This window comes from Dermacentor albipictus, chromosome 10 (assembly GCF_038994185.2).
Source record: "Dermacentor albipictus isolate Rhodes 1998 colony chromosome 10, USDA_Dalb.pri_finalv2, whole genome shotgun sequence".
In the NCBI taxonomy this organism is placed as follows: domain Eukaryota; kingdom Metazoa; phylum Arthropoda; class Arachnida; order Ixodida; family Ixodidae; genus Dermacentor; species Dermacentor albipictus.
In genome coordinates this window covers 73,774,235-73,829,919 of record NC_091830.1, presented here as the reverse complement: position 1 = coordinate 73,829,919, position 55,685 = coordinate 73,774,235, and the positions used below count along the sequence as shown (strand labels likewise).

Here is a 55,685-nt window from a genome sequence, read left to right as displayed (position 1 = left end):
CAGAGGTTTGCTTTTCGTGAAACTTTTCTTTTACTGGGATTACATTTAAATCAATTTCAACAAAGTATATTGAAAACTATTTTTGCTAAATTCGCAGTGACGTGATGCTAAAAGAATGCTGAAGTCAAACATCTGGATTTTGTGCCAAAACATCGGCACCATTACGTCAGTGCGACGTTACGGATTTAAAAACCGTTATTTATTTTTCTTTTCTTTTTGTTCGGGTATGAGCACTTGCGGGGCAGTAAAGTAATCGAAACTTGCTTTGGATCCTTTAGAGTACAGTGTAGTCTATCTTTGGGATAAAAAAACAATTAGCTTGGTCCGAGCAGACGGTGGCAAAATCGACGGTGGAAGAGAAATCCAGAGGAGCACGCTCATTCAACTCCTGGATGTCGCACTGATGAGGAAGCTTTAGCTCGGGCCCAACTCCGACGCGGCCTGTTGAAATACATGTAAAACGCAAAAACGTTTTTATGCGATAACCCCTGGATCGATTTTAGTGAAATTTGTTGCACTTGAGAGAGAAAGTTAACTTCTAGTGACTGTTGGAAGCGGAATTTCAATTTTGCATGGTCTTGGATTTTGTTCAAATAATTTTCAAAAATTCGGAAGTTCGAAAAAAATAGAAGAACGAAGTTTACAAATTCATAACACTGCATCAAAAACAGATATCGCAGTTCTGTAAACGGCATCCATTAGACCATTGACAGCGGACAAATTTGATATGTCGTTTTATATCTTACGTGAATTTGTTGTGTTGTTTACAAAGGTTCTGCAAAAGCTCAGTGTATCCACATTACTAAATTTTTTTAGATTCATGTATAGCATACCAATTTTGTCCGCTTTAGATGTACTAGTATATGCAATTCACAGACTTGTATTATCATTTTTCGTTTCTGAGTTACAGAGTTCTAAACATGATAGTTCCTTAATTTTCTTGAAAATTTGCGATTTTTGCCAATTTCTAATAAAACACTGAAGACGTAAACCGAAAATTAGAAACCAACAGTCACTAGATTTTAAGGTTTTCTTTTAAAGGCTACAAACCTCGTCAAATTTGGTGCAGTGGTTGCCGAGAAAAACAAATTCTCCTTTTACATGTATTTAGATAGGAGAACCCGAGCTAAAGCTTCCTCAACGACAAACTTTTCACGTGCCCACATAAACGTAGTCATCTCCAAAGCGAGGAGTGTATTGGCATTCGTCCTCCCAATATCAAGGGAAATTAATACCGAAGTATGCAGACTACTTTCCACAGCCCTTGTTCTCCCGGTTCCTAAATACTGCACTTTATTATGGGCCACCTAATCCACGCAACTTCAAGCATCACTCGGATCAGTCTAATGACGAGCACTGATCCCAGTGATGCCTGGAATTACGCGGGTAAGGTGCCCTACAACGTTGTGAAACGCAAACTGTGCCGTGTAGCTCCACGATAGTGGGAGCATGCATGCTAAGCAAGCTATTCTTATGCATATTTTGATGAGGCCGCCACCCCCATGGAGGCTGCCCAGGATCCACCTCTGGCAAATACGGATAAGAAAGCGGCATCCATCACTTATAGATGCCCTGAAAGTGGAGTTCTTGTTGCTTTCATGTACCTAAAGCTATTCTTATGTAGAATGATCAGAAGCTATTGGCAAGCTGCATGGGATTGCAAATGCCAGTTATGAATTGCACTTAAGGCAGAATGACTGGAAGGTGGGTAACTATGACAGGGAAGCGCGATGCAGCACAGACAAAAGAAGGAAGGTGAAGAAGATAGACAAGACGCGTGCTCTGTGCTCTCAAGGGATTTTCGTGTCGTAAGCAAAAGAATCCCCTCCCCTTACGTGGGCCGTTCCAGGAGATAATGCGATCCCGGGCCGACCCGCGGCGGTGGTAAAGCAGGCGTTAACACTCGCCATACGTGGGCCGATCCCGAAGGTAGTACAGTGCCAGGCCGACCTGTGACGGAGGTGAAGAAGGCGTTAAGCACTCCCCATTCTTGGGCCGATCCAGGAGGTAATGCAATCCCGGGCCGACCCGCGGCGGAGGTGAAGCAGGCGTTGACACTCCCCATACGTGGGCCGATCCCGAAGATAGTACAGTGCCAGGCCGACCCGTGACGGAGGTGAAGAAGGCGTTAAGCACTGCCCATACATGGGCCGATCCCGAAGATAGTGCAATACCGGGCCGACCCGCGGTGGAGGTAAAGCAAGCGTTAAGCACTCCCCTTACTTGGACCAATACCGAAGATAGTGCAATGCCGGGCCGACCCGCGGCAGAAGTACAGTTTTGCCATTAAGGAGAGGCCCACGTACACAGCTTAGCTGGTAATCCTTCTTCACAGAGTGGAAGGGCACTGATATTATTTTTGTTTATTTTAAATATCTTGCTGACATTTCAAATCGCAGAGTTCACTTTTTTTCAGGCAGGCGCTTTGATAAATTATAGTGATGTACGCTTACGCTTCATTTTGTTTTTTTTTTTCGTTTATAGATTTCTGCGCCAGCATTAGTGGTACTAATGCTTTAAGCAGCAGGAATATTCTCGCAAATGTACTTTTGTCTGCAGGCACGGTAGCAGGAATGAGAACTGCTTTGAAGGTTGTGATCATAATACTTGTTGTGCCGCGAATGCGACATACTGTTTTCATAGCATGCTTTAGTTTAACGGTACAAGCAGAAGGTGCTGTTTTCTCATTAAACGGGGTGAGTTGCCAGTTTGCGTGCTCGCAAGGAATTTAGAAGCAAGTGCAACGCTCGATCCAGCTTTGGAGCGTTCCACCTGCGAACAGTGCCGTGTCTTCCAACACTGCGCACGCAGCTAAATTCAATTATAAGTGGTTCAATTCGTTTCCCCCATGTCATGCATTTACACTAATACAAGTGACTTTGCCAAATGAAAACCCTCGTTAAATTTTGGAAACCTCTTGGAAGAAAGTCAGCTTGGTCCGATTGGTTGTCATTCACTTTTGACGTTTCACAGGGTTTGAGAATTTTCACTGGCGGCAGGTGTCTGCTGTGTTCCCAACAACAGTGTTCCTTCGAACACTGTGTTCTGAGAGCACGAACAAGCGCCAGTCATCGGACGCCGACAACCTTACCACACGTATTAGCCCACTACACAAAGAGGATGCATCCCCACTTACAAGCGGAACTGTCATTTGTTTTTATGCCAAGACTCATTTGCCAGAAAACTTTACAGTTTTCAGCCTCGTTCTATCAGTGCAGAACATCCGTGTATAGCTTCTGAAAGTACGGCAGACCTTACTGCCTATATATTGTGCGATACTATGACCACCTTCGCGGATCAGTTTGTTCTAGAGAAACGAGGTGGCGCTTTCGGCGGCACGCCGCATGTGGCCTCAGCGACAGCGCACGAATACGAAACCATTACCGCTCCTACCTTGCTTCTGTGTGCCGGAAGTGCAATTTAGTTTGCGCTGACGTACTGTGCTCCAATCATGCAGGGTTTGAATCACGTGGGCTGAAGACGTGTGCAGTAGTTGGCTGCAAGAAAAGTGACGGGCATATTAAGGAATGGAATGAATATGGGTGGCTAAGCTTGCGAACCGCTGCTGCAAATGTCCGTGCGTATTACCGGCACGTTAGGTGCACGGCTTTCCTCGAGGATACAGAAATTTGCTCATCCGCCTTCAAAGAAAGGGCTTCAGCCACGGAACGTCCCGGAAGCCCCGGAAAAGTAAGCACCGCTCGCACCATATTAGAAAGCGAGTTACTAGCGATAATACATCTTTGCTATGCGGTATTACAATGTACAATACGGCTACGTTTCAAGCCTTGTGCGCAGCAAGAACAAATCTATCGGAAGGGAGCACACCCGCGAGCTATTAAGCAGAAAATAATCAGATGGTTACCGCAACGAGGAACTGTACTGAGTCAACGTGGTGTTGAGGACTTTGTGCATTATGCATTGAAACGACGACAGTCACGCAGAAGGTGTGCTGTCGTCTCTTTGCACCCACAGACTTTACGCTCAAGATGATTGACAACCGTCCCCGTACGGAAGTCAGAATTCTTGGACCCTGGTTCCAGCTGACGTCGGCACGAAGTGCTTTAAAAGCGCTAGTGTGCTTTTTAGAAGAAACGGGACTCAGAAAAACTATAGAATGTGCGAACTGACGCGTTACTTTTGCTTTCGTTTTCTCTTGTTTTGTTATACTTTCTGCCCTTACCCCATTCCCCTGTGCAGAATAGCCCACCGGACACTTAATCTGGTTAACCTCACTGCCTTCCACCTCCCTTGTTCTCCTTCCTTCCTTGCTTTCTCCTTACTTAGTCAGAAAGGGGGCAAACCGCTGCTTCAAAATATTTGCCAAATAAAGAACGAAGATCAAAACATACTAATCCTGATTCAATTCATGAGCGAAAGTTTGAGTAGCTTGGAATAGATATTTTAGCCCCACCTTTAGAACAAGCACCATATATGGTGCTCGCGCCATTTGGACACAGCTTAATGAGCTCAGAAACCTTTTTTGCATGTAATCTGAAGCTGTGGCCAAAACTTCTTATCTACCCAGTCACCGTCTGCGATATCTCTCGAAACAGAGGTTTGCTAAGCTGCACCGGCGTCATACAAATCCATTGGAAACAATGAGGCAACGGAGGCAGTTGAGGCAAGCAATGGACGCGTCAGCACGTGATCAAACATGGCAGCGCCCACGGATTCGCCGCGAAAATGGTCAATCTGTGATGTACAGCCACACGAGTCGCAGTATGTTGTCTATGAAGACTGAAAACAGTCGAGTATCCTACCTCTAGCAGTGGAGCAAGCCCGCGAACAAATGCTTGCACCTTTCGGAGGCCTGCTGCGCGCGAACACTTCTTTTTTAAACCTTCAGCTCGCTTCGAATGCTATTTGCCTTTAAAAAAAAGATCTGACGCGGCTCGCTCGACAGGCCGCTCGTTTGCATGCACAGCGCAACCATGTCCGCGATTTTGTCACTAAAATCCTTGACATCGATCAAAATAAGGTGATCGGCAGCAAGGAGCCTCCGGCTTCCACGAAACACCTCGATTTGACGCCATGAAAGAGGAAGGTGACCGCAGCACCAAGCTAAATAACCGCCATGAACCTGGACGTCGTACCTCTCTTTGTTTACTTGGACAGTGTTGCCAGCTCAAGTAGTTGATTCTGGAGTTGCCATGTCTGTACGCGCCGTGTGATGTAAAGAGTAGTTGATATAAAATCGCTACAGGGCCACGACTGGACTGTAAAAACAGTTTCCTTCGTAACTGCTTATTTTTCACTTCAGACCCACCGGTAGCGGGTGCAGGAACTCGACGAGGCCAGGCCGAACCCACCCTTCACTAAACAGGATAAACATGGGCTCCAACTTCATGTGCACAGCTTGAGATGACTTAAGCTAACCCATTTCAATTTTGAAGTCAAGTTTTGACATTTACGGTGCGGATAATTATATATACAAGCCAATGGGTAGCGGCTATCACGTTATCGGTACGACGGCCGATCACGTGGGGTTCGGTCGAACGATCATGATCCGCACATTGATTTTGTCGGTGTCGTCGACAAGAAAGCCCGTCGCGCTACGACAACTCGTGCCCGTCAATTGTGTCATTGTCGACTTGTTATGATAAAATGGTCTCAGCAACATCATCATCAACATCAGCCTGGTTATGCCCACTGCAGGGCAAAGGCCTCTCCCATGTTTCACCAACTACCCCGGTCATGTACTAATTGTGGCCATGTCCCTGCAAACTTCTTAATCTCATCCGCCCACCTAACTTTCTGCCGCCCTCTGCTACGCTTCCCTTCCCTTGGAATCCATTCCGTAACTCAGCAACACACTGTGCTGAATAGTTGGCCAATCGTTGGCGTCAGCGTCTTCTTGGTCTCGTATCGAACCAGTGCTCCCGCGTTGTACGTGAAGTCAAGCACACTTCATCTGCAACGTGATGTTTTTGAAGTGTCACCCGAGTGCAAAGCAGAGGCTTTTCAATAATTTGCTGGCCATCAATGCAAGGTGGCAAGTACATGGTTCATGGTGCTGCCCGGACGAAGCCCCGGCCACTTTCTGCTTTAAAGTGGCGTTGCAGTCTTACGCTACGCACGTTTTCATCATAGCACTGACGTAGATCGAATTAGCAGTGGAGTTACAACTCGGTACACGGCGCGAGTGTTTGCTGCAGTGGGAGTCCAGGCGCTTTTCTTTATTTCGTGGGGTACTTTACTATTTCGGGTACTTTACTTTATTTCGTGGGTACTTTACGTGGGCGACTAATCCGCTAGGGGAGGGCGCATGCGCCATTGTGCCGTGAAAAAAGGCGCATTCAGCTTTGAAATATCCCAACCGCTGGATTTTTTAAAATGAACTAATCCATCCGAATTTCTTATACTGAAATGATCTGCGACCTTCAGTTTCTAATGTTTTAACCGAAATTGACCAGCGCAGTGCTGCCACCAGCTCTTCTCGCTCATAATAGAACGGCAGGGAACGTTCTCCTTGTGAGCTTTTCCATAAGGAAATACTTGAAGCGCGCTTATAGAACATTTGCTTATACTACTAGCCACCTAAGTAAAGTCAAAGTCCTTACACAGCATTTTGAAGTCCTTCTTAACCCGCATTCCCTTTACATAGACTTCCTTGACATTCTTGTGAACTGTTTGTTACGTTTTCTCTTTGAACTCTTGAGTTGGCAGGAGTGACAGTCCACCTTCATTGTCGGCCTGAAGCAGGCACAAATCATTTTCACGGAACTGAGAAACTTGCCCCATCGCCACATTTTCCCGTATGGACAGGCATGGGTACCCTGACTTCACAAGGCCACCAACACCCGGCAGAAGAAAATTGCTTTCAGTAGATGCTAGGCCGGCTTTATTTGTTATTGCCTTATTGATTGCCAGGTGCTCTTGTGCTTGAACGTTAGGTGCGGTGCCAAACCTTGATCTCCAGTACTTGCGTAACGACTTCTAAAATATTTACGCCGCCAAGTAAGTCGACGCTATCAGCCCTGTCTGCTTGAGTATTAGTAATCGTTTCTGACGAGTGGAGCAAAGCGCAAAGCATTCCTTGCCGTGACGTTTTATTGCGACAGCAATTACATGAACACTGAATGCTCATTTCTGCCATCACCATCACCGTGATGTTCTGTATAAAATACAAGGGCGATAACATTGCGAGCCTACAATGGTGGCTCATTCTAGCGCGTGCAAGAGAGAGGAAATCGGGGAGGTTGTGCGCCATTTCCCATCGCTCTCAAGGCATCGGGGAGAGAGGAGCGAGGAGGGGCGGCGTTCAGATATCCCCGGCCCCATAATACACTCACTCAACAACAGGCAGTTTACTGGCGAAAGCTGCAGACAGAAACTTCCCCAAATTTACATATACTACGCAAAATGTTCCCAAGTCAATACAGGGACACATGCCCGTGGTGTGGCGCCATACCCACACTTTATATCACATCACATGGGAGTGCAATACGAATAAGGCATTCCACAAAATAGAAAATCCGAGTGCGGAGCAGTGGGAGAGCGTGCTCTTCAGCGGCGACCCTAGCCACCAACGGAGGCTGGTGGATCACGCCCGACGAGCAGCCACGCTCAGTGGTGCCCTGGAATAGGGGCGCCAACCATGCAGGCCGGAGATCGCCATCAACCAATAGAAGATGAGGAAATCCGGCCTGACCGCTGAATTACTCTTTCTAGAGCAATAAAGTTTACTTTCTCCTCCTCCTCCTTTACTCTGGCGGCAGCTGCGTATGGCGCGGACCTATCTTAGAAGCGATCTGCGATGGTCAAAGTCTAGACGCGCCGACGGCTCATCGCTTCGTGTGCGCTATGCCCTCGCCGTTGAGTTTGCGTTGAAGCGATATATGCAGCACGAATGTCACTTCGCTTGCTGCTGCTGCCGCACTTCCTCCCGACAGCGGTCATCGATGGTGATGCGTTCATGTTTGCCTTGTGCGCGCGTTTCTTAATTTATTTAGCTAGGAAATGGTTACAGGTTTGTACGGCCGGAACTACTACGCTTACGTCCTTTAGTTCTTATTTAGATTTGCTATCGCAATCGATGCTTCTCCTTTCAGGGGAAACTGCGGGTTTTCTCTCGCCGTAGCTGACAAAGACGTGATGCTGCAACTTTTGTGTCGCATTCTAGAAAGGGTCACAGCTAAAGCAAATAGCACGCAGCCTGTCCTGGTAAAGGCACTCGGCACGAAATCTCGGAGCGCCGAATGTTGCAGATGTGTCTGGCATGTTGTCAACTTCGCAGGTCGCCTACACATAATACATAGCATTCCACTTATTTTCGTAGAATATAAACAATGTAACTCAATTCACCGAATACATCGGGAGAACCGCCTGCGAGCGCCATATAACGCATGAAAAAAAATAGATTAAGTATTCATTCGCAAAACTCTTAATCAAGCCAGACGCGCCGAAGTTTCACTACACATAGAATTTAACAAGACGCTTTGTTTTCACCAAATGTGAGTTCAGTACGACGTAGAATTCTTTCAGGACTCAAGGAAATAAACCCAGCTGATAACCTGGATAATAATAATAACCTGTATCTTCAAGACGCACGAACAGCTGTGCATTTTGGCGTCTCCCGCACCTATGACGGCGTGCCGCGGCAACTCTTTTGACCTGGCCTTTACCGTTACGTGCGCCCCTACGTCGACGCCTGTGATCGCGTCGTTCGAAGTCGCTTCGGATCCACGTCGCACTGCCACAACCCACGGTCGTCGGTCGGTCGGTCGGTCGTGTCGTTGTCGGCCTACTATTGCAACACTGTCTTTCAGGAACACTGTCGCGCGCGTCGTGCGTCCAAAAAACTCGGACGATCGTTGGTGCCGGCGCACTTTGCATCGTCGGCCATTACAGGCCTAGCAGCCGGAGGCTCCGCAGCCTCCGATTGGTTGACGCCTGCGACTCGTCGCAGCCTCTCATTGGTGCACGCCGGCGCAGCTTCGCCGCGCGTCGGCAAACTTCTAGCATCGGCAGTAGACATAATCGCTGCGCGACGTTCCGCTTCGCCGAGTTCCCGACCGACGCGTTGACGCATTTGACCCTTCGGCGCGCGCCGAAGCTTTCCGGCGCGTGCCAGTGGTGGGGCATAACAGCGTCGCAAACGTCCTTCTCTCACACGCGCTAGGCAGCTTCAAACAGATGATTCAACCAGAGCCATTCTATCGTGTCGGCCTTGATCTGCTGGGGCGTTTTCCTACATCCGACTCCGGCAATAAGTGGACTGCCGTAGCGGCCGACTACGCGACCAGATTTGCCATCACGCGCGCCATGCAAGTAGCTGCGCTGCAGATGTCGCCTGCTTTACGCTTAACGACGTCATTCTTTGTCACGGTGCTCCGCGCCAGCTGGATAATGATCGCGGCCGCTTCCTCCTATTCAAAGTTGTCGAATGCACTCTTTGCAGTTGCTCTACAACGCGTCAGCTGGCGACTGCGTGCCGTCCACAAACGAACTGCCTTACCGAGCCGCTCAACAGAACACTGACGGATATGTGCTGTTCATGTATGTTGCTTTCAATCACCGCGAATGGAATACCAGCGTACCTTACGTTACATTTGCATACAGTTTGTCCCGTCACGACACCGCCGGCTATTCACCATTTTTTGCTCACTACACATGGCCGCGACATCGTTGCGCGAGCCCAAATCAGGTCTGGGAAGTGTCTAGGGAAGAATTACTATACGACAAACGGTACCGCGACGGCGACTATCCTTCTGGAGCCCTGTTGCCCTCAAGGCTTGCGCGAGGAGGTACTCAAGTGCCACACGGTGCTTTACGAGGTTGTTCACAAGGTCAATGTCGTCAACTAAGTGATCGCGCTGCTCTATCCTCGAACGTCATCTCCTACTTCACTTCCGAGTGACGTAGTGCATGTGTGCTGGCTAAAGCCTTGCCCTCAGTGCACCGCAAACTTAGCAACCGCCGTGATGGCGTTCAGTCTGTCGGGGAGTGATGTTACGTGACGCTTGTCCGTGAAGGCCACAACGGTGTATTAGGTGCCAAGGCGAGTGAAGAAGTAGTGAAGAAGCGGTGCACGTCTAGCCTGAAAACAGTAACAAGCGTTTACTCAATTGAAACAAAATATATTAAGAAGCGAAAGGTTAGGAATAACTTAAAAGAAATTTCAAATGGGGGTGATAGTGGTCTGGCAATGACAAATCAAGGCGCAGAGAGCCATGGGAGGAAAGTGCAAGCATTGGCATTGCCAGGAGGAGGAGAGCTCTGCACCCCTCCGGAAAACTTCCGAGAGGGCTCGAGCCAGCGAGCCCTCTGCGAGCCCACGTGCATGCAGGCTTGTGTGGTTATCTATGTTAGTTGTGGCCTTCACCAATCGGAATGACTGACTGTGTAACCTGCGATGCCCATACCTGCGAAAGAGGGAACGGTGCCACCGTTCCAGATTTCTGTAATAAAGACAGACGCTCGATCTCCAATGCAATGCGATGGCATGACGATCGGCAGCTGTCTACGAGGACGCGGCGCTACTCGACCATCGCTCGCCGGCCCACAAGGCGCTGAGGACAGTTCAGGGCTTCTCGAGGGTGACTGGCCTATGTGAACGCCTTTGACTTCGTGTCACCGTCTGTGAATGTGCACAAAGTCACCGTAACATTCCGTCTCTTTCATTTTCATATTCATATACCCTTTCCCCAGCCTAACGTAGCCAACAGGATGTTTTTCTGGTTCGTTGGTTAGTTGCTTGGTGTGTTAGTGGTGTTGCGACCCAAATTGGTAGTGCGCATTCCTTGGGTGCTTCACCTGGCAGCCCCTTCATCAGCGCCTGCCTAGAAGGCAACGAGGCCCGACACCGACTGTGACGGGCAAACAAAAAAAGCTCACTTCGAGGCGGCAACAACCGCCGCCCTCTCCGTGGAAGCGCTAACGACCGCGAAGGCCAGTCCCCTGTCCGTCACGGTGTCCGTCACTTTCGGGGAAGGAGCGTGAACCCCTATTTGCAGAGTGCCTCGTCCTCGCTTCGAAGGTTGGACATAAGAGGCGGAGATCTGTGAATAGTATAGCCCCTCTGATTGGGAGCCACAAGGTCATCGAAGTCCCTTCTGTAGGGAACTATGGAAAAAGAACTGCTTGAAAAGTGCCTCTCGAGTGTGACCGAGAGAGCTCTGAATAAAATCTGACTAATATGTAAATAAACATTTCCCTTTCGCCCCTACTCCCGGACGTACTCATACCTATGCCTGGAGGATTCCTTGCCTAAGCGCTGCCCCGAGGTGCAACAGTGGCTCATACCGACTGGAACCATTTATACTATTTCTCAAGGACTAATTGTTTTACCTGACGTTCTATGTATACTCCCACTAAAGCTTAGCCTTTGCCCTGGTAAGTTACCTACACAACTTTTTGCAGATGAGTTGGACGCGTATGTTACATTATTCATAATAACTCGCGGTCCTTACTGTATAGTTTGTCCAGTTGTCATAATCAGGAGCGTGCGAATTACATTATGGATTTCAAATAAATTTGTGCGTTACATATGAAGGTGTAAGCTATGATGTATATTAGCTGGTATCACTACGCCGGCACTTTTAACTCCGATCGATTGACTCTCGCTTTTAAGAAATGTATCTTATATAGCGCATCTTCACTTCGCTCGTACACCTATGTCGGAGAATTCGGCACCATAAACGAAATAAAGATAAGTAGCTGCAAGTTTGTTATTGTACTTTTTCCAGTCGATTTCAGGTTATGCAACAAAACCAACTAGCCAGCTTTCTACTTTACGGCAGCCGCAAATTACAGAAAGCTCAGACGTATATTTGCAAAACTGCTGGACTTTATTTTCACCTCTAAGCATTTTTAAAGCTCATGACATTATGCATCACAAAGTCTTGGGCAAAATGTGAGCTCTGTGCGAAAACGACGATGTCGTTTCCGTTATTAGAGAGTTTTAGTGCCGCTTGCTATTCGCTCCGCTCAGATTTCACACGCTGAGTCACTGCAGGGAACTGCGTAGATTTCGCATTTGATAAGTGCGTCTTAGCGAAACGCGAGAGCGACGCTTCATCTGCTCGCCTGCAAAACGACCGAGAAGCCAAGCAGCCGCACCTGGCCGCACTCTCACGCTCCGCTCAATCGCCTTCGTAAGCGAAGCGAAGGAGGCGAACATCGTTACGCTGCCGGCATCAGCGTTGTGCGCGAGTGAAATGGCGTTCCCGCTAAGCTGTTCTCAAAGTTACTAGCGTAAACTGGTCTGAGCGGAGCGGACGGCAAACGCTCGGCGAAAACTCTCCATTATCTTGTCGGAATCTTGCCGTCGATGGTGCCAAGCATTTGTTCGTGAAGGAAATCTGTGCACCGATGGCCCAGCACGAAGTCCATGTGGCGAAAGTCTTTTGGAGGCACAATGTGGTGGAAGAGTAGCGTTGGATCGAGTGCTTCGGCGAGGGCTGCGACGTCGTCCGGGTCGGCTACGGTGTCGCCCTCTGACGAGAACAGCGCCACGGGAACTGTGATCTGTTCCACGGGGTAGTCGGGAGGCACCATCTGTGGTAAGTGGCAAGGTATAACGTGAAGTCGTCCGCAGTATAATGGCATACTCGCAGTCAATTTAAAATTGAAGCCAATTGGGAGAGAAATAGCATACTTTAGAGCTACGGCACGAAAGAAGAGCCTGATGATTTTGCACATCGTTTTCTGTGGAGTACAAATGATACAAGCATTGTGTTGCGCTCTTAAACTTCGAGCCTAGCAACATAGAAGTTTGGAGAAGATCGTGTAAGGTTCTACGGGAATGAAAACACGCGAAGTTTCTTAGCTTTTGAGAGCGAGCGAGACGTGATAGCAGCAGCCGAGAAATAAACATGTTGGCTCTGGTAAATGCGTTTGTACAAGTACTTCAGAAAGCGCTGGCGACCTTTACACAACGTAAACGCTATGCTAGGCTGTGAAAGAGACTGATAATTAGCTGACATTGCGTCTTACACGTGTTGCAGGTTTTACGATTCCCAACACGAGTAATGCGACTAGGCAAACAAGTGCAAATATTTCAGTATCCGCCTTTCTACACAGCGTTTCAACCGAAGCTTTTCACGATACTGCGGCTGACGCATGGAGGCCAGTCTCACAAGTGTTTAGAGGACGACCGGGCTCGAGCACGCGATCACCTGTACGAGCAAGCACATGCGCGAGTGTGTGAGTAAGCCCGAACATTGATAGCACCGTTTTGAAATGGCACTGTGTTGTGAAAGCAGCGATGCGCGGTAATGCGGACAGCAAGTGACATATGCTGCGAATAGGATCCCCTAACATCCCCATCGCTTTAAATACAGCAAAATAACTTTTTTGAATGGTGTGACACTGCTGCTGTCCGTGGTTGCAAGTTTCGTGAGGCTCATGTGTACAAAATTGATTGTAACATCATCATCATCCTCCGCCTATGTCACTTCCACTGCAGGACGACGGCCTCTCCCAGCGAACTCCAATTACAAGCATTCCGCGCCAGTGGACCCAACTTCATCACACCACATAGTTGTCAGCTGTCATCGAATGCTCTTTCTCTTGACACCCTTTCCTCACTATCGAAGAGACCACCGATTATCCTCCCTGCACGATTACATATGGCCTGCTATACTTCATTTCTATTTCTTAATTCTAACTAGAACATCGATAGCAGGCGTTTGATTTCTGGTACAAACACCTGTCGTTCTGTCTCCCAAAGATACGCCTAACATCTTTTGTTCCGCCGATCGTTTCGCACTCCTCAACCTATTCAGTAGCTTCTTTGCTGACCTTGAAGTTTCTTCTGCATATTTTAGTACCGGTAGCATGCCACGAGTTGAGATTTTTCTCTCTAAGGACGACGGTAAGCTGCCGGCCATGACTTGGCAATGGCTGCCGTAGACCTTACATTTCTTTTTTATTATTTTGCATATTATTTTCCCGTAACTCGGTTCTGCTGCAGCTAACTACTGTTACGTCAAGGAGGTCAAGTAGAATACTTCTCTCTCAAATTTTATTCGCTATATCATTGCTGCTTTGCGCAGCAAAGCGACTGGTCCTGTCGAATGGTCATCCTTCATAGGAGAATGAAGGTTTGTTTACGTCTACACATCGAACGGTATGCAAGCAGCATTGAAGAAATAGCGAAAAAAAAAGAAATGTTACGTCACCTGTCCATACTCTTGCAAATTTTGTATCATTCCATAGTCATACATGGCGAATCTTTTGGATCTGTGCACCTGAAACGAAAAGCGTTGGAACATTTGGAAGGTCTGAAAGATAAAAATAAAATAATTCAGAGCACTCGAATGGCTCCCTTGAGTGATTTGTTGTTTCAGGGTGGCAGACCGACATGTTCTGGTTAACCCTCTTGCCGTTCCTTTGTTTCTACTTCTGGATTTGGTTCTCTCTCAATAGCAACTATACTGCTTTGAAACAAATGGTCTAAAATTTCAGGACATTTTCTTGTACGTTCCTTTTGATTTCTGCCAGATGAACGTACGGTCTCTGTCTCAGTCCTTTTCTGTGCGTACTAACAGCTCTAAACAGAAGAATTGAAAGCTGTGTGGGTTAAGCATTAATCAGTCTTCTCCTCTTCAAGAAGGAGGAGAGAAGGCACAGAGCGAAAGCGTTCGCAAACGTGCCTTACGTCAGTCGTTTTTCTCATGAACTAAAGAACGTTGCAAGCCGGTTTGGTGTCAATGCTGATTTCAGCGCCCCTAACAAGCTACGAGGACTCTGGCAGTCTGAGTCAAGGAAAGAGGGACACAGCATAAAGTAAATGTGTCTTTACTTTGAAAGAAAACTTAAAGTTCGTTAAATGTAAAACAGCTGTAGCGCACTTGTTGCTATTAACATGGGGCCAAGGTTGCATAGATCAAGGTGGTCGGTGTGTTATTACACGTCTTAAAGTGCATCCTTGGCGTATCTTAAATCACAGGGAGAGAAATAACCATTCACACGTTGTCGCGACGATGGTAAACGTTGTTATTGTGCCACTGTTTTAAATACGAAGCATTTTTTGGCGAACATTTGCCACTTTGACAATGCAGCGACCGTCCGTCGCTTCGTTGCCATTATCGTGAGGGTCATTGCCCCTTGCTCCTGAAATCCAGCTTGTCTCCCCGTGGGGGTCGCTGCCGCCTGCTCTTGGAAGCGAAGCGACTGCCCGAGTGGGGCTCCTCCACTGCCACCCAGCAAACCTGCATTTACTTTTGAATAAAGCCAGTGGACTCTCCCTTCTCGACCTGTCAAAATGGGGAATCCTTGCCCCCAATAAGCCGAACTCACAACAAGTGGTGACCTAGGACATTTACGTTATTTTCGTACACTATAGCCATCGATGGCGCTGTTCGTACTCCTGTTGACAGAGACGACGCCACGATTATTACGTCTCTTGTCACCGCCGCAGAGCTTCAGCTTCCCAACATTTGGCCCAAGAATTAACGAGTTTGGTTTATGCAAGTACAGGCCCGTTTTCAACCCCGGCGCATCAGTTCACCCAACGAACTACCTGGACGTCGTCGCCGCGCTACAAGCTTCCAAAACCACCAATGCCATAGAAGACTTGCTGGCAGGCATGCCTTCGGCCACCGCATACGACGACCTGAAACGCAGGGTCGTGCAGCGCGTCGAGCCATCGCAACGAAGTAGACTCCAACAGCTCACCGCCGATGAACTCGGCGACCAACGACCGCCACAACTGCTGCATCGGTTCCACCAGTTACTGGGTGAGCACTCCGCTAACGAGAGCCAGCTTCCAGTTTTGCGCGAGTTGTTCTTGCAACGCCTCCCACAGTCCGCACGCGTGGTACGGGTGGGTTCCGACGAGGTGAATCTCGATTGGCTAGCTGCACTCGCTGACTGCACATGTGATTGCTCGTCTTCGGCACAGATACCTATCGCCGCTGCGAGAGCCTCAGGGCCAGGAGGCCGACTCACCTGGAGGGAATAGTGGACTTTACCATAGGCTTTACCATAAATAGGCTTTACCAGTGCTTTGGAGAAGCTGACGACAGGCAGCAGCACTGACGACCAACTTTGACGCAACCATTCGGCTCCGTCGCTTTCGCGAACAAGCAAGTCGCTGCACTCAGCCCCGTTCATCATCATCATCACCAGAATCATCATCATCATCATCATCATCATCATCATCATCATCATCATCATTATCAACCGGGCTACGCCCACTGCAGGGCAAACGCCTTTCATACATCTCCAACTACTCCGGTCATGTGCTAATTGTGGCCATGTTGTCCCTGCAAACTTCTTAATCTCATCCACCCACCTAACTTTCTGTCGCCCCCTGCTACGCTTTCCTTCTCTTGGAATCCAGTCCGTAACCCTTAATGACCATCGGTTATCTTCCCTCCTCATTACATGTCCTGCCCACGGATGGATGGATGGATGAAAAACTTTATTAATGTCCTTTAGGACGCGCACTAGCGCGCAGCGGGCCGCTCCCACGTCGGGACAGAGAGGCCGAGTCTCTCCACCGCGTCGCGGGCCCGTTGGACAGCCCATAACTGCTCTTCAAGGTTGGGGCTGTGTAGGACCGCATCCCAACGTGAAGAAGTGTTGTTTTTATCGCTGTGTAACGTGGGACATCGCCAGAGCATGTGAGGTAAATTCGCTAAATCATTGCATAGTGCACATGCATTTGTTGTCTGAATTTCGGGGTACACCTTGTGAAGAAGTAGGGGGTTTGGGTAAGCCCCCGTCTGTAGAAGCCTGAGTGTCAAAGCTTGAGGTCTGTTGAGTTTGCAATGTGGGAGGGGGTAGATCCTCCGAGCCAAATAAAAGTGCTTAGTAATTTCGGTGTAGGAGGAAGGAGAGTCCCGATTGTCACTGCCCATTTCTTTTTCTTGATTTCAACTAAGATGTCATTACCTCGCGTGTGTTCCCTAACCCAATCTGCTCTTTTCTTATCGCTTAATGTTACACCAATCATTCTTCTTTCCATAGCTCGTTGCATCGTCAATTTAAGTAGAACCCTTTTCGTAAGCCTCCAGGTTTCTGCCCCGTAGGTGAGTACTGGTAAGACACAGCTGTTGTACACTTTTCTCTTGAGGGATAATGGCAACCTGCTGTTCATGATCTGAGAATGCCTGCCAAATGCACCCCAGCCCATTCCTATTCTTCCGATAATTTCAGTCTCATAATCCGGATCCGCGGTCGCTAGCTGCCCTTAGTAGATGTATTCCCTTACCACTTTCAGTGCCTCGCTACCTAACGTAAACTGCTGTTCTCTTCCGAGACTGTTAAACATTACTTTAGATTTCTGCAGATTAATTTTTAGACCCACCGTTCTGCTTTGCCTCTCCAGGTCAGTGAGCATGCATTGCAATTTGCCAGCGGAAGCTATTTCGGCAGGCACTTGGCTCGGATTTACTTGCCAAAAAGTAGTACTTTCACTTGTTGGGCGAAAGTCAACTGGAATGCCTTCGGCTCGCTTTTTCTTATACATGACCAAAGTAAATGGTGCATCTTCGCCCATCTCTTCTTCATCACTTAGCTCATAATTCGATGTTGTACCATCATACTTGCTGTCTTCTAGGCGAGGTTTCTTGCTCTCGGCTTCACCGTCAGCCATTATTCCTGAATTCGCCGAATTTGATTCCGAGTTGTGGAGAACCAAACGTGCCGGCTTTATGAAGCTTTGTGACGCTTGCAAGGCCCCAGGCTTTTCATTACGGCCTGTAGCATCATTCATATGGCTCGCTACACTTTTACGAGCCTAAGGCTCGTGACGATGTTCTCGGCTTCCGACCACCGTAGTGGAAGGGTAATAGCCAGGTCCATCCAAAAAGAAATTGGGTACTTGTAAGGCGCCTGCCTCGCTGGATCTTCACCCGACGTCTTGTTTAGTCAATCGTCGTCAATGGTAACCGTAAATGTGCAAAGTACCAGAAAAAATCAGAGCACCACATAAAGACAACGACCAAACAGATACACTTCTTCTTCCGCTTCCTTCTTGTGGGTTTATTTGTGCCTGATATCTTAAATCAGTGACAAGAAGTGTGATCACTTTCTCCTTCCATTTCAGGGAAATTGCCTCGTATGTAGGCCAGGGACGCTGCTCAAGGAAAAGTCTAGAATGCATTTTAGTAGACGTGATAGAAAAGTGAAATTTATATCTCGGATCGAATAAGAATATCCGGGAAAACCGATCTTTGAATATCGAATAAGTTATCAAGTATGTTTCTTCTAAACACAAGGAAATATGAAGTTTCCGTCAAGTTCTCATGATAAAACAAGTCAGGTGGTTACGTGGGCCGGATGTACATTTGCGAACAGTCCAATAAGCAACAAATGACTCAAGTTAGCTGGTGCGCCGTTACAATGATTGTAACGAAGGAAAGGAACAGGCACTGCACAAGATGCGCGTTGAGTGTTGACTTCGTTAAATGAGAGAAGTGCGAGACCATAGCACATAGTGCAGATGTGTTTTACATTTTTAATCAGAAGTTGGGGGTGTAGAGGCCACGGCACAATTGGCCAATAATTGATTTGCCTAAATTGAGACAATAAACTGAGATATGGGGTGCCGGTAAGTGAGACGTTCATAACAAATGACTGAAAGTTATTGAGAATATCCTTTGTGCGCTCACTCAGGAATGGGTGCCCCTGCGCAGCAACCGCAGCTTCTCTGCCGCAGAATCATCTAGAATTTCCTCACTTCCAGCACTGTCTGTCTCCTGTTAGCTCTCCGTAAGAGTTCATATTCCATACATATTCGAAGGAAGTGAATATTCGACCAATTCTAAAAGCGAGTTGTGCAGTCGAATACAAATCGAATAGCAGGGACTTCGATTAGCATTCGACATTTCTAATGTTCGCACCCTCCTTTAGTAAAACTCGGGACTCTGCTGTCTTTTACTCACCTGTGCAAAGTGGCGGAGGTTCTGATAAGACGTTCCGATAGGGTAGTGAGCCAGGATGACTGACATTCGCGTCTGAAACGAATAAAACAAAACTTATTGGAAGCGGCAAAGCATTCACGATGTTTTATTCATGTGTTCTATTCACGCCAAAAGTTTCATGGGTTTATCATGGCAATGCCGTGCGGAAAAGAAAATCAGTCGTGAAGCCGAGAGTTGAAAAATCGTCAAGTACAGTTATGAAGCTATCTAGCGGAAAATTTAATGAGACCACTTACTGTGACAGAAACACTATGCAAACACAACAAGGCCTAACTACGCTCAACGGTCGGTTTCGTCTGGATTTTTTTTCTTCTTTGTTAACATATACACAATGCTTACAAAGAAGTTAAGAAGCTTTAAGTTGCCATGTTGGTATACAGGGCAACTTAAAAGCAAATATAAAAGCGGCTGCCGAAACTATGGCCGTAAAAAAGAAGCGGAAAAAATTCCGGCAGAACCCGATCAATTTCGACGTTGATGAGAATAACATTGACGGAATGTAGCCATGCACCGTACTGCGATCAAAACACGTCGTGTATAAGGCGCGTATACAGCCAGACTCCTGTCCCACGCTTCCCTTTAGACAAACTGCTCCATCTAGCGTTTCTACCTTGATTCCCGTGCATTGTGTGTGTGCGAGTACACGTCTTCGATGCCGCCCACCTATCCAAGGGAGAGTCAGAGAGGTTTATTGAAGAGCGGTAGATATCAGTGACACATACCCTGTCACCCAAGTTGGTGCCAAAGAGGTTCATTGAAGATATATATATATATATATATATATATATATATATATATATATATATATATATATATATATATATATATATATATATATATATATATATATATATACACACATATATATATATATATATATATATATATGTGTGTGTCATATAATTAGTGAGCGAGGCTGGTCCATCAGTTGGTTTCGAACACCCTTCCGTCAGCTCAGCAGCCTGATGCTGAGGCAGAGTTCACGGGAAAGAGGTTAGAGACATGAGAAACAAACGTACAAACACAGTGGAAAGTGCGCCAAGTATTCGAAGAATGTAAGTGCATTAAAAACAAAGTTTCGAAAGGCGAAGCATCGATTGCGAAAGCAAATTAGCAGAGAGCTGTACGAAGTAAGGATAGTAGCATTATCGGCCGTATAAAGTTGGAAATATTCGCTTACTAACTTAATTAACAAGCATTGTGTCAGCGCTCACAGGCAAACTTGAACACATCGCACTCGACAGCGGCAGACACTCGCTGTGAAAACGCTGTCGTGAGCAAGCGCGGCAGCACCAGCGAGCGAAGTGACCTTCGTGCTGTTTATCGCTTCAACGCAAACTGAATGTCGAGAACAGCACGTACAAAGCTAGGTATGAGCCGCCTGCAGACCGCTTTGAAAATACGGCCTGCGCGACAGCGCACCGCCGCGCGAAGTACGCAGCTGCTGGCAGAGTAGAAGCCCTCCTCACGCGTTGCTTCCCCGCTCTACTCCGTTTCGCGAGCAAGATTGAGCCGCGATCGTCAGTTCCCCTTGCGCCCGGTCGCAAAATACACTGTTGCTGCCGAAGCCCAACGCCGTCCCACTCCCTCCCGTCCCCCACGGCAATTCGCGCGACGGAAGACGGCGCGTTTGCTCTCCGCTTTCCTCCCTAGCGTACGCCAGATTGAGCCGCGATCATCCCCTCCCCTCACGTGCTTTCGCTCGCACAATGCTACGATCGGCCGGTGGGGATAGCGACCTTCTAGCGCCTCCTGCAACACTGCGACGAATCGCGTCGTGATGCTAACAGTGCATACCCCTCGGACAGACTTGCGGCGTTAGCGGGGCACGACACGCTAGGCGGATCGAGTGTTGTTCGTTGGTTCACGGTCGCGTCACGGGTCAATAGGAGCAAAAAACTCCTGGAAGAGGGTGTTCGGCGTTCCCTAACGGACTCCGGTAACCGACGCGGTCGTTTGACAGACGCTCCAGCAAACTGCTGTGTCATCCCAGGCACCAAGACGCGCTAGCGTGAGTCAAGCGTGATAATCTATGTCTACGAAGCTCCCCTCTTTTCTGTGTGTTCACTGAACAAAGGTGCTTGAATAATTGTGGGAACCCTCGCTCACAACGCGGGACCTTCGGCGATTTTGGACGTCCCGAGTGGAGGAAGGTGGGGCGGCAGATTTCCCTGGCCTATTGATCTAGGGAGAACAGAAGGGTCTTAAGCGAACTTTTCCGGCTCCTCAGTGTGCTTCACTTAGGTCGTGCTAGACTGATGAGATGTACCGTTCTCCACTCTTCATGTAGATATTGTAAATAAACCCAGTACTCCTCGTTTTCGATGAGACCACGTTCCTCCCTTCAACAACGTCCTTAGCTCAGATGAGCCGGACGATGGCATGGACCAGCTGCACCTCTTTACATGTCCGACCCCAACTCTTACAACATACCGAATAGAGCGCGCGGCGATGCTGTAATCGCCCTTGGACTTTACACAGAACATCACGGCGACTGCGACGACATGATCATCGTCATGATCATCATCATCGTCGTGATCATCATCTTAAGCTATTTAACCCCTAGAGGCCCCTTTTAGAGATACTCCTTAAGTGAGTAGCATATGCAGTAAAGGCAGGGCACTGCCAAAATATCTCGTACAAAGTAGCGTGGACGCGACGAAAATTACTACCCAAGAAAGGAGAACATTGTGAGCGTACAAATATTGCATATGACAGTACTTAACGATAAGCTATGCAATTTACTATGTGAAATGGTAGCTTACTATTATAACTTTGGTTGTGTCCAATGACACACTGTTTAGTGAAAGTGAGAAAGCATCGGCGCGTTAATTTTACAGCACTGACCTTTTTAACGGAGTACTCACATGCGTGTCAACGTTGCTAAAGCACCTTTCAATTTTAGGACGTCGCTGAGTCTTACCTTGTTCACCTCCTCCGGGCTGCTGACCATTGTGACGACTAGGGAAGTGGAGCACAGCTCTCCCTTGTAGTTGTCGCAGATTGCCTGCATCGCATCTCGGGGTGCATCGGGAAGGAAGAAATATCCGCTGTCGCCTATTGGATCGAGGAGCATCTGCATCAAAGGAGACATTGTTCATCATCATCAACATCGTTCATTTATGTCCACTGCTGGACGAAGACTTCTCCCAGCGATCCCCAATTACCCATGTGTTGCGTCAGCTGACCCAGTCGTATGCCTGCACATTTCCTAACTTCATCACACCATCTAATTATCTGCCTTGCTTGACTGCACTTCCCTTCTCTTGGCACCCATCCTGAAATCGCAATAGACCAATCGTTATTGGCCTTACGCATTCATGGCATGCCCCACTCCATTTTTTTGCCTCAATATCGCTAACCCCATTTCCACTCTTATCCACACCGCTGTCTTTATCTCTCCTATCAATAAGCGTAAAACCTTTACTTCAATAGCTGACTGCCCTTTGCTTTTCAAGCTTCTCAGTTAATCTCCAGGTTTCTGCCCTATATGTTAGCACTGGTGGAATGCGATGACTGTGCGTCTTCTTAAAACGTTAAATGAACTCAGGCGATTACGGCATGGTATGCTACGTATGCGTTCCAAAACAAGAAGGAATCGTTGGTGCTTGGTGCCATTTGGTGCCATTTGGTGCCAGTTGGTGCCATTTGAGAAATTGAAGACGAGGATTATCGAATTCGCCTCTGCCTAGCAGAAATAGCAATACCAACAGCACTTTCGAGATACCTGTCCAGAATGTTGGCTAAAATTGCGTTGGGGGTTACTGTTAGCATCACACCATACTCTTTGGCGCACGCTTTTCGGAGACACTTGGCAGGAACATCAATGAATTTTGTAGCTTACCTTAAGTTCACATATTCCGAAAGGGGTACTAATCGATCAAGCACACGAAGGCTGTATCGGGCATATAAAATATCCTGTGCGATGTGAGGTATTTCGATACTAATCACCATCATGTTATTCCGCTTAAATGTGTGTTTGGCAGGAGAAAAAGCTGTGGAAGCACTCCAGTTTTTCTGACGTCCCTGAAATATTTCTTTGATTTGTCTTACCAAGGTGCAGACCGTATATATAATTGTCGCCAGATGTTGAAATACACCTTTCTCAAGTGTTTGAATACAGAATTGTACGAACGCTTGCATAATTTGCCCTTTTCCGTGCTCCGCGAGAGTTTTGTCAGCTTGACTAGATTTCCATATTGCTTAATGTTGTGTGCTCTATATAGATAGATAGATAAACTTTATAAAAAGAATAATCAGAAAACCGCTAATGGTCGGGGCCCTTAGTCCAGGGCTCCGCTGGCTCTTGCCATCTTCTCCGCTCTCTTTATCAGCTTGAGCTGGTCGTCGAGGGCCGAGCTGGACAGCAGTGCCTCCCATTGCTCCCTCGTGGTGTTCGTGTCTAGGTGTTCTATGTTTTGTAGTGTGCACTCCCACGTAATGTGGTATAGGGTTGGCGTGGCCCCACACCATGGGCATTCGTCTGTGTAGGCTGTGGGGTGTATCCGATGTAATATGTGTAGTTCGTGTAAGTGCCTGTCTGGAGCCTACGCCAGGCAGCGGCATCTTCTGTCTTTAGATTTCGATGGGGTGGTGGATATCGCAAGCGACGCCCTCTGTGGTAGTTAACGATGGCTGAATACTCGAGGTCGACAGGGTCCGGGTCTTCTGCAGCCGGCGTGATGAGTGCTCGGTTATGTACGAATCCTCGAGCTGCTCTGTCGGCCTGCAGGTTGCCCGTGATGCCAGTGTGGCCCGGTATCCAGATGATGGTTTGGGTGGTGAAGTCCTCAGGGTCCTCCTTAAGTATTCGTGCTAGGATTTGTGCTGCAGGTCTTCCAATTCTTCCCTGTAGGAAGTTGCGGCAGGCCTGCTGGGAATCCGTAAGGATCGTCAGTGGTTGGTTTGCGCGTAGGCCCTCGCGGATGGCTAACGCGATGGCCATCTCTTCGGCTTCCGTGATCGTGCAGGGGCGGGTCGATGCAGCGGAGGTAACGTTGCCTCGGTGGTCGCATGCCACTGCCACTGCGCCCTTGTTGTTCGTCCCATACATGGCGGCGTCCGTAAAACGGGCCGTGGTATTGAACCTGAACGCTTTCTCCATGTACTGGGCCCTTGCTCTCCTCCTGCCGGAGTGTAGGTTAGGGTCCATGTTGCGTGGTATCGGGGCAACGTGAAACCTGTCCTGGACGTGACGAGGTATTAAGCAGGTTTCTTGGGTTCGTGTTGTTATTGCTGGGAACCCCAAGGTTTGTAGGACCTGCCGGCCCGTGTGAGTCCGCGCTAGTCTCTGTTGTTGCGAGACGTAATGGGCTTCTGTCAGTTCGCTGAGGGTGTTGTGCAACCCTAGCGCCAATAATTTTTCAGTCGATGTACTCATCGGCAGGCGGAGAGCGGTCTTGAATGCCATCCTCAAAAGTGTGTCGGCCTGCTTCGTCTCGGACTGTGTGAGGTGGTAGTAAGGCAGGCTGTATGTCATTCTGCTCACCACCAGACTACTGACGTGTCCCTTTCCTTCATTCCTCTGTTCTTGGATGTTACGCGGGAGATCATGCGTGATATCGCCTTTACACTGGTTTTGAGGAGTGTAAGGGTGTGTGTAGCGCGCTGGTTGGACTGCAACCACATGCCCAGCACCCTCAGCAATGGCTTCTCTGGTATGAGGTGCCATCATTGCGGTGCGTGGTATTCTGTGCCTCGGTTAAGTTGAACGTATCTTTTTATGCTGCTGTGGTGTCATCAAGAGCTTTAATTTGGTCACTGCCTATTGTTTTCCTTCGAGAAGCGACACTGCGTCGCCGCTGTTTTTGTAGATTGGTGAGGCCTCCGAAACTGTTAATAGCTTTTTTTCTCATCAAATCCAGTATCTTAGGTAAAAAACTAAAATAAAGCTTTCATTTTACTTTATGCCACTGATGTATTAGACATAATGAACGCGCCCACCAAAGTAACATAGGGGGGCAAAGTGAGAGCGCATCTCTTCCTCTAGCCTGACCGTGGCTGCGCATGGCTGTCCACGGGGCTAAGCACATACGCTTTTGCGCGTGTCTCGGAGGTAATATGCGGCGGGTGCAGAGCTTGGACGTGGTGATATGGCTGGTGGCATCATGTCTACGGTGTTACAGCACGCCTAGTGTAGGAGCTCACGTAATTTCAAGTTTCGGAGACGCGTTGAAGCGAGAGAGAGAGAGAGAAAAACTTTATTGATTCTATCAAGGGGTTTAGCGGTGAGCCATCTTGCGCTTGCTGCCTGGCTCTTCAGCACGGGTGTGCCCCTATTCCAGGGCTCCACTGAGCCTGGCCACTTCGCACGCGTGCGAAGTGGCCAGTGCACCATTGCCCTTTGGGCGGTGAGCTCGCTGCTGGTGAGCAGGCCCTCCCATTGCTCCGCACTCGGGCTTTTATGTTTATGAATGTGTAGTTATGCTTACATTCCCATGTTATGTGGTAAAGAGTTGGTATTTCTCCGCACCATGGGCAGGAGTTTCTGTATTGTGTCGGGTACATTTTACTTAGTATGTGTAGATTATAGAAAGTTCCGGTTTGTAGCCTCCTCCAGTCGGCTGCTTCCTGTAGTGTAAATAGTGTGTGTGGCGGAGGATATTTGATTCTCTGCCCTCTATAATAGTTTAATATTTCCGCACACGTCGGCTCCACCGTTGTAGGGTTCTCGAGAGGCTCTATCTGTCCAGCTCGGTACGTGATCTCGCGAACTAGACTGTCTGCTCTCACGTTCCCTTCTATCCCGGTATGGGCCGGTATCCAGAAAAGTTTGTGTTTGACTTCATTTCCGAGGGTTCCTGCTCCGAGGACGATTCGCAGGGCCTCTTTAGAGACTCTCCCCTGCACGTAATGTCTGCATGCAGCTTTGGAGTCTGTTAATATGGTTAGTGATCTGTTACTTCGGTAACCTTCGGTCGCTGCAAGCGCTATGGCGACCTCGATCTTCCCCCTCCGCTACCGTGCAATTCCTTATGGTTGCGCAGCTGATTCTCTCTCCCATGTAGTCTACTACAGCCGTAGCTACTCTGTGTGTTCTAGTGTGCTTGTCCCACGGGTATAGCCCTGCATCCGTGTACACCGTCTTTTCCTGTGTTGCCAGGTGGCCTTCCACGTAATCTGCCCTTGCCTGCCTTCTGGCTGCGTGTAGGTTCGCATCCATGTTGCGTGGAATTGGACTTATTCTAAGGGTTTGTCTGACGTTGTCTGGGATGTCTGCCTCTCGATCTATTGCCCCTTTCGTATCGTATCCTAGTCTCTTTAGAAGCATTCTTCCTGTAGCCGACTGCCAAAGTCTCGCTATTTGTGTGCTTAGTTGCGCTTCTGCCAGCTCGCTGAACGTGTTGTGTATTCCTAGCTGCAGTAGCTTGTCGTTTGAAGTATTCCTTGGTAGGTGTAGTCCCGTTTTGTACGCCTTCCTTAGTATGGTTTCTGCTTGTTCTCTTTCTAGCTTGTTCATCAAGTGGTAAGGTGGTAAGGTAGCGAGTATGTGAATCTGCTGACCACTAAACTTTTAACCAACTTGATCGTGTCTGCCTCTTTCATGCCATGTCTTCTATTTGAAACTGTCGTAATCATCCTGCTTACTTGATCTGTCGATTTTTGGAGTAAGCTAATGGTGTGACTGCAGTTTCCGCTGCTTTGCAGCCACATTCCTAGAATTCTTATCATGTTCTTTTCCGCTATACGCTGGCCCTCTAAGTTTATTTCTATTTCGGCCTTGGTGGGGTTCTTTCCAATTCTGAGTATTTCCGATTTCTCTGTGGAGCAAGCCAGGCCTCTTGCCTTAACATAGTTTTCTACGCGGTTTGCTGCCTCTTGCAGTTTCTCTTGCTTTTGTCCTAGCGTTCCTTGGTTGGCCCATATTGTGATATCGTCCGCACACATTGCATGTCGTATGCCCTCGATTTCACCTAGTTCCCTGGCCAGGCCAAGCATCGCAATGTTAAACAGTATGGGTGAAATGACTGAGCCCTGCGGCGTACCTTTGCTTGGGGTGACAAAGGTTTCGCTTCTTATATCCCCTAGTCCTATTGTGGCCGTTCTTTTTGCTAGGAAGGCTCTCACGTAGTCATGAGTCCTCTTCCCAGAATTTATGTTTTGAAGCCCTTCCATTATTGCCGTGTGGCTGACATTATCGAAGGCTCCCTTGATGTCTAGTGCCATTATGATGTTTTCTCCTGTCTTGGGTGCTTTCCTTAGGACCTCTTCCTTAATCTGTAGGAGGACATCCTGTGTTGATAGCTTTGCTCGGAAGCCAAACATACTGTGCGGATACAGTTCCTTCCCTTCCATGAGTTGCTGTATTCTCTTTGTGATTATTCTTTCGTATAACTTTCCCAAGCACGAGGTGAGGGAGATTGGTCTTAGGTTTTCTATCTGTAGTTTCTTTCCTGGCTTCGGGATCATTACGACCTCGGCGTGTTTCCATTCCTCCGGGATCGTTCCCTCGTTCCACAATTTGTTTAAGTAGATTGTTAATTGATCTATCGCCTCATCGCTTAGGTTGCGAATGAGGGAGTTGTTAATTTTGTCTGCTCCCGGTGCTGTGTTTTTGGTTAGGGACCCCAGAGCTGCGTTCACTTCTTCTCGTGTGATTGGCCTGTCCATATTTGCGTTTTCTTCCCCCTGGTATTCCGCTTTATATTCTTCGGGTCTTTCCTGTCCGTAGCATTTGTTTTTCAAGGCCTCCATTAGCTGCTCTTCGGTACCATCGTACTGGTGAATCAGCCTCTGGATTGCCTTGTTGCTCTCTGCCTTTGTTTTCCCTGGGTCCATAAATGCTTTCATAATAAAGTTTTTCATCCATCTAATAAAGTTTTTCATCCATCCATCCATAAATGCTTTCAGAATGCGCCACGTTTTGGCCGTGTTGAGCGTACCTTGTAGCGAACGGCTAAACTGTTGCCAGCTATGCCTGGCCAGTTGCGTTGCATATTCCTCTGCTTTTGCTGTGATTTCTGCTATTTTCTTTTTGAGTTTCTTGTTAAGCTTTTGTCTTTTCCATATTTTAGTGAGCCCACGTCTCGCTTCCCATAGCCCAAGCAGACGTTTGTCCACCTCCGGTACTTGCTCGGTCCTATCTATTTCATGCGTATATCTTTCCTGTATTTGTTTGAGCTGCCGACACCATTCCTTGATGGATGTGATCTCTCCCTTTAGTTGTTGACTTCCTTGTCTGAACGCGTCCCAATTTGTTAAATGGGCCAATCCTATCTTTCTCTTGATTGTTCCTGCCTCTATTGACGTTTTTATGATGTAGTGATCGCTGCCTAGGTTTTCTAGCGTGTTCTCCCATTCGACCTGGCTTGCTCCTTTCACAAAGGTTAGATCTGGGCAGGTATCTGGGCATACGCTATTCCCTAGTCGCGTAGGTTGGTTTTCGTCTGTGAGTAGCTCACATCTTATCCTTTCCGCCGCATCACTTATCTTTTGTCCTTTTCGTTCTGCCTTCTGGTAGCCCCAGTTCGGACTTTTCGCATTAAAGTCCCGAGAAGCAGCACGGAGCACTCGGTACCTGCCGCAGGCGCTCTTCATTACGCCATCATTATGACAGTGAGTGTTTGCGGTCTTGCAATAAGGTTGGTTAATGTTTGCATTTACTTGCGCGACACAGCAACTACGACTTAGTAATAATAATAATAATAATATTTGGGGTTTTACGTGCCAAAACCACTTTCTGATTATGAGGCACGCCGTAGTGGAGGACTCCGGAAATTTTGACCACCTGGGGTTCTTTAACGTGCACCTAAATCTAAGCACACGGGTGTTTTCGCATTTCGCCCCCATCGAAATGCGGCCGCCGTGGCCGGGATCCGATTACGACTTAGTAGTTCCTTAGGAGGTGAACAGAGTTTGTTGACTGACTGACTTAAACGAGTCTTTACTACATATTACGGCCCACAAGAACTACGAAGCTAACATCATGTAGTTGTGCAATTCCTTGATATCGCTTTCGCACAAAACTAGTTTTATATATATATATATATATATATATATATAGATATATATATGGTGCATTTCACGGTGCTCTTCACCAGACCACCGTCAGTTGCACTTGCTCCTAGACATGTGTCGAGCGAGCTCCTGCACAACACTATGGAATGTGGTGAGCGTGGGTCAAGTCATGGATCCAGGACCTTAAAGAGATGTGACGTAATGTCTAAAGTATTTCTCCCATATTTGCCGGTAAATGGCGACTGAACTTTTCTGGCTTTCTAAAGACTTCTCTAAGCACGTTTTCTTTCTTTTGCAGAACGCTTAAAAAAGCGAATGTCTAGACCCTTGCGTTTCCCGCAGGTAGGCAACGTGGCTACGTGGACAATAGCAGCAAGATAAATGGCAACCATAATTTTCCTTAATACTTCAATGAGGTAATTTCCACTTTAATTACGCCGCTTAGGATGCATGTCGCCATTGAGAAATTGAAGGAGAGCAGTAGTGGGGAAACCCTTAGAAGTGCTAAGACAAGTACCACTTTCTAAGTATCCTACCTCAAAATTTACTAACAAAATGCGACGGCATTGTGCTTCAGACTATCTCGAAATTTTAAAGGGACACTTTTGGGAAAATGTTGCCTGGGAGATTAATGTATTTCTAGCGCATTCTGAGATCGCATATCTTGAAAGTCACGCTAGGCTTCTGCAGGAATGACTTCACAACTGCTCTGCTTTAATCTGTAATTGCGACACGTGCTACGAAACCTGAAATTAGAAAGTTATGCGCACATTTGGGTAATTGGCAAAATTATCGCTGAAATTTCTTGTTTCTGCTTATGTTTGCTTAGACACGTAGTCTCTCTGCGAAAACCACATGTGTCTCCATACGGTAATTTTTTTAAAGCGCTAGACGTAAGAGAAAGAACATCGTTATTATAGACATAAGGAAAACAAGAAAGATGGTTGCAAAGCGCGCGGAATATTGAAATAGTTTTCCACACTTTTACATTGCAGTTGCTGGCACAGTTAGGCTCTTGTCATCTGTTGTTGATGTTGAAGCTTACGAAGCATGTCCTCAGGTTAGATGCGTATTGAACTCTGTTCTTTGGCTACTTAGGCGCTGCTTACACAATAATCAACTTCCGATGCATGAACTGTTCAACTGCTCTTCTGGTTGGTTGGCAGAGAATTTCGTGCGCATATTTTCCTACTATGCGGTTGCTAAAGGAAATGGCCAGATTAGTCAGCCAATGTAGAATATCCAAACGGCCAGACATAACTGCTACTTACGAAGATTGGATCAGAGAATGCGATGATCTCGGGAAAAGGGAATTGGATTCCCGATAAGTTTGCCACTGGACCATAGCCCATAAGGAGGTCGACCTACAACGAAAAACGGTTAACAAATTTTACAAGCCGTCTTGAGGTGTCTTGAAGTATGTCTCGCTCTTATCCATTTCACGTGACCATTGATTGCTAAGGAGCACTTGTACGACGGTGCACCATGTGCTTATCCTTTGGAGCAATGCTACACATCACAACTCGGCTATGTATTATGCCGCAAATCTTTCTCGTTCGGTAGCATCGCACCGTTCGCTTCTTGTTTGTAGCGGTAGACGTATTTAAACAGTATCGGATGCTTTACTCACAAAGGCATTAGTGCGCTGGGTCCGTTCTTCAATACAGAGTGTACCGGTGATGGTTACCGCAAACGTAAATGCTACCGACGGTTAGCGGCTAGTGACGCAAATTTTTAGGAAATAAAATGGCTGCAAATTTATCTCATCGCAATAATGCTGGAATTGTTTAAGTTTTCTGGGGATTCTAGACATAACGGGTCTTAATATATAAAGGTGGCAAAGTTTGCAAGCTTGTTTATTTTGACAGTTTCCAGGCAGCCTACGTTTGCTTATTTTAAATGATGGTTACAACCGCGCGTCCTTAAAATGATCCATCGTGTTTGCCATGGCCGAAGGTACCTAGCATTAACTTCAGGGAAATGTTAGGGATGTAAGACATAGATCAGTGCCTGCGCTGCGCTATATATTTGGAACTGGGCCAACCGCGGTCACGGCTTATTATTAAAGCGATTCGATCCCGGAGATAGTGTAATCAAAAGTGGCCCCATCTTTGAAACTATGCAATCTGCAGTCTGCGGGTCAATTGGGTCGCGTTGTGGAGGGTTACACCTGGTCAGTTCGATGCCTGGGCAAATATGCGTGAATAAACACTCAGCACTGTGGCAGTGTGTCGCACTAAACATGTGTCACGGGAACGAAGCGTATTCTGTAAGCCGAAAGAAACCGTCTTGAAGACTTGGCAAGATTTCGCTACGCAGCAAAAAAGGGGTGCAGAACCCGGATATAATGACATTCACATTACCTGCCAAGCCAGATGACGTAGATCTGCTATGGGTAACAAACGCGAACATTTCGTGAGAAGTCCGGGAGACGCTTGCGAATTGTTGCAAATGTTACATTGTTGTTGCTGTTAAAATATTATTGCTGCATTATTACCAACATTTCTTTTCACTCTAATGCTGCTCCGCTCCTTCAGGCTAACTTCATTCTTTCCATATCTGGCTTGTTTAAACTTAATTAACTTATCACTCTAGGTAGATTACTTAACAAACAGCTCGCGTTTCAATTAATTGATCCTAGGTTGCTCACTAATACCAAGAGCAGTAGGTTTGCACATAATCGCAACTTTCTATTACCTAAATGCAACACGAATCACGGCAAAATGACTTTCTCCCTCTCAGCGATTCAACTATGGAATGACTTACCCCATGCTCTTAAATAATCATCATCCTTGCATGCATTCAGATATGAACTTAAAAATTTCATTTTGTATAATTAGTAGTCCTGATTAATTACTTCGTACCTAAAGTGTGTACTTCATTTATTAAATAGGTTATAACAATTTAGATCGGTAATGTGCGAATTTTTTTTGTCATGTATGACTCCTTGTATAAAAATTGAATGTATTCCTTTTCACTACTTCGTTCACTTTTTATTTACTTATCTATTGCATAATTTTACACTGCTGTATTAACTAATCATTTTTTTTCAATCTTGGTAACTGAGGGTCCCGCTGCAGTCGTTTGATTTTGGGAACCTTGTCTGTATACTATAAACAACCAACTATGTATCTTGAAAGTATAATAAACTGAAACTGAAATAAATCTGCCCGTATCATGTGTCTCTTTGCAAAGCATGGACCCGTAACCTTTCAAGAAAGCTTCGCCTCACATATTGGGACATTGTGGTGACTATGAAGAACACAGCAGTAAAAACTGTGAATCACGAAGGAAGGTTTTATTAAAATACGAGCTATACTCAAGCACAGCGATAGCGGGGAGCACTGTCGATGATCGTCGAAATCTGCTCAGTGTATCAAGCATGTCGGCTTCTACAGATGACCCTCCAAGGTTGCAGCGTAATCTGTCGTGCCCGCGTGCCTACAGAATTTGCGTAGCCCATACAATCAGATTAAATCTAACAAGGTTTGGTGAGGAGAGACAACGGATGGAACCATCGGTAACATTCGAGAAAATCTAATACATGCAGGCGCGGCGTGCGCCGAGAGATAACGTTTAGCATTTTAATAATAATAATAATATATGGGGTTTTACGTGCCAAAACCACTTTCTGATTATGAGGCACGCCGTAGTGGGGGACTCCGGAAATTTTGACCACCTGGGGTTCTTTAACGTGCACCTAAATCTAAGTACACGGGTGTTTTCGCATTTCGCCCCCACCGAAATGCGGCCGCCGTGGCCAGGATTCGATCCCGCGACCTCGTGCTCAGCAGCCTAACACCATAGCCACTGAGCAACCACGGCGGGTAACGTTTAGCATTTTTAGCTGGTGGGAAGCGGTCACCAGAAAAATATAAAAATGTGCGCGTGTCAATATATTCCGTAGAGTGCGTTGCAACTGCGTACTTTATTTTCAAGGTAGTACAGTGCAAAGCAGAAGGCAACAATGCCCGGTTTGACCTCTCTGACAATTTAAACTATATAGCCCCCTCTCTGTCACGAGCAGCGTACCTTGTCATTGTATTCCGGCCTTGTGGAAAGGAGGACGAGGCTAGAAGTGAATCCTTGCGAGAATGCCAGCAACGTCACTTTGGTGGCGCCCGTGGTGTTTAGAACGAGGTCAATGGCAGCGGCGACGTCGTAACGGCCGATCTCGTTAAAGCTGAAAAGAAGATAGCATAATCACGAAATAAGGAAAAAATAAATTAGGCACTTTCGCCTGAAGGGCCAAAGATCGAAAGCCACAACGAGCTTCTGCAACGTTGCAAGAATAGCAAAGTTGTGCCTGGACCCCTTCCACGGTGTTTTAACACCACGAGGGAGCGACACGGCTTGGCTTGGCTTCGGCAGAGCAGACGGAGAGGAGCGGGACGCAGCGTCCAGTTGGCTTCGTGGTGTTTGCATTTTAAGGCACTGCGCGGCCCGGAGCCGTAACCATCTGGCCGCGCATGCGTCGTTGATACCAGGACAGCACGACCACGGCGCTGCAAACGAGTCTCGAGTGTCCATATATTTGCCATTACAATTAAAGTGGGCAAAGCTGGATTAGATAGAATCTGAGATTAGCATGTTTGAAGGGGACCGCGCAAAACGTGGTAGAGGCCAGTGAGAAACAAACACACCCACTTGCTTGTCTCGCCTTTAGAGCAGTTCTTTTCGAAGGTGCCGCACTGAGTTGCTTGGATTCAGAAGTGCGATGATTTATTCGAGAGCACTGTTTCAGACATGCAAGACGAATGTTTAAAGTTCAAAGTCCAAAGCGCAGTAGGCCGCATTTTCACACGTTGGATTCGATTCGAAGGTGTGTGCTGACTCGATAAATATAAGGATATATGGGCGATCCACGTCACGAACTTACCCCCCCCCCCCCCTGCTCCCACTGTAACGGCGTGGCGGCTAGCGCCACAGGTCCGAATGTTTTTACTTTTCCGCTGCAATAGTTTTTGTCTTTTGAGATCAGTGTTTCGTGTTAACAAAAGATCTAATATTGAAGTAACTTGTCGTCCTGATGACACTGAGTACGTCTTTGAAAATTGTGTATTGCCTACTTTAACTTAATCATTCCTGCAGCCGTCTTTTACTATTAAACAAGGTTAATTATTATCTTGAAGTTTTGGGGCATTTAAAAACAAAATCGCCTGTGGAAGATAGCGTAATTATTGTCCTTGTGCTGAATTATTTGAAGATGCCGACGTTACAATCACGATACATCGAAACGCGTATTCATCCAGTTAACCGAAACTCACTAACTAACTACTTAAATATTTACTTCACGGCACATTTCGCAATTTACGAATCGTAGCCGGTGAGCTTACAAGACGTATCCAGTTGAAATGAATTTCCAGGATGAAAGCAGCTTCGAGATATTGTTTCCCAAAGTGTGCGACGCAATACATTGGCGTTCTAGTTACTGTTGTGCTTACATGCGTAAAACATGGTTTTGCGAGAATATAGGTAGAACAACAGTGCATTTTTACGGTGAAATCGATGGCGCACGTGTTCAGACTGGTGTCATTCTGGAAATTCACTCCAATTGGATACACCTGGAAAGCTCACCGGTTACAAATCGTAAATTGCAGTCTATGCTGTAAATGAATAAATTAGGAATTTAATTAGATATCTAAAAATGATTGAAAGATGTGTTTCAATTTCTCATGCAGCAATGCCGCCTCTCTTAATAATCCAGCTCAAGGACTAGAAGTATGTTGTCTCCAACAAGAACTTTCAAAAATTACGTATAACTTAAAGATTATGGCCACATAGAACGCAAGTTCATGAGCCTTTACTTCAGGATTGTTAACAGAGATGATTGGCATTAGGCATTTGTGTATTTTGGCTTCAAAAGTAAGCGCACTTACGTGTCAGCTCATTTCGTGCATACTCTGACGAAGATGAGATTGTATGCGACAAACACGGTGTGAAATGTCATTGCAGAGATCTAGGAATAAGAAGATGTCATTGCTCGAGAAGAAAGTGAAACTACGAAACTTTGCCACCTTGGGTGACTCATGAAAAGTTAAAGCATGGCACCTCACGAATCCCGAAAATTAGCGAAATTGGCAACCAGGCAAAGCCAGGGAAATCACAGATTGAACGACTGGAGTTATTAATCCCTGCTAGGTAGAGGCGATCTAAATAGATTGCATCTACGCTATTCGTTGCAAGGTAGATAGCCTCTACCTGAAGAGGTAGGGGCAATCAAGCGTTGTTATTATATTCCGAAATGAAACGCACGGCTTGATAAGTAACCGGGCACCTAAGAGAAGCTATCGTCTAGGACCACTAGCTAATTCCACCAATGGGGCGACATCATGTTGAACCGAGATGAAACGACACCATGGAATTTTAGAAATACGGAGCGTGAGAAAGCTGAGGAAAGCCTAAAAAAATCCAAAATGCACAATTTGCACTTGGGCTTTTTGAGTGTGTGCGTCGGCGTGTCTGTGCGCCTTTCTGTGCCCTCGCCTTCCGTGCTAACCTTGTTTTCCTATTTCCCCCTGCACGGACTGAATAGTACGTGGTTCTATCGTGAACACCCACTGCTACTCGACCCGCTGCCCTCTAGCTAAATGTCAACACTGAGTAGACCTCAAGTGTCAAGCACGTAATGGCGTTTGCGAAACATTAATGCTGGCACCACTACTAGTTGCGAGGTTCCTTCCACCACCTACTATTTCTTTAGCCACAAATTGCACTAAATTTCATTACGGCAACACTCCGCATTCGTTTCATTCTCAGCATTTCTCGGTCTTTCCTTCCTTTATGTAGGTACAGGTTTGACTTGTTGAATTGCCACTAATTCATTACTCGTCACTTCGTGAAGCACCATTATTTTGGAGGTATTTCGCATTAATGGCACACATATTCGCAGGCCTCTGTAACTGTCCCATATTTTCCTCTAGTAGCGTGAAGACCCCTCATGTATTAACCTAGAGACCTTTGTTACCTCAGTGGCCATTTACCGTAAATCGTGAACAAGACTGAATACGCATGCTTGCTTCAAATGAAAGTGTTTTTTCTCGAGCTCTGTGCAATTTCGGCCTTTAGGGGCGATGAGTACTCGGTTTTCACTATACCGCGTGTCCCAACTAACGCTATAGCAAAGCTGTTCAACAACACCAGCGATCACGAAAAGGTTATAAAAACAAGATGCACGATACAACTACAAAACCTGCGGTATTCGCTCGTCAGAGCTCTGGCAACCTAATACCGTAGGTCTTCAGATTGTATCTGGTAGCGTGTTTTAAAGCGATGCTATCTTTGCCTCTTCTCCAGCATTCCCGGGCGCTGCTGTTGCTGTGCCATTGCTCGCGTGCGCTGCTTTACGCATCACGCCAACCTGCAGCCCCATTCCAGAGGGGACGCTCATAGCATCTATCCATCCGTAACAAGAGCTTGGTGGCGCGACACACCACTCTCTTCCAAAGAGGACGCTGATAGCATCCATCCATTCATCCATCCATCCCGGCGGGTGCCGCCATACTGCAGCGTTTCACAGTTTGTGCGTGTGGCACGTGCTGTGCTTGCTTTCCTATGCGATAAAACTGAATATGCTAAGCTGTGGAGGTTGCGTGCTGAGTTGTCATAGTGTGCGGTATCATATGTCGCTTAGTGTGTGGCAACGAGGAATACTTCTCAGCGTTCGCAGGGACGGAGGCGCCATGCTACACGTCACGGGAACCATACGCAGACTTCGCGGTAGCGCCCCTAGATGGCGCAACGTGTCCAGAAAGAAGCGTGACAGAGGAGGCCGTTTTAGTGCATGCCGTGTTTCTCAGCGTTCGCACGGGCTGGCGCCAAACGCAGGCTTCGTGGCTGCGGGTCTAGATGGCACCCAGTGTTACTAAGGACGCGCGAAAGAGGAGTCTCGCTGCGGTACACTTTTCATACAAACATCGATCGTTTTAACGGTACCAGTACGTGTGTCGCTATGCTGATTCAATGCGGACGCATTACGGTCGACAGTCATCGTGAGATGGGTTCTGCCGCTTTTTATCCGCACGCTTTGACAGCTCAATTTTATGCGAAGCATATTACGAGAGCTCAACCCAGCTCCTCAGGCGCGGCGGTGTCGCCTTGAAACCACGTGACACCGTGACGTCACGACAGAGGAGAAGTGGCTTTGGCTCAACTCTTGCAAGACGGGCTGGGTGGGAATCGAACCAGGGTCTCCGGAATGTGGGACGGAGACGCTACCACTGAGCCACGAGTACGATGCTTCAAAGCGGTACAAAAGCGCCTCTAGTGAATGCGGTGTTGCCTTAGAAACGAGCTGTTTCTAAGGCGTGCGTCTCTTGCTCAGGCGCACATTTCGTTGCCGCGCCGAACGCTGCTTTGCTCGACGCTCACCGCGTCCAATGCGGGGCGCGTAGTCGCTGCCCTGTAGCCCATTGTCTTACACCCCTTGGCGGGGCGACGGGAACGCTGTCGCGTTCCACTCTTGAAGGCGAAGCAGTAATGCATGAGTTGTTTCTTCGTCTAGCCGAACCAAATATAGCCAAGCAACAGCAGTTCACCAGGCTAAACAGTGGTTCAACAACTAAAATAAAGGCTAGTATGCTTCGCATCCTGGGCTTAACCTTACCTAAGCCACAGCCATTTTTTTTATGGCTCACATTACCATCGGCACCCAAAGGAATTTCATCAGTATCCTTCTTGTGAAAGTGAAACGCGGATGCATTTTGCACTCCGTATCTTTGCGGAGACTCTTGAGTTCTTGTTGATCTTCGTAACTAGAGTCGAGCTCGTTGCGCTGTTGTATGTTTCATGTACGTAGTCAGCCGCGCCGGGGCCTTTTATTATCAACATGGTATAGTTTCGAGAACGGGCTCCTTGTTTTGGATTTTTGTGTTATCCTGCTCGTCCCACATTTTTTTTCCGCTACCACTTTTTTTGCCCTCGCCGTCCATCTCCCTCCACGTGTCCTTACCCTGTCATAGTTCGGTGCGAGGATACTGTGATATGTAAAATGCAGCAACCGCAATATTGGGAAGAACGCAAGAAGATGGATGAAAACACCATCCATGCATCTCGAGGACCAGCGAGTAAGAGGGTTTAACAAGCGCACATCACATAACAAACGACAAATTCAGGCAGACAGAGGACAACCACAGGGTAAGCGCTGATGCGGGATAGCATTTCGCCTTTGTCTGCCTTCTTTCGTCCTGAGGGATGATGCGTGTTTTTTAAAACTGCAGGTACAAGGAAATTATACAACAAACACTTTCCTTTGAGGAAGATGGAAAAGTTGGAGGAAGCTACTTCTATGGCGGGCCCCCTGCAACCCTCTTGACTGTACGACAGAGATGGTCGGCATCACGTAGCTCTATGTGCTAACCCAAAATTAGACAGTTGTGCGCTTGACGCAGTACCCTGCATATCGTGTGCTACATAATTGACGCCAAACTTGAGTATTACAATGACATGGATGGTAATTCAATCCGAGAGTCTTGATTACAAGAACTTGAGTGTCTGCGTCTACTGCACACCCCTACACAATTCTTTCAGTGCATATAATAAAGTATGTAAACTCACCATCGGTAGTTTGACCTTTTGTTTTGCACAGAGTTTCTGTTACACCGCGGAATAATTTTGATCACGTTGTTTATGCTCTCTTATTTAGCACCCTAAATTAAATACACTGATAACGTGAGCAACATTTTAATGCTTGCTAACGCTAGCCTGGTTCATAGTAAACACTTTGGCGAAAAAACAGGTATGACCTGCTGTATCTCAGAGTACTGTAACAAAAAATATTACTAAGAGACTAATGCAGAAGTAATTCGCAATGAATATTATTTAAACACACATGAAATTACGGAAGTACAGATAGAAAGGTTCGAGTATAGGTGTTCTATGCATCATGTAACCACGCAAACAACAACGACCAAAGAAGGAAACACACAAGACAGGCGCGGATTTTTCCTGCTTTGTCCCTTGTTGTTTGCGCGGTTACATGATGCATTCCAATATCGACCACGAACTAGCCCGCCTATCCCTGTTAAATGTGTTCTATGCATCGTGCCAGAAAGGAACTTCTCACTCCTGTCGCGCTGATATAAGCAACGAGGGATAGTATGAAAGTTAATATGGACACACGCGTGAAATTTAAAACATTGGGTACACTCATGTATCCACCTAAAAACCTTTGCCAAGCATGTTTTCAGGGCCGAAGCGGGTTTCATTCTGGCCCAGAAAAAGAGCACTATGCCATAAGCAGAGCTGAAAGTGTTCTTTCTGCCACACTCATGATAATATGAGTGGGGCAGAAAAACGAGGAACTTTCCTTGAGAAAATGAAAAATAAAATGGCTCCGCGAGCTTCGGTGGAGGCCTTAATCTTTCAGCGGGATCACCACATTTTCAGGAGAGAAGTGTTTCGCCTATTCGTGAAGTTTCTGAGCTGCCTCGATCTATTCAGCGAGTGATAATGCATAGCAAGTATTAATAAACGCCAACTCATCTAATTGGGTACGGGGCAATTTTGTTGGAGGGGTAGAATTTTACGTGTGATAAATATAATAGTATTGATCTCTACGGAGCAGCGTTGCCTGAATGCTGCTTGCACTGCGTTTAACAGGGAAGCTTTAGCTCGGGGATGACTTGGATTTTCCTGTACAAATACATATGAGATTCAAAAATTCTCTGACGAAAGAACCGCTCGACCACTTTGAATGTCGCGTGTTGCATTCGTGAGAGAAAGCTAAATTTTAGTTACTGCAGGGAGCGGTGCCTAGATTTAGGAGCTCATTTTTTTACAACAGGTGCCTAAAACCGGTAAACTTGAAAAGCCTTGAAGCAGATATTGCAGTTCTCTAAGCTACATCCGTTAGGGCATCTAAGGCGGACGAGTTTGGTGTGTGATTTTTCAGCTTGGTTGGGATTGTCGCATTGTTGAGGAGGTTTTGGCAAAAGTGCGCCTCACAAATTATGATATACTTCAGAGTCACGTACATTATATACATGTTGTGCGCCTTAGATATCTTAATGGGAGCACTTTATATAATTATTATATCGTTATTTCTCAGTCAATTACATACAGAGTTGAAAATGTGGTACTTGAGTTTGCTTCCTGGAAACTCAAGCACCACGTGTTCAACTCTGTAACTCAGTGATAAATAACGTTCGATATCTGCAGTAGGGAGCCGTGCGAGATTCTCCTCACCCGGTAAGGGCTATGGCCCAAAGGGGCTTCTTGCACCAAGCGTAGAGGGTAGCCAGGATAACAGGTGTCCTGCAATAAGGACCCACCCACCCTCTCCATCTCATCCTACCCCTTCTGTTATTCTCTTCTCCCTTCCCTTGATTAACCAATAAAATTTTTCTATTTCTCTATTGCACTTGAGTCTTTTTTTATTTTTCTCTTTTACAATATTGCGGTAAGAGAATCGAGGGCCGAAGCGAAAAAAAAATCTGGTGCCTATAATCTTAGATTCTGACTTTTTTTAATACAACAGACCACATCAAATTCGGTGCAGTGAATGAAGAGAGAAACGATTTTTCCGTTGCAATCTATTTAGATAACAGCTGCCATTGATTCTTTGACATGAACAGACGCTCGGGTGGAGTGAATTGTCATTATGCCCCAGCTAGGCTAGATCAAATCATGGCTAGCGCCGTCCTTCTCCTCCAGCTCAGATCATCAGAGTTGATCTTTTGTTCTACAATGGCGAGAGTAATAAGAAGAAAGCCCCTTGCCTCCACTGCCAGTACCGGTCGTCATTCTGCTGCAGATTGTAGATGCTGCGGGAGCGGGCCGCAATCTCACGCGTGTTCATGGCCCACACGTCGAAACCGTGATCAGCCAGGATGTATCCTGCAATTTATAAACAGACATGTCGACATTCCAGACGTCTATTCACATTAACTTCGAATATGAGACTTGGAATACTCAGCGTAACGTTTAAGCAGAAACTTTTACGCACGTCAATAAGATGAAAGCCTGGTGCTTTACGTGCCAAAACAATATTATTATAAGGCATGCTGTAGCGGGTGACTGCGGGAATAATTTAGACCACTGGTGTTCTTTAACATGCACCCAATGCACGTAACGCGGGCGTTTGTTTTTGCATTTCACGCCCATAAAAATGCGGCCGTGGCAGATGCATTTCATCCCACGTCCATAACATGCACGAAACGGCAGGTTTCACGCATGAGCCAGAAAGCTGCGGGGTGGTCAATGGAAGTCTCCGTCTTTGCTTAGGTAAAAGAAGGCAAGTTAACTCAACTGAAAAGAAAAAGTCATGCACATCCCGTGTTTCAGTGCGAGAGGCATCGTCCGTAGTGAGCTCTCAGCATAGGACCCGAAAAATGACCAGTAATTCTAGACAGAAATACTTCAGCACTTGCTTCTCTAATTTCGCGAGGACAGACGGGAGCTGTAACAGATCAGCGAACGTCGAATGCTGAACACCGAATGAAGCCGGCGGTTGTTTGATGAAAGGAAGATCGCCATCCTGGAACATTTTTCTCTGTTCTCTTGATGTCACCCGTTATGACTTTGTTTATTTCCCCAATCTTAGGGGATCATCAAAGGAGATGCGGTGAAGGCGTGGAAGCTGGGGCCCGTAACGACGGGTCTGCAGGACGTAACAGAAAAATCCCTGCAGCAGTTCGTACAAGAGTAGAGTACAATGGAAAAATCTGTGTCTTGATGAGGACTACATTGTAGTAGACCACGTAGTTCGCTGTTTGGCAAAAAAAAAAATCGATTTCAAGGGACCACTAGCCTCGTTTCTTTTGTTGCAGGTCTCGTATATCTAACAAAGGGTCACCGGCAAAGGGCAAACATCGCTTGCGAAGAAAACAAAAAAAAAACGTTCTGATATCGGCCCCAAGTTCCGCACGTTCCTGACGTAAGAGCTTCTCCTGATTGGCTGCCATTCGGGAGCCAACGAATAACTGTAGAGATAGACGTGGTAATGAGATTATTGTCTCGTCAATGGCCAATAAATATCCGCGTTTCCATAAGAAAAGTTTTGTGAATGCTGACCCAAAATTTTCTCACGTTTTATTTTTTTGAAGCGTGTCGCTGAAGTGAGACAAGTAGATGAAATTTCCACTAAAACTGTCAAGGGAATTTTACGCCCGCATGTTGCAACGCATAATACAAGCTAACGTAAAGCAAATAATTTACATAGAGGTTTCAAGTTAGTAATAATGTCTGTGCTTGTAGGTGCCGGATAAACATGAATTTACGAACACGGTGTAGGTGGCTTTCATTAATTTATTTATGTATACTGCAATCCAGACTGGGGATTTTGGCAGTGTGTGTTATCAAATAAGACTTATTTAATAATTTACATATGTTTAGGAAATGCACATACAAATTACAGCATACAAAACAAACGATAAAGAACACAGTTTTACGACACTAGTTTCAAAGCAAAAGTGTCAACACTTGGTTCAAGAACTTCATCATTAGTGAGGCTGTTCCACTCGTTAACGACGCCAGGAAAAAAAGAGTACTTGAAGCACTCTTTTCCGAACTCTTTTTCGCATGCGGGAAAGGCCGTTCCTATTAAATTACGGCTTTGTCTGGTATCTAGCCTATCTGGATGAAAAATACGATATCTTTGATGTGTCATTGTTGTAGTGCCCATTAATTAGTAGGTAAAAAAAATTAAGAGCGCTACAGCGATTACTCTGGAAAATAGATAATTTTAGCCTTGGTCCAAAGAGTTGTTATTGATGAGGAGGAGGAATAAACCTTTATTGTACAACCAGCACTTCGTCATGGCCGGGCCTAAGCCTCCCACGAAGGGACGTCGAGGGCTTGCCTCGCCGCCGCCTCTCGGGCGTGCTGAGTCGCCCAGGTTTGGTCGTCGAGGGCGGAGCTCCGCAGAGCCCCATGCAACCTCGACGAGAGAGTCGTGGTGTTAGCCTGTGTGTACTGTGCTGGGCACTCTCACAGCATATGCGGAAGCGTAGCCGGGTGAATGCCACATCACCGGCAGTTGGGGGTAGTGTATACGTCTGGAATTATAAGGAGGAGGCGGGCGGGTGAAGGGTACGTGATTGTTTGTAGCAGACGCAGGGTGGTAGCCTGCGCCCGGTTGAACTTGGGGTGAGGCGGGGGGAAGGTTCGGCGACTGAGGCAAAAGGCCTTAACGAGATCGTTATAAGGAAGGAAGGCAAAAGTGGAGAAGGAAGGCAAGGAGGTTAACCAGTTTAGCTAAACCGGTTTGCTACCCTAAACATGGGAGCGGATGGGGGGGATGAAAGATGTGGACAAGAGATAGAGAGCACACAACACGGCACACACATCGTTAGTTACAGTCTGTCACTCTTGCGCGGTACGTGACATCACTGTCACAGCCGCTTGTCCAAGCCCGTCTCCTTCATATGTCATATATCTTAACCAAAAGGCCCGTCTCGGCCTTTTGGCTAAGATCAAAGTGGAGATCGTTATAAGAAATTTTGTACGCAATGCGGACAGTTGTCCTTCTTTTTGTTCGGGGGCATATTCCGTATCTTTTCTCAGTTTCAGTAAACGGGTCTCCGATTACAGAAGCATATTCTACTGTTGGTAAGACAGCAATATTGTACGCTAGCAATCCAACAGCAGGGTTTGATAGATTTAACTTTCCTCAGCGAAAGAAATTTGTTTAGAGTCATGTTAGCAAGCTCAGCCGCTCCAATATCTAGGTCTTTCTGTGTGCCTTTCTATAGTTGGCCTGCATTATTCACCTACCGTGTTGTTAGTGTTAAGAAGACATTCCAACTGGTCTTGAGAAAACAATTTACTGCTGCGCTTGTGAACGTTCACTAATCGAATTTATTTGTTGATGCCGCAGTGATGCCGCAATTGCCGCAGTGCAGTGATGCCGCAGAATCCGCAGTGCTTCAACTGATTCAACTTTTCAAGTGGATTTTGCAGAGAATTAGAAAACATAAATTTTGTGAGCACAATCTGAAGCCTATTATTGACAATTGTGTTGGGAAGCAAAATTACAATGTGAAGGCAACCGTTGCTTCATCATGGTCAGAAAACCTATACGTCATACAGCGAGTCTCGGTCACTTGCATGTAGCTTGTGAATAATGAACTACTTTCTAGAAAGTCATTTTTTGAAGCAAGTTCTCTATCTTCTAGGTCGCTCAAATATCAGCACTTGTTTATTCAATTCACTGAAAAAGACGCTGGTCACTGAATGGGAAACTTTGTCGCTAAAGGGACAAGACAGTCGCCAAATATATCGACAAAAGTGCTATAATGGCAGCACTGATTACAGACCGGTAGTACATAAAAATCGAAGCTGATTTTGTGCTCTCAAGGGTGGTTGGGTTAAACGGCTCCAACAAACAGGGGACGAAGCGAGCGGTGGAAGGCGAAGCTTGTTTTCTACTGCCCGGCGACAGCCTTCCTTCCCCAATGCAAGCGTTCAAGGCTCCTCCCGCACACGCCGCGGTTGCTCAGTGGCTATGGTGTTAGGCTGCGGAGCACGAGGTCGCGGGATCGCATCCCGGCCACGGCGGCCGCATTTCGATGAGAGCGAAATGCGAAAACACCCGTGTACTTAGCTTCAGGTGCACGTTAAAGAACCCCAGGTGGTCGAAATTTCCGGAGTCCTCCACTACAGCGTGCCTCATAAACAGAAAGTGGTTTTGGCACGTAAAACCCTATAATTTATTTAAGGCTCATCCCGCAGGCGGGTCGAAACACGCAGAAACGTCATGCGTAGTGCTGCCGGCCTAGCGTCATCTGCTACAGAATGTGGCGGCAAGTCCTGGAAGACAGTCCTAGCTGCCTGAGCGGAGAATACGTAGTAATATACGTACACTTAGGGGGTCGCTGTTTTAAAAGTCCACTGGGCTTTAGCTGTTTTGTTGGATTTTACACCGTGCAGACGACGGTTCCCGCTTTTGAAAGTGGGGGGAGGGGTGCGTCCTCGGCCCCTTGGTAGATACGCGTATAAGTGGTGATTTCTCTAAAATTTTACACAGTTTTTGGAATGAGTTATTTATAAACCGGAAATATTGATTATTTGCCATATTATTTATTAACTCAGAGACAAAACCTTCAATTGAAAATTTGGAGATTGCATTGAGAAACATTTCAAACGCTTTCTCTCCATTAAGACAATCGTTACAGGTTTCATACCTGCGAACTATAAAAAAAGCACGCTATATCTAGAAATAGCATCACGTGGTTAGATGTTTACGCGCGTAGCAACGCAAGTGTCCCGAAAATTGTATCAAACGAATGATCGCTGCATCACGCAGACAGGATGCCCGAGTAAGGCGAAAGCGACGATATTGGACCAAAGACAACAACCTTCGTTTGACGAAGGCTTTGATAACACACCAAGAGACAGCTCCAATGGCCATGGTGCTCCTACCATCTGAGGTCATCGGCAGTTGACGTGCCCAAGTGGTCGAGGCTGTGCTGTCCTACGATCCCAGGTGCCCCCTGGATACCCTGTGCCATATAGTCTGCTGCCCGAAGCCGCCAGACTGGTGATGGGCATGTGCTAGCAGCCTTGCGTAGACTGCATTGCTGATGGCGTATGATAGCTGCGACGCGACGTTTACGCAGCGCCATTGACTTGTGACGGAACTGCGTGGACGAGAGCGTACTGAAGCCTCGAGTCGTCTTCCCGTGGACGCCTCTTTGTCCGCCAATCTGGCTTCTATGCTGATCAGGACTTTCGCGTGCGTTACAAGCGTCGAGTTCATCTTGCAAGGTTGCTGTAGAACGGGTAATGCCAGAGCGCAAAGCCCACGAATGGTTTTCAATTGCATCGTTTCTACATGTTGTTTTTCGTCACTTGGTAGGGTTGCGATGAAATTATGATCCCTCGTGTCTCCTGAGTCTCCTCTCCACGCCGATATTAAGGCAGTTGGTGGCGCGCCCACACTCACCGGGCTCAGCATATTCTCTGCTGTAGCAATAATATCGCGTGAGCTGGTGCAAGAATAAATCCGCACAATCTTACAATCTATCGCGTCACTGCTTCGCAACGTGTGACGCTTCTTACTGCGATAGCGGTTAAGTTCTCTCAGCAGGTTTTACCTTGTCCATCCGTCCCATTTGTCTGTCCATCTCTTCGACCGATGTCGCCGCTGACGGCGCAGAAAGGTAATTTTTGCCGTCGTCAGGCCATATCTTGTCATGCCCAGCACGGCCATATCCACAGTCCGTAGAAACATGAACTTCTTCACAACCACCTCCACTAGAATTTGAGCCCATGTGATTCGGGCAATAAGCATTAGGGAGTCGAGAGTGCAAACCACTGCGCTATCGCACAAGGTTGCTGACACTGTTGTGCAACATTTTGCACTACACGCCGGATCTTAGATCAGTGCAATCTGTGCTTGCATTTTGGGAGGTCAGAACGGGCAGCACTGTGGTGGAGGAGGATAATGTTTTAAGAGTAGCCCATCAAAATTGTCGTTGACAAGATGGCGGTGTATTTGGGTGCAAGTCTTCATTTCCATGCTCATGAAAAAGCGTCGGTGACATGAAGTGTATTTTAGAATAATAATCGTAAGCCTCAAACATTACACGTACTCACAGTTAAGGATGCACCCAGAAAAAGGTTCCTGCTGCCAACAGCGACTTGGCAGATCACAGGTTACAGCGACTTGGTCCGTTTTTTACAGATTAGCTCCCATAATTTACAGGTAGTGCTGCAGGTAGTACGTAGGGCTGCAAATGTATGGGGCAAATGAAATTTCTTAATTCTCGTACGTTGCACTGTGACATGTAGCTCATAAGATAACTTTATTAGGAGTTTCGGGCCTAAAGTCTATTTCAAAGTGCCAGGCGGGACCTTCGAAGCAAGTCATCGAGCCTTAATGAGATAAAAGCTTTAACACAGAAGGTGCCTCGTTACCTGCGGCCAAAATATTGACTTACAAAAAAAAAAGAATTTAGAAATGGCGTAGGGAGAAGTCAAATTTTATGGTCATCTAAACTGCCACATGGTAGTCACGCCGAGCAGGTACGTGTTTGGAAGTTGTCATACTGAACGGTTAAAAAAAATTGTACACTACAGAAGCTATAATAAAAATGATGAATCAAGATTATCTGAATCAAATATATTTACATAGTCAAATGCTGATGCGCCGAGAAGAAAACAAAATATGTGAGCGCAATATTGTTTGAGGAAGAAGCAAGCAACCAGAACAATTACAACAAATTAGAGGCTGGTATTCACTGAGGGAGAATGCTGCTGTCGTAATAAATGAGTTTAGAGCCAAAGGAATCGATGAAGTTTCTACCCTTTTCTTTCTTTATTAACTTCTTGGAAAACATTTTGGGATTCCTGCAACGCAGACCAGTGTACCTCGGCAGACATTAGGACCGCTAGACCAGTGCGTCCATGACAGGCTATTGATGTAAAAAAAAGAATACACGTGATGGTTCCAGAAGAAAACGTTCTTAAAAATGCGAAAAGCTGGTGACGATCACTGAAGAGCCTTGCTCAGAATTCCCCTGTCATTTTATTTATTTTTATTTATTTTATTTATTTCAGAATACTGCAGGCCATTGCTTGGCCCTAGCAGGAATGAATTTACATTGTTACATAACCAAGAGAATAAAATTTATACAATGTTAGCAGCACACATATATCAAAAGAATAAACCAAAAGAATAAAATTGTACAATATTAGCAGCATACGGATAACAAAGAATAAAATTATACAATATTAGCAGCACAAGGATACAAAACATACATATCAGGTAAGTAGACGCCGATATGGGTAAGTATATCAGGTATCAGGTATATCAGGTATCAGGTATCAGGTATCAGGTATATATCAGGTAAGTAGGCCCGATATGGGCACATAATGACGTCTACTTAGAAATGCAAACTTCTGAACTTGTCATGGCGGAAGTCTAGGTAACGGCTGCATAATGCCTATCAGGGCTTCGTAAAAATGCATATAAATTCGAACTTAAGTGAAGAATTTGCTCTTTAAAGTGTGAATGTCGCAAACGTGAAGAAGGTATACATTTATTAAAGATATGGCTGCTATTAGTAGGTTAGCAAGGATATCATTGATCAATCCTGTTGGTGTCGACTAAAAGTCATGAAACCTAAAACATTGTCACAAAGAAGTGAAAAAAGTCGCACTTTCCACCTAACGGCGAAGCATCGATTGTGATAACAAACTAGTAGGCAGCTGTACGAAATAAGGATGCTTTCGTTATCGGCCGTATAAACTTGTAAGCAGTCGCTTGCTAACTAGATGAAGAAGCATTGTGTCACGCTTGCACAAACAAACATGAACACATCTCGCTCGATGACCGTGAAAACTCGCTGTCAAAACACTGGAGTGAGGAAGCGTGGTTGCAGCAGCGAGCGAATTGACCTTCGTGCTGCCTGCCGTCAACGCGAACTAAGCAGCGCATACAGGACTCTGTCCCCGTCGCAGGTCGCTTTCAAGAGCATCCGCGGCCGCACGCGCCGCAGCAGCTGCCGGAGTAAAACGCGCCCCCCTGCCTCCCCTTCCCTCGTAGCCTTGCGCGCGACGGAAGACGGTGCGCTTCCTCCCCGCTTTCCTTCCTTTTGCGCGCGAGAGCTGCCAACGTCGGCACACCCTTGCACGCTGTCACTACACCTACACAATACGGCGCGCGGCGGCGATGTCATCGCCCTTCGACTTTAATTAATGATGGGGTTTTACGTGCCAAAACCACTTTCTGATTATGAGGCACGCCGTAGTGGAGGACTCCGGAAATTTTGACCACCTGGGGTTCTTTAACGTGCACCTAAATGTAAGTACACGGGTGTTTTCGCATTTCGCCCCCATCTAAATGCGGCCGCCGTGGCCGGGATTCGATCCCGCGACCTTGTGCTCAGCAGCCTAACACCATAGCCACTGAGCAACCACGGCGGGTGCCCTTGGACTTTATACGGAACCTTATGGCGACGGCGACGCTGCTATCTGAGAGACCACGCGCAGCTGACGCCAGCTACGCACAGTACGAAGGTGAAATGAATTTTCTGTCCCATTAAGACCACAGACCTATATATTTTTCGTTTGTTCAGCTCAAGATGAGCAATTATGAATTACTGAGAACGCTCTCGCGACCATAAAATCAGCCACTAGCGTTGATGGGCCCAGCAGCTTTCGATGACGCTGCATGACGTCATTGCGGAAGTGAGAGTGAGCATTTTTTTGCAGTTTTTGACACGACAGTGTAAATTTCTTCCTGCATGCAATGCAGTAAGATTTGCCTCACGTAATCACAGCAGCCTCTACGAAAGATCGGCAACGTTTTGTCATTATGTTCGAGAAGTGTTTCAGGGCCCTTTGAAAAATAAGCTTTAGCTCGGGGTCATCTCCGATGTCCATATTGTAACACAGGTAAAATACTGAAATGCTTTTGTGAGACAACCACTGGACCAACATAAATGAAATTTGTCGCATATAAAACAGAAAAATGAGAAATGGCAACTCTAGGAAGAATTGTGATATATGACTTCAATAAGTTTCCAAAAAGTACCAAAACTTTACATGCTAAAAAAATTCAACTTGACGTTTACGAATCCATAACCTTGTAACGAAAACAGATATCGTAGTTCTGTAAGCTACATATGTTAGATATTCTAAAGCCAAATGCGATATGCGAGTTTATAGCTTACTTTAAGCTTCCACATTGCTAACAAGTTTTGCGTGCTCACAAAGCAATGATATATTTCTGGGGGCTGCGTAATGCAATATCTTTGTCCGCATTAGATGACTAATAATGCGCAGTTTAAAAATTGAGATATTGTTTTTATTTGCTCAGCTAAAAAATTGGAAACTTGACACTTGAGTTCTTGAAATTCTCAGAAATTTTTCTAAAAGAAGAATAATATGAATAGAAACTTCTCTTTCTAGACTTTCTAGATTTTTGTTTTATATGCAACAAACCTCACCAAACTCAATGCATTAGTCGGGGACAAAGGTGATTATTCGTTCCCGTGTATTTAGATAAGAGCTCCCAAACTAAAGGTTCCTCTTAAGACTATACAATACTGCATTGCCAGTTTAATTGGAAGAGTATGCACTTTTTCATGCAGAATTTTATCTTTAGCATGTTGCTGGCGTCATGTTTTCACTCATTGCACATTATTTAGGACCGAGGAGCCCTTACAGGAACATGAACTTACCTGGGCTCTGTGATGGGAAGTTCAGGAACCACGTGCCACATTCGGACAATATGCCCGGCACTAGTAGGATAGGGTTGTGATGCGGGGCAAATAGGTTTGCTCCGATTCCTTTCTTTGGCGCGGCTACCCGATCCGCTTCGAGGACGTATCCGTCTTCTGTGGTGTACTCGAGTGTCTCGCAGGAATAGCCGAAGTCCATGACTAGGTCACACTGCAAGGGAATTCCAGCATAACGTGCGGGGCAAACACTGTGCTGTGTGAGTGAGTGATTAAGCGCCTTTGTTATAAGTTGAACGAAACAAAAGCGAGATCAAGTTTATTGAATAGGAATATAATTAGACAAATCATTTGTGCGGAAGCGTGGAGGAAGATTCCTGAAAGAAGAGCTGACACCAACTGGAGTGTAGCATGTTGCTGCAAATGAAAACCTTTGATTGTCCTCCTGTTTCGAGTTTATGATTATTTCGCCTTCGCTCTGCAGTATGCTGATCTCCTGGTTAGGTCATGTGGTCGAGCGAACAGCTCGGTATGACACTGTTTCGCGAATAATAATGCGAAGCGTTCTAGTTCAAGTCAACTTAGTGTTCGTCATACGTAGTTTATCTGACCTCTTTCACGATGCAGCCAGTAAAATAAGAGAAACCGCAGTTTTGATAGCCAACGTAGGTGAGTTGTGCGCTTTCTGCCTAGAAAGAAAATGAGCTGAGCTTCACATATAGCCATGACTTTAACGCGCCTCTAGAGAAGCTGCTTTGCATAAAAAAATGCAATGGACACTTAAGACTGCTTACGCGTCGGAATGCAAAAGCATTAGAGTCTCTTTGGGGAAATGTTTTCGATTGATGTAGTTCACATGCATTAAGGATATTTTTGCTGATTCGGTATGTGTCCTTGCGTATATATTGGCCACAGACCGGCTCATTTTATAAACTCATGAAGTGGCGTCGAGAGTCCATCGCCGTTGAGAGAGCGGCGATGAAATCCGAAGAGCAAGTGACACGCCCGAGGCAGTGCATTCATCTTATACACTCGTGACGTGGCCCCACCTCCTCCCCATTGGCTGTGCCGGCATGCGCCCTATGACGCAAGCACTAGGCCACACCTTTAGGCAGGCAGATGGCTGTGACGTGACGTGATGTGTGCAATGACCAACGGGCTAGGCACATAATTAAGGCCCAACCACTGGTACGCGTCAGCACGCGTCGGCACGCGCCGACAAGCGAACGCGTCGCTTCGCGTCGATAGGGGGAAAAGTGCGAGCAACCACTGGACACAAGCTCTAACGCGCGCCGACGCTCGCTCCTCGGCTGCGGCGCACTGTTGCTGGAACACTTTGTATTCAACCATCAATGTCTGGCTTAAAACAGCCTGCTCTAAACTGAACTTGAAGCAATAGGTTAGTGATATGTATGATCCTTTGGATCCAAAAAAGAAACACTTTTGATTAATGAGAATGTACGCCTGTCGAAACAGTTTCTTTCTACCTTTAATGTAACAATAGTTCACGAAATATCGGCATCAGCGCTCGCGCGTCGTCTGCCTAGAAGATCGCTTGGCAAACACCTGCACGGCCATGGCACATCGTATCAAAAGCTGTGGCAAGACTTCATTTTTGGTAGCTTATTGGCACAGCCAAATTTGTAAGAATTAGGTGTGCAAAGTGTCATTGAAAAATCTGTTAGAAATATTGTCACGCAGTAGTGACGGTTAAAAATGATGCAGAGTAAAAACTGGGAGTTACAAATTTAACTCTTTATTGGGTGAACTTGTGCCAAGTAAGATCAACACACAATTGCAATGATAGTGGCAAGCAAAGTCGGCAACCATCGAAAATTTCCTCTGCGGGTCAAGCGCGTCGGCTTTCCTACATCAGTGACTTAAGTTCAGCTTAATCGCTGGTGTCCACGCGCCTTCCAGAAACTATTGTACAATTCGTGTCGCGTATGCAATCACATTATACAAGGCTCGTCGATGACAGACTACCGACAGAACCATCGATAACATTCGCGAAACTTCTGATACGTGCAGTCACATCCTGCACCGACCGATAACGTTTAATATTTGTTAGCCGGTGAAATACGGTCACCAGATACAGACAAAAAGTATCCATGTGAATATAATTACGCTTGTTGGTGCATGAAAAAAAAAAAACGTGAAGAGGTGGGTTGTGAGAAAATCAGCAAAAAGAATTGAAACACCTCTAGCACTCACAACAACTTCTAGAATAGGTAAAATTTACGTAATTCGTAGCTTGTCTCCTTCCGATTCTCTATTGTGCCATACCTTGCCCATGGAGCACCTCAATAATTGTTCTGCGTTATATTGCAGCATCGACACCGCATCGGGAGGCCTTCACATTGGGTGTACTGCTAGAAAAATTTCCACTGTGTAAAGGCCATGTTCTATTGTAACTGGTTTCAACATGTCAAGTCTGCCTTTCTCGACATTAATGAAATGACATGGCGTCAGATACAAAAAGCTTGAGAACCGGAGGGTTTATTAGGTGTCTTTCGTTGCCCTTTGCCAAGTCGTACTATTGAAGCACTTATTGGAATGTAATGGGAAAGCTCATTGACATAATATAAGAAATATATACTAAACAGGTTATTTTCACAATTTATGCACTTCAGGTCACCACAAAAATATACCAGTTTATTGTTTTCAGCCTACTAGGATGTTTTAACTGAGAAAGACATCCAATTTCTTCTGTGAGACATGCAATAATTGCTGCGGCATATTATTTTATTGCACTACACTGCATACAGTAACCAACCATTGTTAAAACTAAAAAAAAATATTACCGCAATGCATATGATCAGGCACATAGCATTTAATTGCACTTTCCTAATTCATGCCTTTTTTAATTGCACAAAAGCTGCTGCAATGAAATATTGTATTACAGTCGAACCCACTTGTAACGATACCGTTTTTAACAATATATTGGTTATAACAATGAGAAGCAGCTGCACCGTTAACTTTTGTGTTTTTTATGCTGAAATAATCCATCTACAATGCTACGATCCCGCATTATCGGTTATAACGATGAAGTCTAGCTGCCCGGTATCCGAGTCAAAAGGTAGTGAAATGCGAAATACTTGAAAAGAAAAAAAGGAAACGACGAGAAATTCGAGCCGCTGCACTATGGCCCCCTCCTGGAACGGCCGTTGCGCGCGCGTTTTCCAAATTCCAGCCTTCTCCGCGCGCCTCTCTCCCCTCGCCCTTCCACTCCTCCGAACACGAATGGGCTGCGCCCATAGCTCTACGCCGCGCCACCCTCCGAAACAAAAATGGACCGCGCCAACTGCGCTGCTCGCATCTTGCTCGCTTTCTCTTCATTCAGCACAGTTCTGCAAATAGCCCCGTGTTCGTCTTTTGCGTCGAAATCGGTCCTGGTCATTTGCTTTCTCCGCCTCTTTTGACTCGCAGCCGAGTCGGAAGATGACTGACCCGCCCGCTGATAATCGGCAATGCACCACGTTACCAGTGAAAAGAAAAGCGCACGGCTGTAGATTTGGAAACTAAGTGCTAAGTGCTTCTGACCGATGAGGTGATGGTCGCGAACGTGCTTGCATCGGAAAGCGACGGCGACGACGGCAGCGATGACGCAGTAGGGTAGGCTGCCTCAACCTTCTCTTCACAGGAGGCCCGGCAGATGATCCAGTCCCTCCTGGGCTTCGTTTTTGTGAGGAACCTTCCGCTGCACTACGTGGCGCACCTGGATAACTTGCAGAAGGACGTCGGCAGTCCTTCAGGCCCAGTCGTTCGGCAGTCGTTCGGATGTCGGCAGGCCCAGTCGTTCAGCTTTACGGAATGTATTTATTTCAAGCGCATATGCTGTACATTGGCATCATGTTGCAGTGGAAGTGTTAACTTGGTGATGAAACACATTCTGCGAAGATGCATTAGGAACTTCGGTTTCAGTGGATTTTATTCCTGACTACAGTTTATAGTATCGCTGCGAGAAACATTTTAGTGGAAGCTTAAGATATTTGGGCAGTTTAAGCATGCCGACGGCACAAAGAACTGACGACACCTTTTCCGCAATGAATACCATCTGCTCTTCGCATAAACAAAGAAAGAGATCAAAAGCCAATTACAGTTTCATGGGCTCAGTACGGGCTGCTTCACAAGCAGGCATCGAAGCGATCCTGGTATACGCGGCTGCACGCACAGATCTTGCATAATGCAAGTCCTCCTATGCATTGCACATGGTGCACATATTGCAAACAGATCTTTTATTTTTGCAGTGCTCAAGTATAAGGACACACTGACTCAAACATGACTGCGCTGTGCCATGTTTCCTTCAGGGCATCAGCGTTCTTGAGTGCTTCACGAACGATTTATCCCCAACTAACCTAACCCATAAGACGCATGAAGTTAAAAAAAGTTAGTGGTGGAGTACAGTTAACTTCTGAACTGGATTCACATGTCGAATAGAATAGCGCACTGTCAGCTGAAACGGACAGCATGGCTGATGACGTACGTACTTCCCATTGTTCGGCTACTAGTGTCTTGCGCTTTCGAAAGTTATATTTGCCCTTGGAAATAGCGCAGAGTCCGCCTGTTAAACTTGACTCACCTGAGACTACACGGAACACGCCGCGGTTACCCACCCGAAGTTCCACACGCTTCATTCACTACATTACACAACACACTAGTCAGGAGGTCCATATTTTAGATCGCTGCAGCGCCACACCGAAAGGAAATTAATTTTATTCGACAGAATTTCTCAGCTGGGCTCGTTCACTCGTGAGTTACGATCTCCATGGACGCGCTAGGCCTACGCGTAACGTAAACAACATCGACCGCAGGCGACTGCTGATTATCCAGACTTCGGAGTTCAGAAGCATGTTTCCATTCGTTTTGAGCACAACAAAATACACATACACCAAGAAGCACGGACGTTGCTGCAATCGTGATTCAGTTGGATGTTTTAGCAGACGATCGCAATGAGACACGCGAAATTCCGTGGGCATGTTCGATTTGCCGGCGTCGTTCCAAGTCGATTCGGATCCACGTCCCACTGCCACAACCCACGGTCATCAGTCGTGTCGTTGTCGGCCTAGCATCACAACACTGTCTTTCAGGAACACTGTCGCGCGCGTCGTGCGTCCAAAGAACTCGGACGGTCGTTGATGTCGGCGTCTTCGCACCGGCGGCCATCATAGGCATATGAGCCAGAGGCTTCGCAGCCTCCGATTGGTTGACGCGCTCGACTCATCGCAGCCTCTTATTGGTTTAGGCCGGTGAAGCGTAGCCACGCCTCGCGGAACTTGCATCGACAGTTGACAGAATCTCTTCGCGTCGCCAAGCTTCACCCTGTTCCCGACAGACGCTTTTGACGCTCTCGACGCATTGGCACGTGCAGAAGCTTGCCGACGCGTGCCAGTGGTTGGTCCTTGAGTGAGCCAGAACCGTGTTACCGCCGTGGCGTTGGAGAAGCGTGCTGGTCTCGCACCACGGATCCCGGGTCGAATTGCCACCCATACGAAAGTTTAGCAATATTAAAGCGAAACTTTACTGGACGCAAACTTGCGATTTCTCCATGGCGGTGCTCCAAGAAGGCACATGACATCACAACGCGCGCCTCGCCGCGGATATTTCTCTCTCTCTTGCTCCCTAGTCACTAGTGCGCATGCGCCACTAGTAGCACCGAGCCACAGGTGTTCCGCCTCTGCGCAGCGCCGCGCCTTTTAACCGCCGCCGTTTGGTATGACGTCGCACC

At 46.6% G+C, this 55,685-nt stretch overlaps 2 protein-coding genes across 2 annotated transcripts; both read right to left on the bottom strand.

The window, feature by feature from the left end:
• Window positions 1–12,121: 12,121 nt before the first annotated feature.
• LOC135899938 (gastric triacylglycerol lipase-like) lies at window positions 12,122–21,895 on the bottom strand. The gene is made up of 4 exons (XM_065429316.2): window positions 21,802–21,895; window positions 18,840–18,911; window positions 14,127–14,195; window positions 12,122–12,501 (listed from the first exon to the last, which is right to left on the bottom strand). The coding sequence occupies exons 1-4, from the start codon at window positions 21,889–21,891 to the stop codon at window positions 12,250–12,252; spliced, it is 483 nt and encodes a 160-aa protein (XP_065285388.2). The 5' UTR covers window positions 21,892–21,895; the 3' UTR covers window positions 12,122–12,249.
• A 10,957-nt stretch (window positions 21,896–32,852) lies between these two features.
• On the bottom strand, window positions 32,853–52,252 carry LOC139050342 (lipase member M-like). The gene is made up of 4 exons (XM_070526577.1): window positions 52,244–52,252; window positions 49,961–50,171; window positions 40,553–40,670; window positions 32,853–33,018 (listed from the first exon to the last, which is right to left on the bottom strand). Exons 1-4 carry the CDS (start codon window positions 52,250–52,252, stop codon window positions 32,853–32,855), a joined length of 504 nt encoding a protein of 167 aa, XP_070382678.1.
• Between the last annotated feature and the right edge of the window lie 3,433 nt (window positions 52,253–55,685).

Excerpts from the sequence above, each read along its gene's own strand:
- LOC135899938 (XM_065429316.2), bottom strand. The coding sequence starts at position 21,891 with ATGCAGGCAATCTGCGACAACTACAAGGGAGAGCTGTGCTCCACTTCC. Across the intron at positions 14,196-18,839 it reads ACCTCCGCCACTTTGCACAG|GTGCACAGATCCAAAAGATT; the intron begins GTGAGTAAAAGA and ends TTTTCGTTTCAG. Across the intron at positions 12,502-14,126 it reads ATTTGCAAGAGTATGGACAG|ATGGTGCCTCCCGACTACCC; the intron begins GTGACGTAACAT and ends CACTTACCACAG.
- LOC139050342 (XM_070526577.1), bottom strand. Across the intron at positions 40,671-49,960 it reads CTTCCCATCACAGAGCCCAG|GATACATCCTGGCTGATCAC; the intron begins GTAAGTTCATGT and ends TATAAATTGCAG. Across the intron at positions 33,019-40,552 it reads GACCGGTACTGGCAGTGGAG|CTTTAACGAGATCGGCCGTT; the intron begins GCAAGGGGCTTT and ends TCTTCTTTTCAG.